This window comes from Myxocyprinus asiaticus, chromosome 6, assembly GCF_019703515.2.
Source record: "Myxocyprinus asiaticus isolate MX2 ecotype Aquarium Trade chromosome 6, UBuf_Myxa_2, whole genome shotgun sequence".
NCBI lineage: Eukaryota > Metazoa > Chordata > Actinopteri > Cypriniformes > Catostomidae > Myxocyprinus > Myxocyprinus asiaticus.
Genome location: NC_059349.1, coordinates 9741070 through 9807226, shown reverse-complemented (window position 1 = coordinate 9807226; position 66157 = coordinate 9741070). Strand labels below are relative to the sequence as shown.

The following is a 66157-nucleotide window of genomic DNA, read 5'->3' as shown; positions in this document are numbered from 1 at the left end:
TGGACATACTGATGTGCTTCTGTGCTCATGAAACTCCAGACAACACAAAATCATTAAAAATATTTCTGTATGACACCTCTGACCATCTTCTTTTGTCATTCACCCATTGCGTTTTAGTTAAGGTAAGCAGATTTTTTTGAGTGTTAAACCATGGGACAGGGAAGGGGTGCAACTATATTTATACACAGGCTCATACATAGATATAGATGTGACAGTGTATGTTTTGTTTTATATTCCGTTTACAACTGATTTAATCACACCTTTTAAAAACGTGGGGTGAAAAATAAATTTTAAAAAGTACACTTGTAATTTTCTTTAATGCTGAACTTGCATGTGAAATAATATGAGCTGTCAATGTTTGAAATTTCATGTCAACTACACATTTTAACACAAATTATTAACAAGTTGAAACTTTAAAAAAATAAGCAGAATTACATGTATAACAAATAAACTCTTGTATTATGAAAAAGTGCAGTGCGTCATAGCTGTCTGAATGTGATCTGCCAGCAGAGTCGGAGCCAGGATAATTTACCTGAGGGGGCATTTGAAATTTTGAAGGGGGCACAGATTTGACACTTTATCCTAAGATGTAACGCTGCTGAGAATTACGTTTTTCCCCTCCAATACCTTTGTTGTTATCTGAAAGGCAGCACGAGTCATGACTTTGATAGATATGTATATGCATAAGCCCAGCTGAAACGTACCCAAACATTCAAAATAAGTAAAATCTGTTAAAATGAAAAAGCTTTGACAGTTACAATGTGTATGCTAATTTTCTCACTTTCCTAAGAATGAATTATTTAAAAGTAAGCACGAGGCAATGTTAACTAAAAATTTAACAGTAACTAAAATTTCTAATGAGAGAACTATAACATTCCATCGAATAAAAACTGGCTTGAGGCTTGCAAATCACACTAACCTAAACACCTCCTAAAGCAGAGCGCATGATATATGTTCACTTCCTGGTGTTGTGAAACAGAGGCTGCACCCAGAAGATGCTTCTTTATCCCTTGCCTGTACATGTGTCTGAAATCGTGGCATGTCAGCACTTTAAAATATGCCAATAAATATACAAAAGAAACAAAAAATGAAATCTAAAAATGTTTGTCTAATAAATGTCTAATCAAATGATCCTCTGGAGCGCACACTTCAAAACATTGCCTATATTTAAAATTTATGCATTTCAATTTCATAACAAAATTAAATGAATAAAACCTCAATATTTTACATTTTATTAATTCATTTTTTGTTTTAAACTTAATTCAGTTTGATGGAATTTTGTTATAATTTTTTTGTTTGAGTGCATGAAATTCTATCCGTTTATTAACCTAAATAAAACAAGACAACTTCACTTATATTCATAAACAAAAAATAACAGTAGTTATAGTAAACCGCTGGACTCACAATTAGAACAACTGAACGCGCCGAGTGCTGGTGTTAAACCTCTTGTCTTGAGGACCGCATCTCTCCATGCTTGCACTTTTTTGTTATATCTTTTAGTTAAATCCTTATCCTAGTTAAATTCCTTTTCTTAAATCCATTTCTTTCTTTTAGCCTTTGAGCCTCTGAGCTCAGCCTCTGACTGAATTATATGGCAGACAACATTTTTCTAATTAGGAAGAGAGCATTCAATTGATAGTCACCTTTCACCTGAAACGTTCAAATACTCACCAAAAATAGTTGAAGGATTAATTTGCTGTCATTTATTTTACAATTGAGTTGAATATTCAGGCTGTCAAAAAAAAGTCAAACTAATTTAAAACATAATAACTAAATTATTAAAATTGGTTCAAATACAATATTTTGACAGAGGGGGCACAGTAGTCTGGCTGAGGGGGCCCTGCCCCCTGGTGCCCCCCTGTGGCACCGACCCTGTCTGTCAGATCCAATTTACCTCTGTGGGTGTTGGAAACCAGTAGTGTAGTCTAGGGTATAGGCAGGCATATGCCGTATGCCTGCCTATCTTTCTTAGGATTTTGCATAAGGACAGTCTGACTAAGCTGATCCACCAGTCAGAACGTTCATTTCAGACACGATTGGATATTTGCTAAACAATCAGTAAGGGGCAGGACATTTCCAGCATCTAATGCTAATGCACAAACCTGGAGTAACCATAATTTGTGCTGTAAGTGTATTTCCCTGCTAAACGTAAATATATACATTTAAATTTAACTTATGCAATTAAACTTGAAATTGAAAATACTGCATGTTTTTGCACAAGTGCTAGTTTTGATGCTCTTCGCAGATGCGGGATAACTGTGTCCCTTAATTATATATTATATTAAATACAGTGGTATGGCCGAGTGGGTCCAGTGCCACCGTCCAGCATCGCTGGATGAAGCGTTCCGGGAAGCATTGAACCGGAGTCTCTCTCTCTGTCTTCTCTCTCTCTCTCTCCTACACCCAAACCCTGTACCCCCCACCCCCCCGGTCTCTTTCCATCCCATCCCTGCCCCCAGGAAACTGGGCAGTCCTGTGGCCAGGTTTCTTCCCCTGTTAGGGGGGTCTTGCCCCCCCGCCTGTGTCTCCTGCTAATTCTGTCTCTCTCCGCTATCCCTCCCAGGTTGGCAAGCCTGGTCCCACGGGTGTAGTGGGGGGCCTGGGCCGGTCGGTTGGAGCTGTGGGGATCCAGGACATTTCCAGGACCATTGCCCAGTAATGGAGGTGGGTCTCTGGTCTGGATTCCCGATGCTCCACAGGCCACCCCCGATTGAACTGGGGCATTTCAGATACTGGTGAGTATCCAGGGGGATACATATCAAGCTTTGGTTGATTCTGGCTGTTCTGGCTGTTCCCAAACCTCCATCCACCAACACAAGATGGGGCACAGGGATATTCACACGTATCCAGTGGTTACCAGTGAGATACTATTCAGGGGGAGAAAACACAGAGTGGAGGCCATGATTATTTCCCACCTCACCCATCCGCTGATTTCAGAATCAGAATCAGAATTAGCTTTATTGCCAAGTATGCTTACACATACAAGGAATTTGTCTTGGTGACAGAAGCTTCCAGTGCACAAACAATACAGCAACAAAACAGAGATAATAATAAAAAAGTAGAATAAAAATAAAAAGTGAATAGAAAATATAAGTATATATAGAAATACACAATAAGACAATATATATATATATATATATATATATATATATATATATATATATATATATATATATACACACATACATATATATATATATATATATATATATATATATATATATATATATATATATATATATATATGTATGTATGTATGTACAATATACAAATACAAATCTGTTATATACAGATGCAAAGGAATGTATGGAAGAAGAGATATGGTATGTTGGATAAATATAAATAGACTAAGCTGTGTATTGCACATAATTATTGCTCAGTGGGGCAGTTTTAACTGTTCATGAAATGGATAGCCTGAGGGAAGAACGTGAATGACACCACTGCTGCCACAGTGCTGTTTAGAATAGAGTGGGTTCAATGTTGGGGTGTTCCTCCTAAAGTCCACAATCATCTCCACTGTTCTGAGCGTGTTCAGCTCCAGGTTGTTTTGACTGCACTAGTGAGCCAGCTGTTCATCCTCCCTTCTGTATACAGACTCATCATCATCTTGGATAAGGCCAATGACAGTAGTGTCTTCTGCAAACTTCAGGAGCTTACAGGGAGAAGAGTAGTGGGGAAAGCACACATCCCTGGGGGGCACCAGTGCTGATTGTACATGCGCTGGAAGTGAATTTCCTCTGTCGCACTAGCTGCTGCCTGTCCATCAGAAAGCTGGTGATCCACTGACAGATAGACGTGGGAACAGAGAGTTGGTGTAATTTAGTCTGGAGAATAGCTGGGATGAAAGTGTTGAAAGCCGAACTGAAGTCCACAAAAAGGATCCTTGCATATGTCCCTGGTCTGTCCAGATGTTGCAGGATATGATGCAATTTCATGTTGACTGCATCATCTACAGACCTGTTTGCTCGATAAGCAGATTGAAGGGGATCTAGAAAGGGTCCAGTGATGTCCTTCAGGTGGGCCAACACCAGTCTCTCAAATGATTTCATGACCACAGGTGTCAGAGCGACGGGTCTGTAGTCATTAAGTCCTGTGATTTTGGGTTTCTTTGGGACAGGAATGATGATGGAGCATTTGAAGCAGCATGGAACTTCACACTGCTCCAGTGGTCTATTGAAGATCAGTGTGAAGATGGGGGCCAGCTGGTTAACACAGGATTTTAGACAAGTGGGTGAAACACCGTCTGGGCTCTGTGCTTTCCTTGACTTTTGTTTCCGGAAGCCATGGCACACCTCCTCTTCACAGATCTTAAGTGCAGGTTGAGTAGCAGGAGGGGGGAGGAGGGGGGTTGCAGGAGGTGTTGATGTTTGTGTGAAATGAAGGTCAGAGCGGGTGTGGGGTGTGAGACTGGGCCTTTCAAATCTACAGTAAAACACATTAAAGTCTTCAGCCAGTTGTTGGTTCCCTACAGTGTTGGGGGATGGTGTCTTGAAGTTAGTAAATTATTTCAGGCCACTCCACACTGATGCAGGGTCATTAGCTGAAAACTTGTTTTTCAGCTTATCAGAGTAGCTTCTTTTAGCCACTCTGATTTCCTTATTCAGTGTATTCCTGGCCTGATTGTACAAGATTTTATCCTCATTTCTGTAAGCATCCTCTTTTGCCTGATGAAGCTGCCTGAGTTTTGCCGTAGACCATGGTTTGTCATTGTTGTATGTTAAATAAGTCCTAGTAGGAATGCACATGTCCTTAAAGAAACTGATATATGATGTCACAGTATCTGTGAGCTCATCTAGATTGGTGTCTGCAACCTCAAATACACTCCAATCAGTGCAGTCAAAGCAGGCTTGTAGTTCCAGCTCTGCTTCATTGGTCCATTCCTTTTCAGTCTTTACTACAGGTTTAGCTGATTTTAGTTTCTGCCGGTAGGTTGGAAGAGGATGAACCAGAAAGTGATCATAGAGTCCCAACGCTGATCTAGGGACAGAACAATATGCATCCTTTTTGTTGTGTAGCAATGATCCAGTATATTTCTGTCTCTGGTGAGGCATGTAATGTGCTGTCTGTATTTTGTCAGTTCACGGGTAAGGTTAGCTTTATTAAAATCACCCAGAATAATAATAAGTGAGTCCGGGTGTTGTTGTTCCGTGTCTGTAATGTGATTATCCAGCTGTTGCAGCGCTGCATTCACGCACTCGTGTGGAGGAATAGAAACACTCACCAGAATAAATGAGAGAAACTCCCATGGCGAGTAGAAAGGCTTAGAGTTGATAAAGAGCGCTTCCAGGACAGCACATCTTCTTTAACGTTGTTACATCTGTACACCAACTTTTATTGATCCACCACCTTTCGTTTTCCCTGTTAACTCCGCAATGCGATCTACTCTGAACAGCTGAAAGCCCGGCAGATGTAACGCGCTGTCCAGAATGGCTTCATTCAGCCAGGTTTCTGTGAAGCACAAGGCAGCAGAGTTTGAAAAGTCCTTGTTTGTACGGGTGAGGAGATGTAGTTTGTCCATTTTGTTAGGGAGGGGAGATTCGCTAGATGAATACTTGGCAGCGCTGTTCAAAACCGCACTGACGGAGCTTGACCAGCACGCCGGCTCGCTTCCCTCACTTGTGTCTCAAGGCACGCTTGAACTGCACAGCTGCGTCTCCGACTAAAATGTCCAACAAAGTGTCCGAATAGTGCAAAACTGGGAAAAGATTGTCTGGTATGTGCTGCCGAATGTTCAACAGTACGTCCCTGGTAAAACTGATTGGAAAAAAATTACTAAACACAGGACAAACAAACAAAAACAACAAAAGAACCGGAGAACTCCACACCGAGGTTGCCATCCGTGGCGCCATCTTGATATTTTGATTTTGGGGACGAATTGGCCTGATTTTATGAATATATTAATGGAAATATGTGCGGATGGGTCCTGTGAAATAATGCCTCGGTGTGTGACATGCGATACTATGGCTTTGGAGGTGGTGCCAGGGCCATCTACGTCTGCTCTGCATCAAAGTGATGCAAGGGAGGGAGTCCCCACCCTCAGGGAGTTTCCTGAAGGGAATTTCCCTCTAGAGCAGTGAAGTGACGAGTCCCTCAACGATTTAATAAAACCCTGAAAAATATGATTCGTAAGTTCGTACATGAGGATGCTAGAAATTGGGATAAATGGCTCAAACCACTGTTATTTGCAGTTTGAGAGGTCCCACAAGCCTCCACAGGGTTTTCCCCATTTGAGCTGCTGTATGGGCATCGGCCGTGTGGCTTGCGGGAAGTTTGGGAGGAGGGACCTTCAAACAGCAAAAATTAAATTCAGTACGTTCTTGATCTTAGAGCAAAACTCCACACTTTGGGTCAACTAGCACAGGGGAATTTGCTCCAAGCTCAGGAACGTCAAAGCCGACTGTATGACAGGGGCACTCGACTACGGGAATTCGCACCAGGAGATAAAGTGTTTGTATTACTCCCCACCTCATGCTCTAAATTACTCACCAAGTGGCAAGGGCCCTTTGAGGTCACACGGCGAGTCAGAGATCTTGATTATGAGGTTAAGCGAATGGATAGGGGTGGGGCACATCAAGTTTACCAACTCAGTCTCCTAAAATCTTGGAGGGAGGTGGTCCCTGTGACCTTGGCAATGGTAGTCCAGAGAGGGCTTAGTTCAATAAATTCACAGTATGCCCACCTCTTCAGACTCTACTACACCACTGGAAAAAACTAACTTTTACAGTGACATCAAAACACCTCACTAGCATTTTCACGTAGTAAGCATTTTCACGTAGGGGTGCTGTAAACTCACACCATCAACTCTTGGGGAAAAGTACTTCCTGTGCTCCCACACCTAATCCATTTTGATTGACTTTTCTCAGTAGCTTCAATATAACCGTAGGTTAAGAGACAAAACACAAATTGTGGAAAAGGGGTGGGGCTAAATAAGGTGAATATCTTCAGTTTTTCCAATTTAGTGTGCTTTACTGTGTATATATGTATACAATTTTAGACATATCTTATTTATGTATATAAATAAACTCTAATTATTAAGAAAATTAAGTACAAAATACAAAAACATAAGGTGATGCGATTTTTTTACTCTCTAATCTTGTCATACAGACCAAAGCACTTCAACAGTTAAAAAGAGAATAAACGTTTTTGTGCCATGGGTTCCCTCGTGATTTTATAATGGCAGTTTTGTATTTATGAGTAAAATAAGGCCAGGCCATGTGGACGTTTGTCGCTGGGTGTTTTTTAAAAGGTATGTTGCTAACATGTTTCTAGTTAAGAACTACAATGGTTTTCCGTTTCGTCAGGCATGTTCACTCACTTGCTAGTGGTATTTGTAGTCCTTATTTAGCAAATTATCAGCAACATAATTTTTTTTAAACATGGCGGCTTCAAAATTCATGTTTGAGGTATGAATGTGAGTAATTTATGTTGTAGAACAAAACAACAAAGTATCTTAAAGTAAAGTTTACCACAGAATGTATTTTTACTCGATTGAAAAAACGCATTCCTGAGGAAATCCACAGCGAATAATGCTGCCTTCACGTGCTATCGGAATTATCATAAATATGAGTTTCCCACTTGGAAGTTGCCCATGGACAACCCCATAAGTTGTAATTACTGACTGGGAAACTCTGAGATAATTTTGATATCCAAATTTCTGAGTTGGAAGAAGGTGTAAACTTCCAAGATGGTGGAGGAGAGTTTCTGTAAAGAATGAAAGGTTTTATTCAGTTTTCTAAATACAGCTAATTGTTAGCACTTGCTGTTTCGGTCATATTCATTTATATCAGAAACCATTTGATGCATGTTGTACATTTTTACACAGTGAAAATATCTTGTATTTGACCAAAATTCCATTATTGTCAGCAAGCTAGCACAGTATATATTATGTTGTCAAAATAAAAGTTCCTCAATAAATATGTACAGTATGATTGAACCCAGCGTCGTCCATGTTTCCTGTTCTTTCCAACAACAAAGCACTTGAACATGACATACTTATACCACTTCAGATGTATAGCACATGAAGGCAGCATTAGCCTTCCAGGAAATGTATGTCACAACTCAACAGCTCTATATTCCTTTCATGATGCATTACTATTACTGCATGTTAAATTTTGTTGTAAGCTATTGGATAGCAGGACTTACTATAACATCAGTTTGCTGTGATAATTTGAGCATCTATTAAAACTTAAATTATGAATTAAACTGTAATGTATTGTTTGTGAATTTGACTCTTTATGATAAAAAGTATGGAAGGAACACTGAACAATCAAAAATGATAAAACTGATAATGTCATGCCCATAAAGATTACTTATAAAATGTGCTGTAAGAGGAGAGTTTTTAAGTTTTTGCTTTGTGTGACTATGACAGAACTGAATCAGGGCAGGGCTTTTTATTCATGGTTTTAAATGACTTTAATGCAAACTCACCTTTAAACAAAGGGTAATTTTCAGAATTTATATATAACATTCATATATAAATATATATAGGCATATAATCTTAAAACAGGGATAAGAATAAATTACTGAATATGAAAACAAAATGGTGTAGAGTACAAGCTTCAAAGTGACACCACTTGTTATGTGTGATGTTAGTTCTCACTGATTCCCAGCAAAGTGAGCAAACATCAGTAGTTAATGTGACTGGAAGAATGGTTAAGTGAAAATATTGTGTCTTTGTGATATTAAATTGTCTGCTGCTTTTCTCTCATGAAATCAATGCTCTGTGAGAGTAAGAAAATGAATAGTTTTTAGGAAATATCAATTGAGAAGTCTTTTAAATATCTATCCCTTACATTTATACTGTATTCATATTCAGATGTCGCTTCCATAACAAGAACATTTGTCAAACGTTTTAGTCAGTCAACATTCAACAATAAAGAAATCACTCATATCTCATATTGAGTTATTCCTAAAGCATTTTAATCCACAGTGATGTGACAGAAAATATTGCATTATAACTGAAACACATACAAATTGCAATATTACACAATAATATATATGACAGTTAATCTCGTATTCCCAAACATGCCAGTGTGGTTTGCAATGTAAAAATAAATAGCACTACTAACTCCTGACTCACTTAAAAATAAAAGTTCCAACTGAGAACCCCAAAAGGGTTTTATTAAGTTTTAGGTCTTTAGAAATCCAGATAAGTATACTGGTGCTTTAAAGACCCCAGAAACCAATACACTGATCTGTAACACCAAGAACGTATTTAATCTGTAAATAAACAGTCAGCTCAAGAACCCTAAACAAGGGTTATGAGATCTTCAGTAGCTATAAGAGAACCACTGAAGAAACTTTCTTTTTTTAATGTCCCAGCTGCATCTGCCCCGCATATGTCCATTGGTCTGTATGAGACATTTAGTCCAGTTAGCATTCTCCATTAGTGCACTTGTGCACCTCAGTCGCTCTTGCAGCCCATTCCACTTATATCACTTATTCTATCCATCTTGAAACCGAAGCAGTTTTTCCGTTTTTCTTTGTTTTTTGGTGGTTGCTTTTTGCGTGTATTGGACTGCTCGCCCGATGACGGTCGCTGTTTGACGCCTTTGACGCTCGTGTCCAGCTCGCGCGGCTCTTTCGCAGCACGCGACCTGTTCAGAACGCGCGCGTCTTCCGTTTCATTCCTCACCGCTCGTGCTGGGAGAGTTTTTGTAGGCTATAATAAAATTATCACCATTATTATTATTATGAGACATTTCCCCACAGGTTTTGTCAAAAGTAAATATGCATGGCATTTTAGCAATTTGTAAAAGACATACCAAATATGTTTAATGGACAAAAATCAGATAGCTTTATCTTGCTTTAAATATGCTGTCATCCCATGCAATAATCAAAAAAGCACATTTGTATTGCATATGTAATCAAAATGAACAACCTGACATTTCAGTTACTTTTGACCTAAATTCATTAAAGTGCACTGCGGTCCAACTTTCTTAGTCTGCATGAAAAGCTACAAACCTTGTACTGGACTGTTGTGAGAGGTTTGGCATAAAGTGACAGACTGACCATGAACAGTCCGCAGATGAGTGTGTAGATCATGTCCATCCCAGCGAGTCCCGCGACAAATCACAGTAATGCAAACAGACTGGATCACACATACCCACTGTTTTATAATGCGGCTGTGATGTCATCACCATTTAAATAATAGTGTCATTTCCTTTGAGTAGCTACTTTGATGCTGGCTTGTTCCAGCTCTTGTTTATCTTTAACTGAAGCATAAGACGTTTTCTCGTCAAATAAAAAATGGCCTAAATAAATAAGACCTTTTCGCACGTGAAAATTAGCATTAAATAGCCTAAATAAATAAACAGTCTAAATAAATGAATTAATAAATAGATAAACAAATAGGAGATTTTCGCGTGTGAAAGTGAGCAACAAATAGTCTAAATAAATAAATAAATAAATAAATAAATAAATAGGACCTATTAGCGTGTGAAAGTGAGCAACAAATAGCCTAAATAAATAAATACCCTTAATAAATAAATAAATAGGACCTATTAGCGTGTGAAATTGAGCAATAAATTGTCTAAATAAATAAATAGGACCCTTGGAATTATTAATTATGACCTGTTCACTTCTGAAAGTGAGCTATAAATATAAATAAATGAATGAATAAATAAATAAAGTATTAATTATGACCTATTCACGTGTGAAAGTGAGCTATAAATATAAATAAAAGAATGAATAAATAAATAAATGATTAATTATGACCTATTCACGTGTGAAAGTGAGCTATAAATATAAATAAAAGAATGAATAAATAAATAAATGATTAATTATGACCTATTCACGTGTGAAAGTGAGCTATAAATATAAATAAGTGAATGAATAAATAAATAAAGTATTAATTATGACCTATTCACGTGTGAAAGTGAGCTATAAATATAAATAAAAGAATGAATAAATAAATAAATGATTAATTATGACCTATTCACGTGTGAAAGTGAGCTATAAATATAAATAAAAGAATGAATAAATAAATAAATGATTAATTATGACCCATTCACGTGTGAAAGTGAGCTATAAATATAAATAAGTGAATGAATAAATAAATAAAGTATTAATTATGACCTATTCACGTGTGAAAGTGAGCTATAAATATAAATAAATGAATGAATAAATAAATAAATGATTAATTATGACCTATTCACGTGTGAAAGTGAGCTATAAATATAAATAAAAGAATGAATAAATAAATAAATGATTAATTATGACCTATTCACGTGTGAAAGTGAGCTATAAATATAAATAAAAGAATGAATAAATAAATAAATGATTAATTATGACCTATTCACGTGTGAAAGTGAGCTATAAATATAAATAAAAGAATGAATAAATAAATAAATGATTAATTATGACCTATTCACGTGTGAAAGTGAGCTATAAATAGCCTAAATAATTAAATAAATAGCCTAAATAAATAAATAGGACGTTTCCGCGTGTGAAAGCGAGTTAACTCTTGCATTGCTTTGAACAATATTGCCAAATATTTTAATGACCTGTTTGTTAGGATTCATTTAGATAAAATTATTCTTAAGTTTTTCGCACTTAGACAAGAACAAAAGTATTTTTGACATTGTTTGACTCCTTTGCAGCAGTTAAAATGATTATTGATTGATTATAGCTTGTCATTATGAAATCTGTTAAATGTATTTTTTTCTGTGTTCATATTCGTTATATTTATCCTAATTCAGAGTCGATTCTTATTTAGCTTACCTGTATTTTTCAGAACGTTTCATATATTTTAACCATCAAATTGATGACCCTTTTACTAAATAAAAACACTGGGTTAGTATTTTCCCTTTTATTTAAATCATTATTATTATTATTTACTTTTAAATCAGAGAGGTATATGATTTTTGACTAAATCAGTCTGTACTTTTGAAGCAACTAAACTATATCTCCCACAATGCAACTGTAGCGCTTGATTTAAAGGACCCGGAAGAGAAGGGCAGTTAGTGTTGTTCGGGGGTCAACAGTGAAACATAACATCACATTATTGCTCTTAATCTCAGATTGTCGTGGTGAGTTACATATTTATGTTTTTATACACACACACATATATATATAGAAATATGCAGGTTTCAGGTCTATTTTATTGAAAGATGTAGGTTGTGGGAATATGTAGCTGTTTAGCTCGTTGTAAAGCAACAGCAGTATGACTCAAACTGTTAAAGTAAAGCCTTGATCGTTTGTAAACCACAATGTGAACAAAACTCTTACTGTTTAAAGTTCACTGTGTGAACTTGTTTCTGAATTTACCTCAGTGAATGATGTTTTGTGGATAACAGTCACATTATTTTGAAGTTCATAATAAGGCTTATCAGCTAACAGCCTGTGAAAGTGAGTAAACATTATATTTTTCTTGTGGCCACCACAGATCTCTTTCTTGCAAAATATAAAAGTTCAAAGGTGTTTTCGGATTACGGATTTTATTTTTATTTAAACCAAAAGATTTGGACTGTCATTGCCACTGAATGTTGTTTTTTTGTTTATTTATTTCAAACACAATACATGATTTGACATTTGTTTGAGTAGTGTGTTTTTAAGGGGGACAAAAGTGCCCTTATTTGAGGTAAACCCGTTTATTATATTTTAAACAAGCTGTGGAACATATTTGATATTTGTTGACTCTTTAAACCTGACAAAAGCTGCTCTGTTCCTGCTTGTAACTACTGACATGGTCATTGTTTGCTTACAGACAGTATTTGTCCTAATAGAGATTATGGAGTCTTCACCCAAAGTAAAGAGAACCACTAAACCTCGAGATGGAAAAGGTGGACAAAATCTTCCCAGATCCCAGAAAGACGCGTACGCCCGACTTCTGAATCAGCATCAGAATGGCAAGTTTCGATCTTACTTGCAAGAGTTTGCAAAGCAGCAGGCGCAAACAGAAGAGAACGCAAGTTCATCAAATGATGCGAACAGAAGAATAAAAGCCAATTCAGAGTCATCTTACTGCAGTGATAGCTTACCCTCTCAACAGAGTAGGCAGATGGCCGACACTTCTAACTGTGTGAACGTGGACAAAATGGCCTATCAAGTCACATGCACTGAGGACCGGGACATGAAACCTGACGTGCTGGAGAAGCATGCCAAGACAGAGTTACATAAGGCTGCTGTGCCCAAAAAGTTACCTTCCAAACAGCAACAGAAGAGAAGTGAAAAAGACATGAAAGCCAGCACAAGTCTGGTGGGATCTAAGGAAGGTGACGGTCAGCAGTTGAGTGGTTCATGTGGGGAAGAACAAGCCAAGAAAAAATCAAAGAAGAAGAGATCAAAAGGGAATTTGGATAAAAAACCGAAAGAGGCTTGCGGTCCTGAAGTTGAAGCCATTGCTGCTGGGTATACACCAAATAAAAAAGCTCCACAAACTCAAGGTATTTAGTGAAGTTAAAAGCCAATCTTTCAAAACCAGACCTCATTTGTACCCCAGATGTTAGTGACTTCGAAAAAGGTGAAGCCCCTAACAACAACATTGGTGTTTCAGTACAAAAGTCTTTCTATATTTTCACATATCGTATACTGGGTGATCAAGGTCTGAATATTTGTCATTAGGCTATATGTAATGAAGATTATATTGATCAGTTGATTTTGAATGTCTAAATGTCAATTGTAAGGGTTAGATATTGACCAGGGCAGATATAAAAAATGTGGTGGCAAAATAAGACTTCTAATTTAAATGTTGGCTTATGTTAATATATCGATGCCTCAAAAACGTATCGACGTGCTGATCAATAATCAATAAATGGATATTTTATGACATGCCTTGTTTTTACAATGGTAACTGTCTTTTAACCATGATATTCATGGTAAAACCAGAGTTACAGAAAAACAAAAACTATGGTAATAAACTTCTATTTATTTTTACGGTCCCACTTTATATGAGGTGTCTTTAACTACTATGTACTAAAATTAAAATACATAAAGTACAATGTATTTATTGTGTAACTACATGTTGTTCTACAAAATTCTCACAAGATTCATATTTGCTGCTACTGAGGTTGAGGTACGGGTACGTTTAGGAGTTGGGTTAGGGGTCAGGGTTTTTGAGTAAGGGTTCGGGTAGGATTAGGTTTAGGGGTAAGGTTAACAGTGTTACTGTAACTTGTACCACAAATTAACCGTGGTGTTACTATAGTAAAGCTTTTATTTTTATTTTTTTCAGAATGATTGACTCCTACATCCATAGTTTTGGTTTATACTATCCCACTCATTCTTTTGCTGTTCAAATGACACTTGTGTTTCAGGATAATGAAAGCTAGTGAGTAAAATATCATTCTTGATTTCAGTTTCAAAAGAAAGTTTACGCCAAAGTGAAAAGGATAAATGGAATAAAGGTGGCAGAGGGTTACGAAAGCAACTGTTCGAGCAGTACATGTCCACAGAGGATGTGTCTGCTGGCCTGAAGAGAGGACAGCTCATTCAGGTACATTCATACAAATGTAAACTTATTTAAACAAAACAAAAAACAGTCATCATAAGTGAAACATTTACATTTCATTCTTCTAAAGGGAGTACTGAGAATAAACCCCAAGAAGTACAAGGAAGCTTTTGTCCCGTCTCCTGTAAGTATTAAATATTTCTCACCCTCAAACAAAAGGAAAATATTGTTGCACATGTACGATTGCTAGAACAATGAATGTACCCACTACACAACATGTTTTGGGTGAGAAGTTAGCTGTCGACCATTTTTCTATTTACAGTGGCAAGAAAAAGTATGTGAACCCTTTGGAATTAGCTGGTTTTCTGCATTAACTGGTCATAAAATGTGATCTCATCTTCAGCAAAGTCACAAGTTTAGACAAACACAATGTGCTTTAGCTAACAACACAAACCGTTATAATCTTTCATGTCTTTATTTAACACATCCCTTTAAACATTCACATTGCTGTGGAAAAAGTAAGTGATCCATTGGATTTAATAACTGGTCGATCCTCCTTTGGTATCAATAACCTCAACCAAGCGTTTGCAGTATCCCAACGTTCAGAAGGAATTTTTGGACCATTGTTCCTTACAGAACTGCTTCAGCTCAGCCATATTCTCAGCATCTCTATTGGGTTAAGGTCTGAGCTCTGACTGGGCCACTCCAAAAGTTGGATTTTCTTTTTTTTTAGCCATTCTGTAGTGGATTTACTTCGATGTTTAGCTTCAGCTGGTGCACAGTCACCCTGACATTATTCTGTAGGATATCTTGATAAATTTGGGAATTAATTTTTTCCTTGATGATGGCAAGCAGTCCAGGCCCCGAAGCAGCAAAGCAGCCCAAAATCATGATGCTCCCTCCAATGTAGTTCACCTTTGGTATGATGTTTTCATGTTGGTATGCGGTGCCCTTTTTATGCCATACGTAGTGCTGCGTATTCTTCCAAAAAACAGTTCAACCTTAGATTCATCAGTCCACAAAACATTTTCCCAGTAGGGTTGTGGAGTGTCAAGGTGGTCTTTGGCAAATTTCAGGCGTGCGGCAATGTTTTTGTTGGAAAGCAGCAGCCTCCATAGTGGTGACCTTCCGTGGACACCATGCCTGTTTAAAGTTTTCCGTATAGTAAACTCATGAACAGTGGGGGTTTAAAAAAATATTGTATTGTATTGTATCGTACGATATGATGCTCTCGATTCAATACCACATGTATCGTACGATACATAAATAAGTACGTAAGTGTGATTAAAACCAAACAATGCAACATTGAGAGCTCACAGAAAAAAAGAGCATCTAGTCTACTTAGGCGAGTTGAGAGCTAGAAGATCGATGGCAAACGGCAAATTGATTGCAGTGTAACAGCTTGCCAAATATGCCAGACAACAGTGTCATGTCCCGGTGCTACAATACATCAAACATGTCTTTTTATTTATGCCGACATCACAGCGCAGATCCCACTTACAAAAAAAAAAAAAACAACGTAAAGAACCCACGATTACATGAGACTTATTATTCTCTGCTTTTGATGTCGAAATGTAAACGGCTATGAGCACAACACTTGCAGTCATTGGACAAGCCGTAAGACTGCTCAAGTTTACATGCAATGTGAAACCGGAGGAAGAGTGCAAACAAAAATTACGTGTGCTGACAATTTTTTGCTCAAACCACTCAATAATATTGTACTATGTACATATAATGTAAAGCCAGAGGTCAGGTTCCTCAAGTTTTTTTTCCTCCACTAACTATTAGAAATTTTTTTTTTTTTTTTTTTTTTTGTTTCTTTGCCACGGTCACCTTTAGCTTGCTCAATGGTGACTTTAAGGCATGATTTTCTATATAGCTGTTTTGAAACGATGTGTATTATGAAAAGTGCTATACAACTAAAAATGACTTCAGTGTAGACAAATATCATAATTTTTCTCTGGAAAAACATGAAAATTGGGAGGTTTTTCTTGTAACAATCTGCTGATAAACAACAACATTGCATTTAAGTTACTTTATTATAGAGCTCTTCTTTATGTTGCCAATGGCAGACACTGATGTGTCACTTAAGATTTTAAATACAATTATGTTGAATCCTTGAATAAGTTTAAGCAAAAACATATTGTGGGCGCTGTTTTAAAAAATTTTTTTTTTAATAATCGTATCATATTGTGGGGCTTCTGCATCGTATCAAGAAATTTGTGTATCATTACATGCCTAATGAACAGAGATGTTAACCAGTTCCAATGATTCCTTCAAGTCTTTAGCTGTAACTCTAGGGTTCTTTTTTTACCTCATTGAACATTCTGCGGTGTGCCCTTTGAGTCATCTTGGCTGGACAGCCACTTCTAGGAAGAGTAGCTACAGTATTAAATCATCTCTGTTTATAGAAAATTAATTTATAGAGCCCAATTCTGTAAAATTATTGTTTAGCTTACTTTTGAAAAAATGCCGGCAAAATTCCCTGTATTAAATTAAATAAATTACCAAATTAATAAAGCATTAAATTAAACAAATAAATTACTAAAAATAATAATGTTAGGCCTATATAATTGCCTTTTCTTTACACAAACTTAAATTAGCCTTACCTTGTTCTATAGATGAAAAAAGTTGTCTGAATGACATTCTCAGAATGTTCTACACTTTTTTCAAGACTATAAACTATCAGAACTATTTGTCCAATGAGTTCACTTTCAGAAAACAAGCTTTTGAACATTTTAAAACATTTAAATATTTTAAATCTAACCCTCTTTACCTCAGATCGCATTTGCTGAGCTTCTTCAGAAAATGTAAATTGCATTATGATGCTAAAATTAATTTTAGATGACAATCAAGTTCAGTTGGTCGTTAAAAGTTGCTGGACAAATATGTGGGACATAATGCAGTTGTGATGGCGATGCTTTAGATGATTGTTCAAAATAGCCTGTTGAATATCAGGAATGTATCATATGTAAACCCTGATATTACACCACATCAACTTTTCTTTAATAGCTGTGCACACAGCATATACACATCGATGGATGGTCCTTATGCTAAGACTGAAAGTTTCCCTCATTGCAGGACCATGATGATTCACTTTCGGGTCGGGACTGGTGGCAACCTGTGATAGGCACAACATCAGGACCGATATTACAGTCCTATCAGAAGGGCAACTGTTCCCTTTTGATTGCAATTTCTCATCTTCTGATTGCATTTATTTGTGAAATTAAAATGACAGTAAGCTGGATAATTTCAATGATTTGTCTCAATACTCTCCCCATTTTACCAAAACTTTGGAGGAAAAAAATTAGGGACATCTGGGAGGCGAAAGGTACACAATTAGCGATAAACACACATTTCTGTATGGAAACGGCATAAGGGCAGATTTCTTTTGCGATAAACCAAAATGATGCGTCAAAGTGTTTTTTTAAGCATGACGTCATCATGCACACCATTTTTAATGATAAAAGGCCATTTGAATGGAAACAGGAAGAAGACGAAAAGTGTTGCACAATTTTCTTTACGCGTTTTAACTTTGTCGATAACAGAACGGTGTGAAAAGTGAATGGAAACTATATAACTACACAGCTCTTGTGATAAGTTTAAGTGTGGGATCCTGTTTTGATGTTGTATTGCAGGATGGCTCTGCTGATATCTTTCTGGATGGGATTCCAGCTCGTAACAGGGCTCTAAATGGAGATGTTGTCGTGGTGAAAGTACTCCCCCCTGAACAGTGGAAGGTACTTTGTCAAAATTTCCACAAATTCTGACACATTTAGGAATTTAATGGCAAGATCTGCTCATATTTAAGGACTTATCAGGCCTACATTGGTGATCATTCTTAAACAATCAACCAAATCAAGGTTCCAGTTGTTAACATTAGTTAAATAAATTAGTTGAACTTACAAGGAACTATACTTTTAAACCATTAATTAATCTTGGTTAATGTTAATTTCAACATGTACTAATAATTTTTTTTTAAATCAAAAGTTTTATGTTCATATTAGTAAATGCACTATAAACTAACATGAAACTAACAATGAACAATTGTATTTTTATATACTAACATTAACCAAGATTAATAAATGCTGTAAAAATGTATTGTTCATTGGTCAATGCATTTGGTATCATGAACTAACAATATTAATAAATACAGCCTTATTGTGAAGTGTTACGAAATCTAATATTGCTTATGACATTTTAATTGGCATCTTCAACGTTTTGATGTTCTCTAGCTGTCAATTCGTGACTTGCAGATTCTGGAACAAAAAGAAAGGCACTGGCTTATATAACCCATGGCTTAATGTCACCTAGCAATGATTATTTCCAGAAAAGTTTCAGTGTTGTGTTTCAACATGTTTGTGAAAGCTATTCCGCCACTAATTAATTTTGTTTTAATAATGTGAGATACCAAAAAATCATCAGAATAATCATAGCCTTTACAATCATCAGATCTTAATATCATTGAACCTTTGAATCATTGACGATGCAGGAAGATGTTTCCTTTTGGAATTATTAAGTTATATAAACCTTCTGTATATCAGAATCAGCAACACCACTTAAGCTTTTGAGGGCTCCCAATTCATCTAGATCTGTGTGCATGTGTGGGCAGTTTGTGTCAGGAAATCTAAAATGCTGTGAGGCAAGTTATGTCAAGAAGACATTTTGTAAATAATCAGCAGCATCAGGAAAGTAATTAAACATGTAGAAAATGTAGCTATTACACCCTACAGGCAAAAATCGTTATATTCTCAGATCTGAGTCATGTGCTTTACTGTCATCAGAAATCCAATAAGAATGGGTGAAATATAAGAACTTTTGAGCCGGACTTCATTCTGGCTTTTCAAAGCAAAAAGCGTGGAACTGTAGAACCAATAATGGAAGTACAACAAAATCTTTTTAGCTGCAGAATCTGCGCTTGTAGAAATCATCCAGATTCCCAAGGAATTTACACAACATTCAACCTGAAATGTATTTCTTAGTTTGTGATATTGTAATTGAGTGTTTTCACTTCCACAGGCAATCAATGGAGATGTAAATGAGAGCAGTGCAGCCAATCAGAATACATCAAAGGGTCGCAATGTCATAGTGGAGGCCCATTTTAATGAAGATAATGAGGTGATCAGTAAAATGGAGAATGTCAGTCTTCATGATAAAGGTAATGAGCTGTTCTTGCAGGTACCATGATAAGTGTAGTTCTAATAGACCCGTTACTTAGAGTTTTCCTATAAACATTTTTATCTAGCATAATTTTCTCTCTGTTTGTAATTGATTAATCGATAAAGTAATTTATTCATTATGTATTGGTGTCCTTAGGTGACTTTCAGTGCTGTAATTTTAAACAAGTTTGCAATTTAATAATCAAAAGTTTGGATTTGATTATTTTACCCGGTTCGCATAACAATAAGTGAATTGTTTCATTTGTTTTGGTCTCTCCTGTGCCGAGCCCATCAAATGTATTTTCAGTTTATTTGCAATTATCAAATGTTTTGATTAATAAGGCCAAAAGACTTGTAATCTCCTTTAAGTTATAAGTGCATCACCAAAGTTATCACCCCAGACATTGGTTCAGCTATGAATTTATAGCTGTCTATTGGAGTGTTTAAACACTCCATTTCCATTAACTAATATCATGTAGAGTTTGTGTTTCTTTCCACAGTCACCTTTGGCTTGCTCACTGGTGTAAAGACAAATAATATACATTTATAAATAATAATTTTAAGGCATAATCTACAATCACATTTTAAGACTTTAAGACACTTCAGACATTACAGCTTCATTTTCTGTTACAGCATACTTTTCTGTAAAGCTGCTTTGAAACGATGTGTGTTGTGAAAAGCGCTATACAAATATCGGAGACTTTTAACATATATCTCTCTTGACACATGTATTCTGTACCATCTTACAGGGCAGTAATCAAAATTGTTGAGTCACACATTGATGACTAAACTGCCAAGAGCTGAGATCATTTTTGCTTGTTTTCAAGTCCAGATATCTTTGTTAGCACATGCCTCCCAAAGAGGTCTACATATTAAATCATTAAACATCCGTTGCTCAAAACACAGCAACAGATTCCAGAGTGTCAAGTGTGATGCAGGGCATGTGGCGACTGAAGTGAGCAGGCAATGAAAGACATGATTGTGTTGGCAGGATGAATGAGCTATTCACCTCACTTTTTCCAAAACCAGGATCATCATGACTCATTGTTATGTCCTTAAATGACCCTTGTGTTGATGGATAACAATCAGATTTTGTTAACAATTGAATTTAAAGCTTTTGAATGTTGCATAAAAGTTGCATAACAATGTTGCATTCAGCGGCTTTCAAAGTAATACATAAATAAATTGATAAATTTAGGAGACACTTTTATCCAAGTGTTCTTTTATCCAGGCCGAGATGTCTGTAAAGCAAACTGATTTATTTAGAAATTGTGGGGCTGTCAAACGTTTGAGCTGTGTTTCATTGGTGTAGCGGTGGTAGGAAAAGCTTTGTGCCTGATTGATGATCCCGGCGATGTTCTGTTTATTGCAATGAGAGGGCCTAAAACTGAACCTTGAGGTACACAGTGTTTAGCTGACATTACAGAGGATAGACAGACGAATCTTATGATTTACTGTGTTGAAGGCAGCAGAATGAGGACAAATTATGCAGTTTTTACCAGCATACGGTTTCCACCTCCTGTAGAAGAGTTCTCTCTTTCATACAAAGTACTTCAGTTAATTAAATCCAATGGAGGAAATATGAGAAAAACATTTATTTTACCAATTAAATTGACTTCAAATTGACTTCTTTCATTTATCCTAGCCCCTGCCGAACATGTAAATGCATCCAACACTCCTGGACCGAGTTCAGAGAAAGCAGTGCAAAGAACTGGAAAGGTAAGTGCTGCTTTGAAAGGATATCCAGGAGGCTTACCTTTAGGAATACACCGCAGTTGTAAGTGGAAAAAATACATTCAGACCAAGAACAAATAGCTTGTTTTTGTATGTCTCAGGCTTTATTTGTGTTATAGTTTGTGCATTACTTTTTTAATAAGCATAAATGAAGATTAAAAATCATGGCCTCTCTTAGTTAAAGAGATGTGTAATAGATAAAAAAAAAAAAAAAGGGTTATTTAGGCATGTCCTAAAAATTAAGTGCTTTTCAACTAATCGTAACATTAATACATCCCTCCCATTACAGTGACTCTATAAATGAATTTATGCATTACTTTGTGTATAATTGTACATGGATGTTGTGTGTTTCAGGTTGTGTTCATTGTTGAGCAGAAGCATTCCAGGGCAGCATCAGGCTTCCTCAAATTTCTCCCCGACAAGAATTTTGCCATGTTCTCTCCTGTGGACCATCGAGTACCGAGAGTTAACGTGCCTCTAGCAGACTGTCCTGCAGATTTCATCACCAGACCTGGAGACTATGAAAACACTCTCTTCATCTGTCGCATAACACACTGGCCAGCAGACAACAACTTTGCTGAAGGGTGAGTTGTCTGTACAGAGAATTCAAACTGAAGAACATAAAATGGTGATCTTGGACTTGGAGGTTCTCTGATTGAACTTGATCTTTTACATCATACTCACTGTTATTATTTTTTGGTTTAAGGCGGCTTGCGAAAACTTTAGGACAAGCAGGTGAAATAGAGCCAGAAACTGAAGGCATGCTGGCTGAATATGATGTGGACTTTTCCGAGTTTTCAGATGAGGTCTTAGGATGTCTTCCTCAAGATCTGCCCTGGAGCATCCCTGCTCGTGAGCTCTCAAGAAGAAGAGATCTCAGGTAACCTGCAACCCTGTCCCAGTTTTGCTAGGCTTCATATTACAGCTTTTCATTCTTCCACATGTATTAACCATCACTTCTCTGTAAAGTCCATCTGAAGTCCATTTTAAATTAGTTAATTGAATCAGTAAAATTATTCTTTAAAAAAACAACAACATTGTTTTATATTATATTCATATTTTAATGAATTAAATATTTTAAATATTTAGGTACAGTCATTGATGACATTCACATTCCAGGAAAACGTGGATCATATACATAAGAAAACAATACAGCGTTTAGGTCTACTCAGGAAATTAAGAAATTGTGTCGATAGGAGGGTCCTAACCATTGTTTACTGATCAATGATCGAAAGTATTTTAACATATAACATTGTTTCGTGGTATGGCAATTTATCAGTCAGACAGAAAAATAAATTAATGAGTAATTAATGAAGCAAATAAGATCACAGGCCAGAAACATAGCACATTGCAAGAGCTGTTTTCATACTTTATGGAAAAAAAAAGCAATTGCAGTATATTCAGACCCATCCCCTCCATTCCTGCTTTGAGGCCCTGCTCCATTCCTGCTTCATCCTTGGGAGCAATTTCCAAATGCCTGAAGGTACCATGTTCATCTGTACAAACAATAGTATGCAAGTATAAACTCCATGGGACCACGCAGCCATCATACTGCTCAAGAAGGAGACGCATTCTGTCTCCTAAAGTGCAAATCAATCCCAGATCAACAGCAAAGGACCTTGTGAAGATGCTGGAGGAAACAGGTAGACAAGTATCTATATCCACAGTAAAATGAGTCCTATATCGACATAACCTGAAAGGCTGCTCAGCAAGGAAGAAGCCACTGCTCCAAAACCGCCATAAAAAAGCCAGACTACATTTACAAGTGCACATGGGGACAACGATCTTACTATTTGGAGAAATGTCCTCTGGTCTGATGAAACAAAAATTGAACTTTTTGGCCATAATTAACATCGTTATGTTTGGAGGAAAAAGGGTGAGGCTTGCAAACCGAAGAACACCATCCCAACCATGAAGCATGGGGGTGGTAGCATCATGTTGTGGGGGTGCTTTGCTGCAGGAGGGACTGGTGCATTTCACAAAATATATGGCATAATGAGCTGCCAGCTAGATGCAGACCCGGTTCTGCAGGGTTGCGAATATTAGCGCACCCTCATTTGAATATGTAAGCTTAATAATACTGTAAGCCTATATTGGCAAAGCATTTTTCCTTGAATCCTGGTGAACACACACATAAAATCCCTGCATCAAAACCAATAAACATGTATGATCTTGCAGATCAGTGTGTCCTAATATGCAGGCACAGCATTCTGCTTTCATGCATCCATTGTACAACTGAGCATTTGATTATAAAAGATTTCCACTCTCGCATAGAGAATTTCATAGCGGAATTATCTCACTTAATCGACTGCCTGTTGCTTTCGATTTCTGCTTTGGGATAAAGTGGCCCATAACTGCTGGTCAATTTCCCAAAGCCAAATCCACACCTTAACGATAAGTGAAACATAAAAAAACTGACTCTAGATTAGTGATTGCAGATAACATCTTCGACATTGCTTGCTGCATTCATGCGCAGAGAAAAAGCTATAAATTATTGAACATTAGAAAAAAAGCTTTTCTTAAATGAAGGTAGTGTAATTTGTGAATTAAATCATTTTTATTTGTTTTGGGATCATTAAACATGATTTCATCTAATATATATATATATATTGGACAAAATCTCACTTTATGCAGGACAAATATTTTTTTATTTGTTAAATCCATGGTTAAACCTTGCTGTACATATAAAGAGTGCATGCAAAACACATGATCGTTTGATGCATATAAAGTCCAGATTCACTTTATGCTACTTTAAAAATATCAAGGAAAAACAAAGGGGGCACACGGTATCTACTATTATAATAATAATAATTATATAAATAACCACAGTCCTTTAGATTGCATATGATTCGTACATATACAATTGTAGGGAATATTAATAAATAAATAGTCAATGAGTTTGTTAGCTCTCACGTGGATGCACTGAGCAGGCTAGATACTGAGCCATGTGAAGCAGAAAAGAACTGTCAAAAGACCTGCATAACAAGGTAATGGAACTTTATTAAGATGGAAAAGGATATAAAAAGATATCCAAAGCCTTGAATATGCCAGTCAGTACTGTTCAATCACTTAAGATGTGGAAAATTTGGGGATCTCTTGATACCAAGCCAAGGTCAGGTAGACCAAGAAAGATTTCAGTCACAACTGCCAGAAGAATTGTTCGGGATACAAAGAAAAACCCACAGGTAACCTCAGGAGAAATACAGGCTGCTCTGGAAAAAGATGGTGTGGTTGTTTCAAGGAGCACAATATGACGATACTTGAACAAAAATGAGCTGCATGGTTGAGTTGCCAGAAAGAAGCCAATGCCACAAAAAAGCCCGGTTACAATATGCCCGACAACACCTTGACACGCCTCACAGCTTCTGGCACACTGTAATTTGGAGTGACGAGACCAAAATAGAGCTTTATGGTCACAACCATAAGCGCTATGTTTGGAGAGGGGCCAACAAGTATTGTGCTCCGTCACAATCACGCCGTCTTTTTCCAGAGCAGCCTGTATTTCTCCTGAGGTTACCTGTGGGTTTTTCTTTGTATCCCAAACAATTCTTCTGGCAGTTGTGGCTGAAATCTTTCTTGGTCTACCTGACCTTGGCTTGGTATCAAGAGATTCCCGAATTTTCCACTTCTTAATAAATTATTGAACAGTACTGACTGGCATTTTCAAGGCTTTGGATATCTTTTTATATCCTTTTCCATCTTTATAAAGTTTCATTACCTTGTTACGCAGGTCTTTTGACAGTTCTTTTCTGCTCCACATGGCTCAGTATCTAGCCTGCTCAGTGCATCCACGTGAGAGCTAACAAACTCAATGTCTATTTATACACCGACACTAATTGCAATTTAAAAAACCACAGGTGTGGGAAATTAACCTTTAATTGCCTTTTAAACCTGTGTGTGTCACCTTGTGTGTCTGTAACAAGGCCAAACATTCAAGGGTATGTAAACTTTTGATCAGGGCCATTTGGGTGATTTCTGTTATCATTATGATTTAAAAAGTAGCCAAACAACTAGGTGATAATACATTTTGCATGATCAGTCATATTTTCAAAATCAATGCCAAAATTTCACAATTTCTGCCAGGGTATGGAAACTTTTGAGCACAACTGTGTGTGTGTGTGTGTGTGTGTGTGTGTATATATATATATATATATATATATATATATATATATATATATATATATATATATATATATATATATATATATATATATATATATATATATATTACACACATGCATACATACATACACGCATACACATACGTAGTGCAAAACTAAATACAAATCTGTTATATAGTGCAAGGGAATGTAATGGCAGAAGAGGTTGGATGTGTTGGATAAATATAAAAAGACTAGACTGTGAATTGCACATAATTATTGCTCAATGGGGCAGTTTTAACTGTTCATGAGATGGATAGCCTGAGGGGAAAAAACTGTTAATGTGCCTGACAGTTCTGATGCTCAGAGCTCTGAAGCGTCAGCCAGAAGGCAAAAGTTCAAAAAGGTAGTGGGCTGGATGAGTGGGGTCCAGAGTGATTTTTCCAGCCTTTTTCCTCACTCTGGAAGTATATAGTTCTTGAAGGGAGGGCAGGGGACAACCAATAATTCTCTCAGCAGTCCGAACTGTCCTTTGTAGTATTCTGATATCCGATTTCGTAGCTGAACCAAACCAGACAGTTATTGAAGTGCAGAGAACAGACTCAGTGACTGCTGAGTAGTACTCTATCAGCAGCACCTGTGGCAGGTTGAACTTCCTCAACTGGCGAAGGAAGTACAACCTCTGCTGGGCCTTTTTCACAATGGAGTCAATGTGGATCCCCCACTTCAGGTCCTGTGAGATGGTTGTGCCCAGGAACCTGAATGACTCCACTGCTGCCACAGTGCTGTTCAGAATGGTGGGGGGGGGGGGTCAGTGTTGGTGTGTTCCTCCTAAAGTCCACAATCATCTCCACCGTTTTGAGCGTGTTCAGCTCCAGGTTGTTTTGACTGCACCAGACAGCCAGATGGTCAACCTCCCTTCTGTATGCAGATTCATCATCATCTCTGATGAGGCCGATGACAGTGGTGTCATCTGCAAATGTCAGGAGCTTGACGGAGGGGTCCTTGACGATGCAGTCATTGATGTAAAGGGAGAAGAGTAGTGGGGAGAGCACACATCCCTGGGAGGGCACCAGTGCTGATTGTACAGGTGCTGAAAATGAATTTCCCCTGTCTCACAAGATGCTGCCTGTCCATCAGAAAGCTGGTAAACCACTGACAGATAGACGTGGGAACAGAGAGCTGGTGTAGTTTAGTCTGGAGTATAGCTGGTATGATGGTGTTGAAAGCCAAACTGAAGTCCACAAAAAAGATCATTGCATATGTCCATGTTCTGTCCAGATGTTGCAGGATATGATGCAATCCCATGTTGACTGTATCCTCCACAGACCTGTTTGCTCTAAGCAAATTGATGGGGATCTAGAAAGGGTCCAGTGATGTCCTTCAGGTGGGACAACAGGTCTGTAGTCATTAATTTTTGGTTTCTTTGGGACAGGAATGATGATTGAGCATTTGAAGCAGCATGGGACTTCACACTGCTCCAGTGATCTATTGAAAATTAGTGTGAAGATGGGGGCCAGCTGGTTAGCACAGAATATAAGACACATGGGTGAAACACCATCTGGGCCCTGTGCTTTCCTTGTCTTTTGTTTTCGGAAGACATGGCACACCTCCTCTTCACAGATCTTAAGTGCAGGTTGAGCAGCAGGAGGGGGGAGGAGGGGGGTTGAAGGAGGTGTTAGTGTTTGTGTGAACTGAAGATCAGAGTGGGTGTGGGGTGTGAGATTGGGCCTTTCAAATCTACAGTAGAACACATTCAGGTCATTAGCCAGATGTTGGTCCACCAGAGGGTTGGGGGCAGGAGTCCTGTAATTCGTAAATTGTTTCATGCCACTCCACACTGATGCAGGGTTGTTAGCTGTAAACTTGTTTTTCAGCTTCTCAGAGTATCTTCTTTTAGCCACTCTGATTTCTTATTCAGTGTGTACCTGGCCTGATTGTACAAGACTTTATCCCCAACTCTGTAAGCATCCTCTTTGGCCTGACGAAGCTGCCCCAGTTCTGCTGTAAACCATGGTTTGTCGTTGTTGAATGTTAAATAAGTCCTAGTAGGAATGCATATATCCTCACAGAAACTGATATATGATGTCACAGTATCTATGAGCTCATCCAGGTCAGTGGCTGCAGCCTCAAAAACACTTCAATCAGTGCAGTCAAAGCAGGCTTGTAGTTCCAGCTCATTGGTCCAATCTTTACAGTCTTTACTACAGGCTTAGCTGATTTTAATTTCTGTCTGTAGTTTGGAAGAAGATGAACCAGACAGTGATCAGAGAGTCCCAAAGCTGCTCTCTAGGGACAGCGCAATATGCATCTTTTACAGTGGTGTAGCAGTGGTCCAATATATTTCTTTCTCTGGTGGTGCATGTGATGTGTTGTTTGTTTTTGGGCAGATCACGTGTGAGGTTTGCTTTGTTAAAATCCCCAAGAATAATAATAACTGAGTCTGGGTATTGTTGTTCCGTGTCTGTGATCTGATCAGCCAGCTGTTGCAGCGCTGCATTCACGCACGTGTTTGGTGCGATATAAACACTCACCAGAATAAACAAGGAAAACTCCTGCGGCGCGTAGAAAGGCTTACAGTTAATAAAGAGCGCTTCCAAATTAGGACAGCACATCTTCTTTAACGTTGTTACATCTGTACACCAACTTTTATTGATGTAAAAGCATGTTCCCCGTTAAATCCGCGATGCGATCCGCTATGAACAGCTGGAAGCCCGGTAGATGTAATGCGCTGTCTGCTCTGAACAGCTGGAAGCCCGGCAGATGTAATGCGCTGTCCGAATGGCTTCACTTAGGTTTCTGTGAAGCACAAGGCAGCAGAGGTTTAAAAGTCCTTGTTTGTATGGGTGAGGAGATGTAGTTAGACCATTTTGTTAGGAAGAGAATGGAGATTTGCTAGATGAATGCTCTGCAGCGCTGTTCGAAATCCACGCCGATGGAGCTTCACTAGCGCTCCAGCTCATCTCTTTCGCCTGGGTCTCTTGAACAGCAAAGCTGCACCTCCGACTAAAATGTCCAGCAAAGCATCTGAATATTCAAAAACCGGGAAAAGATTGTTTGTATATGCTTAATGTTCAGCAGTTTGTCCCTGGTAAAACTGACTGGTAAAATATTACTAAACACAGGACAAACAAACAAAAACAACAAAAGAATAGGAGCGCACCACACCGAGGTGGCCATCCGCGGTGCCATCATGATGTATTATCACGCCCTTTAAAACTGAACAAAAAATTAGGATGAGAAATTGCTCATTTTAATTTACAGACCTAAAGTTTGATTAAATCCGAAACCTATTAATGTATCAAATCTACAGTATAATCATTCCATGGAGACAACTGAAAAACAATTATGAATTTCACTTTTACCTGCAATATTTTTCCTGGTACCAGTCCATGTTTTCATTATTGCCATTAACGACTCGATCAAATGTTAAAGTTTAAAAGATTGTGTTTTTCTGGGTCGGATGTGTCACTCAGATCCAGTTTAAACTGAAAAGCGTAAATTTGCGCATATGCAAGTTTCCGCGCCAACACACGTTTATCACTTGTAGAGGCATGTTTGATGACTTGTTTAAAATAAATAACGGTAATTAGAACTGAAAACAAATGTTAAGCCATTATTTGAAGTTGTTCAATGACATGTGCTAACAGAGAAATATTTGACTGATTACAAATGTTAAAGAAGGTCTGACCCGATTATCTAACAGTCATTGTAAACCATTACAAAATAAACAGCAAGATTTTATATACTGAAACACAACAATACAGTTACATAATTTCAGGTGTGTACGTTACTAAGCATTTGATAATTTAATAAATGTTGGCCTATGGTCTATATTTCACCCAGAGGGGCACCTCAGCCCATGTGGCCAAAGGGGCAGTTGCTCAGGCCACTGTAGTCACCCCCTTGTGTATGTGCCAGGAAACACGTATTCTACAGAGACATTTCAAGTCGGAGCGGGATTTGAGTGAAATTTTTTTACTGGTGAGCGTGAGCAGTACTTGAGCGGAGTGTCTGCTTGGGCCGTGAGTGATTGAGTCGAGTGCACACGCATGGAATGGGTTATTGAGCAGAGTGTCTCACCGCTTAGCTCGCATGCTCTGGTGAGCAAGAAGGTCTACAAACCTGACCCAGTTACACCAGTTCTGTCTGGAGGAATGGGCCAAAATTCCAGCAACTTATTGTGAGAAGCTTGTGGAAGGCTCCCTAAAACGTTTAAAAGTTTTAAAGTTAAACAATTTAAAGGCAATGAAATACTAACAAAGTGGATGTAAACTTCTGACCCACTGGGAATGTGATGATAGAAATAAAAGCTGAAATAAATCATTCTCTCCACTATTATTCTGACATTTCACATTCTTAAAATAAAGTAGTGATCCTAACTGACCTAAGACAGGGAATGTTTTCTATGATTAAATGTCAGGAATTGTGAAAAACTGAGTTTAAATGTATTTGGCTAAGGTGTATGTAAACTTCTGACTTCAACTATATGTATTTATTTATTTATTTTAAAGAAAAGAATGCATCTTTACGATCGACCCATCTACAGCCAGAGATCTGGATGATGCTCTGTCTTGCAAACAACTCTCGGATGGTATGTTTCCTGCTGTTTTTTATTTTAAATTTTTATTCATTCAATTCACAGAGTTAAAAGTTAAGTGTCTTCCCATTTTTTTTTTTTTTTTTTTTTTTTTTTTTTCTCAACGTAGGTAATTTCGAGGTTGGTGTTCATATAGCTGATGTGAGTTATTTTGTGGAGGAAGCAAATGCCTTGGATCAGATTGCCAGCCGAAGAGCCACAAGTGTCTATCTGGTCCAAAAGGTACAAAGCCTGCTCATTTTAACCTGACAAATTGTCAAACCAAACCAATTCACATTAGTTTCTTAGTTAAAGTATCTTAAATTGCTCATCCTCCAGTGCTAAAGCAATGCTAATTTTAGACTGAATTAAACATTGCTGTAGGCACCAGTGTTTGAATGTTTGACAGAGTGACATTTTTTTGGACACGCAGCTTAAATTGCTACATATTTGGAAGATGATCGATCTGTAATATGAACTGGGAAAGTTAAACGAGGTGTGATCAGTACTAAGTTTTAATGAAAACATATTTCAGCATTCTCTTACCAAACAGTTTCTTGTACCTTATGCTGTGATCATTTTAAGTAGGTATTTAGTGGATGGTTGAATCTCACTATCAGTCAACATGTCCAGGTCACATTTCACCTTAAATTAAAAGTTAAATAATAATTAGCATAAAGAAACTGAAGTCTATTATTTCAGGTGTTTTTAAAGATTTTCTGTTTCAGTGAAACCTGAAATAAAAAGCTTATAATTTGACAAAAAAAGAGGGTCAAATGTTTGGTATCATTTTAAAGAAAACTTTTCAAATTGTTTGATATAGATTAAGATAAATTCTGAGACTCTGCTGGAAAATCACAAAAAGTCTTGAGCCAAAAATGAACTTTTTTTACTTATTTTTCTGATTTTACATTATATATCTCTGTGTGTAAATAACGTGGCCCTGAAAAAACTGCTTTTGTTTTGTTCCCAATCATGTTACCTGTTCCTGAGTAAAATTTTGTGTTGATACGACAAAGCAGCCAAAAGTTATAGCATTACAAAAAATATATATCCTAATGTCCAAAAATGACTCCAAACAAATGAAACATAAGAACTAATTACACATGCAAATATTATTCTCTCTCTGCAAATCATGCAGACATGAGTAACAAGATCTCATTCCATTCCATTCCATTCTGTGTCATTTGAGCCATCATTGAGTCTGTGTCATGTACTTAGCCCCATCTCCTGGTGGTCATATCTAATTATAGTGAACGATCCTCTCTGCCCATATTTGGATGACTTCATCCTCTGGTTTCAGCTATCTGAATCTTAATATGATTAGTTTAGTGTTCCATGATGCTGGACAACATACTACATAATTTCCGATTAAGTCATCTGATCCAGGAAAGCTAACGTGTTTTTAGCCAGATTATGGATTATGGACATCTATGGATTATCTAATGATCTTTGCATCCGATTACGTTGTGTGTGGGCTCGTTTTAAAGATAATCACCTCCTCCAAGTAATGATATGTGATATTTTATGTTCTGTTTATTTTTCGTGAAGATATAAGTGAAACGCAGCATATAAGCAACACCTGTTTACATGTAACATGCATGTCAAAGACATATACTTAGCTATTACTAACTATATATTTGTCTGTGAGTAAAACATACAGGCTGGTTGTACTGTACTCTCTGAGAGCTTTCCAACGACATATGACACATGGCTATTTGATGAGTTTGATGTTTTTACTGATTACAATAATATGTGCAGGGCAAAATAATATAAATGATCAAAACAGAACACTTTTTGTCTGCAAATTTCATAGTCACAATGCCTACATGAATTGTAAAGTACAGCTTCTAAGTTTTAAAACGATACCTATTTTGTGTTCAAGACTATAGTTATTAATATTTTGATTAAAAAAAAAATTCTCGAGGGCCCATCCAAGCCTAAAGCATTAATCTTTTTTTGCCTTGTTAGATTATTTTAATATTTTGTTGCATTACTGCAAAATGTCCAGATGTTTTTTATTTTTATTTTTGTGATTTATTTTTATTTATTTTTTTGGCTTCTGATTTTTATTTTTATTTTTGTGTGCTTCTCATTACTTTTACTGTATTACAGCTTAAAAAAAAAATCACTGTAATACAATACTTTTTAAACTTCAAATCAGAATAAAGCCAGTACAATAAATAATACCATGATTAATAAATATTTTATATAATGTCACAATTCAAAATATCTTTAAGAGTCCTAAAATAGGCTTTGTTGTCTTAAAAATAATCATTTCTTTTGATTTTGGGTTAAAATTTCACCAAAATGTACAGTACAAATGTTGTGAGATTCACCCAGATACACAATCCAAACACTTACAGTGGACTTGACAATCTGACATTGATCTGTTACACATTGTTCTCAGTGTTCGATTGAGGTTTTGTCTCTGCCTGTTCAACATAATTTGGGTTCATTCTACATACTCTTGTGAGATGTAAACAAATTCCATCATGTGTTTTGCAACCTCATTGATCTGTTATTGCTGTATCATCTTTGGGAGCACATTAATCTTTCTCCCGTTCTCTGTATGACAGCTACGCTTTGATTTATTACAAAGTTTGTAGACCATTTTGAGCTTGCTGTATTTACAAAATAAAGGGATTCCTGAATGAGATCATGGAATGAGACAGCAATAACTCTTTCAGATGAGTTAATATTAGAAAGTTACAAAGGTGAGTGTCACAACGATAACAAAGCTTAGGGCTAATTTTCTGTCTATTGTTCTTGTATGTGCAATAGTATTGATTTCAATTATTCAAGTGATTTAAATATTACTGTATTACAGTATTTTGGGGTGAAATGAGATTTACGACTCTGCATACACTTGGTAGAATACTGCATTTAGTTTTAAATGTCAGTATAATGTAGAAGAATATATCACAAGGAACACAGTACTTTACATTTAAAAAGGTTTCACAGAGCAAGAATTTTTCAGAAAAGGAACTAGTTTTACAAATTGACAATGTACAGCTGCCAAATCTGTCATCAGTCATTATTTTAGTAGTTAATTAACTTCTTTTCATGGCCTCTGTTTAAACTTGCACTGTAAATTAGCTAAATGTTTCCAAGGTTTCTAATCAAATATAAGGGTTATGCTAACAAGCATATAGTTTATGTAACCATCATATTTCAAAATGATCTATGGGTGAATCTCACGAAACCTGTCCAGAACATGTCTGGGTCGTATTTCACCCTAAAATCAAAAGAAAGACATAGAAAAGTAATTATTAAAAAAAAAAAATATATGTATTTTTTTGTGGATCATTAATATATTGCATTGTGACATACATTATTTTCTTGATAATTAAACACATTTTCCCCAAAACTTTCGTTACCGTACTGCCAAAAAAATTAATAAATAAATATAATTTTCTTATTAATTTTGAGGTGAAAAATGACCTGAAAGTTTCCCCTACATCCCCCTCTATACACAATCAGCCTCTTCCACACCTATTATAAATGCTATTTTAAAAATATTATTATCCAGAAAAGGGGCAGAATTAATGGTAGTATAAGAAAGAACATTAGTATTTGTTAGACTGCCTTTAATTTATACGGATTTAATGGAGAAAAAAAAAAAAAAATGAAATCGTGTGATATTGCAGAAATAAGAATTTAATGAGAATTACCACTGAGAATAATGGAAAACATTATTAAAATATCCTAAAGCTTCTTTTTTATATTTATTTTTTTCCTTTTTTTCATTAATTACAGCAATATTTTAATTAGAAAAGGGGCGCAATGCTTTAAAAAAAAAAAAAAAAAAAGTAAAAGCTAAAATTCCATCTGACATTTTTTGTTGGAACCATCCAATAGATTTCACTAACTATAATAATCAAGCACATCAGGTTTTCATGCTGCATTATTTGACAGATCTCTTCTAAAGGGCAGTTTTAAGAGTTATGTGATTTTTGTATTGTTTGATAGAATAGCTGTGTATGTACAGTATATGTGGATGTTTATTTTTTTCATGGGTTTGAATTTTGACGCGTATATGTTCTGATGCAGGTGATCCCCATGTTACCTCGTCTCCTGTGTGAGGAGCTGTGCAGCTTGAATCCTCTGACAGATCGACTGACATTCTCAGTCATTTGGAAGCTTTCACCAGAGGGGAAGGTAATGTGTGTGTGTGTGTGTGCGAGATGGATATTTGACTCTTATTTAGAGCAAACCTCTAAAAGAGCTCTCAGAATAATAACCCCTTTTGCCCACTGTTTTCTATAATGTTGCTTTCTGTACATCCTGTAGATCCTGAGCGAGTGGTTTGGCCGCTCTGTCATCTGTTCCTGCATTAAGCTGAGTTATGATCACGCTCAGAGCATGATTGAAGCTCCTGAAAAGAGCTTCCATGCTGAAGAGCTGCCGCCCTGCTCCCCACACCATTCCATCCCTGAGATACAGGAGGCTGTCCTCAACTTGCACAATATCGCCAAACAACTGCGGGCCCAGCGCTTCGAGGGTGGAGCTCTGAGGCTTGACCAGGTGTGTCATTTTAGTGAAATACTAATATCCTCTCTATGACTTCTCAGTCTCATCCATGTGGTCACACTTTAACATTCTGCAGTTGACTATTTATACATTTACACTGTTGTTCCAACATCATTATTTTCATGACAATTGCCCATAATCCTCATTACCATAATAATGAAAATTATTATGTTGATTTTAATTAAATTAAGCATAAATGCAATTCAGTACAATAAATTAAAATCAAGTCATTTTTTTTGTACAACGCTTTTCACAATACACATGGTTTCTAAGCAGCTATACAGAAAATCATGCTGTAATGTCTTAAAAGGCATTGAAAAACGTCATTGAAATTGGTTGTCTTTAGGCCTACAGCAAGCCAAAGCCAACTGTGGCAAGGAACAAAAAACTACTAAAGATGTTAGATATTGGAGGAAAAAAAAATCTACTGTGACGTGTTAATTCAGAAGCTGTAAAATTATACACATTCAGTTTATAAAAACAAATTATGCTTTAAAACATTTACGTAATTAATCTTTCCCACTTACATAAATTCTATAAGAATAATTTTCCTACAAATAGAGCAGTTTAAGCTTCCACCTAAATTTTCTCGGTCTGGGACAGTAGGGGGCAGTCGGCGCAACTTCAGTTGTACAGGCAACATGCAGCTGTACAGGCAACAAAACAACAACTGTTTAAAATGCAGAGATTTCGAGTTGCATTTTTTAAAAGTTTCTAACTATCGTACATTTAACTTACACAGTATCCTAAAAATGCAGTGTGAGATCTGTGAAACTTGACAACCTCAGTTAGATGGTCTAAAAGCATCTGTCTGACAAATGTGTACAGATGGAATGCAAGAAACCGTCCTGTGAGTCAATAGACTGATAATCTCTGTTGCGAAATGAATTGCTGTGGACTGTAAGCTAGTGATTGACTAACTGTATGTTTATGAAAATAAACCAATCAATATATACAGTATTGCCTTCTTAAGCCACTTTTTGTATTGTGTTGTCAATGCTTTAGTCATCTGATGCTACAATAATGCAATGTCTTGGAATTATCTGAATTAGTATTCATTATATTCATTTGTATTTATTAATATTTTGATTATATTTAATTATCATTATTTGGGGGCCTATTTTGGCAAATATTGATGATATTTGATTAATGGCATTTAATTTGATTAATCATGTATCATGTAATTCATTGCCTTGATACTTTACAAGTTAAAATCTATCAGTTTTTCGCAAGTGACTTGTTTTAATAATGAGAATGCAAAAAAAAAACAAAAAAAATCTTTTTTTTTTTTTCTTCACATTACAGTAAGATACTGGGAATTAAGGAAGGAAGGGCTAATTAAAAAAATTTACTTTATGGGTAATTTAATTTTAATTACAGGTCTGCTTTTGTCAAAATCCGGCAGAATCAAATCTATGTTAATGCATCATATGCACATGCTTATGTTCAGCTTAAAAAGAGACAAACGTAATTTTTTTCAGGCAACAGGAAGTGGTGTTATTCTGAAATTTTACTGTATTATTTTGGTCTTTGGTTTAAAAAAAAAAAAAAAAAAAGTATCGGAATGAAAGAACGTTATTAACTGTTTATAGCATTTAGAAATAATATTTTCACTCTGGAACAATTGAAAGGGACTGTTCACATTTTTTCAAAAAAAGAAATGGAAAAAAGAAGTAATTTTTAGGTTTCATTCCTTGAACTGTTTCTAGTCCCGGCTTAAATGTGATTAGTTGTCATATAATGTAAAAATGAAATTAAATAAAGTCCTAAACATTTCTATATGCAAAATTATCATTACTATTATTATTTATTTATTTATTTATTTGCTGCAAAACATGACCTGGACATGTTCTTAACAGGCCTTGTGAGAGTCACACAGAGAATGTAGATTGTAGTGTTCTTAGGGTATACTTTGTTTTTCTGCATGCCATTACGTCTCGCGCATGGTTGGGCGTTCTACCCTTTTGACTGCAAGCCTGAATGGATGCGTTCCACACATGCACATTACGACTGCTTTGCAATAATCATTAGTACGGTCAACTCCAGGTGCATGCGCAGACCACACGCACCAATGCGTACAAGTACGCAAGACTAGGAAAACTGACTGCTGATTATGAAATTTGCGTCAGATGCACTGTGCGCGATATGGTGCGGCACATTGAAAAACATAGTATACTTCATCATGGCCTGTGGTTTGTCATTAAAAGTTGCTACATTATCTGTGATGAATAATAGATTCATGTTCTCAGATGTTTGATGATCAGTTTGAAATGACTGTGGTTATGGTAATGTTCATTTAATTGATTTGTTGTCATGTCTTGATTGCAGCTGAAGTTGTCTTTCACCCTGGATAAAGAGTCCAGCATGCCTCAGGGCTGTTATGTCTATCAGTATCGGGACAGCAACAAGTAAGCCAAAAGTCACTGTAGGTTTTGTCATAAAATACTCACTGCTTAGAGATCTCCTACTGTGCTGTAAGAGGGCACACATGCTTTCTCATCTACAGCCAGCTTTGTTCGCTCTGTCCTCTTTCTTTTAGTGCGCTCTCACTTCCTGTAACAGTATTGCATAACATGTGGCACTGAACACCTCCATATTGAGCTTTCAAGATGTGAATCACATGCCCTGTTTCACACAGACTAGTTGAGGAGTTCATGTTGCTGGCGAACATGGCGGTGGCTCATCAGATCTACCGCTCGTACCCAGAGCTGGCACTGCTGAGGAGACACCCGCCACCTCAGAGCAAGATGGTGGATGACCTGCAGGAGTTCTGTGATCAGATGGGCCTTGACATCGACTTTTCTTCATCTGGAGCGCTGCATGTGGGTGTCTAACTCTACTTCAACCAAAAACAATTAACTCATTTTCTCATTTCTTTTCTTTTTTTTTTTTTTTTTCCCTCCCAATTTGGAATGCCCAATTCCCACTACTTCGTATGTCCTCGTGGTGGCATGGTTACTCACCTCAATCTGGGTGTTGGAGGACAAGTCTCAGTTGCCTCTGCTTCTGAGACCGTCAATCCGCGCATCTTATCACGTGGCTCGTTGTGCATGACACCGCGGAGACTCGCAGCATACGGAGGTTCATGCTATTCTCTGTGATCCACGCACAATTACCACGCACCCCATTGAGAGCGAGAACCATTAATCGCGACCACGAGGAGGTTACCCCATGTGACTCTACCCTCCCTAGCAACCAGGCCAATTTGGTTGCTTAGGAGACCTGGCTGGATTCACTCGAACTCGTGAATCCATGGGTGGTAGTCAGCGTCAATACTCTCTGAGATACCCAGGCCCCTCTCACCCTCATGTTGTTCCAAAGCGGTGTATGACTTTCTTTCTTCCGTAGAACACAAAAGAAGAACTGTGAAGAATTGTACTGGTTATTTTTTTTTTTATTACAAAAAATGGGGACTGAGGCCTTCAAGCTTCAAAATAGGACACTAAAGTACCATGAAAGTATCATAAAAGTAGTCCATATAAGTTTATGTGCATTATATATTTATGTCTTCAGAAACCATATCGTAGCTTTGTTTGAGGAACAGACTAGTGGAAGACCGATTAATCGGTGCAGATAGTTGCATTTCAGAACGATCGGTTATTGGCAAAAATATGTGCTGGTAGTTGCCAGTAATTTATGTATTTCCCTGTGTTCCTCCTCTGGAGGATTCTTCAGTTAAAATGGCTTCAGTGCATATTTTGTTATTTTGAATAGACAGTCAAGTGTTCTAAATTGACGTGAGGGCATGCAAAAAAAGTGACTATATGGAAACGTGCCCATCAGCACATGCATTGTGTCTACAACTTTATATTTTGTGAATAATAATAATAAACCTTATTCCTCATTTAACCTCATCTGGTGAAATATATGTACACAAAACTCTTCATCTGGCGATTAAAAGCTTAATTTGGTAAATACTTTAATATAGATTACTGAAATGGATCAAAGTCTCTTTCATTTCTAAATAAGAGCCTCTTGTGTCCCGTGTCATCCACAAATTAAAAAAAAATAAAATTCTATTCATTATATCGAGTTGCAAGATAAACGGCATTAGAGATTTTATTAATTTTGTAATCTTGTAGTCTGTATGTTAGTCCCCGTCGTAGTAATATAGTAATCTGTTATAGTAATCATAGTAATCTGTTATCAGCCTTTTCCACAACCCCAGTTATCGATATTGCAAAATACACTATTGGTCGACCTGTAGAACAGACCAAAATTTCGAAAGTTGTTATTCATGGATTCGAACTGTACAGAGAACCGTTAACTGCTGCAACTAGATCATTCAGTTAGTGAGCTGAAGTCGAAAACCAGATTCATTGAAAATATCTGGTTCAAAAGAACAATTTGTTTACAAATCTGACATCATTATTTCTCTCGTGAACTCTCATTGAACGCTCATGAATGTGCCAAGGAGAGCTGAGGTGAGTGTCAAGATTTTCAGTGAGTAATGACGTAGAGTCACCTAAGAGTCCTCTGGACTACTTTAATTATAATTTGTGATATTTTTATTGTGCTTTTGCATCGTTTTTGAAGCTTGAAAGCTCTAGTCCCCATTCTTTGTAATTGTATGGAAAAAAATGACCTCTATATTCTTCAAAATATATCTTCAGTTTTCATTTTCGAGTTATTTGCTGTGTTTGTAAGTATATGCTTTTTATGATATTTTTTTCCTTTATTTCCATTGTCAATAATCATCAAAAACAGGTTCAACTGTGAATTTAACAGCTATCTAAAGCCAATAGAAAATGTAGGGTGTGGTCTATTTTATCTTATTTATCTAGGTCTGTTAGTCCGACAGATTACAAATTTAGTCGGACTAAAGCATTCACATTTGTCATTAAAAAAACAAATTATTGTAAAGTGCGTGTGAACGCACTGAATGTCAACAATGTCTTATAGTCTCTTATAGTTTTGATGCTGACCGCCACCCTCAGGCCAATTTGGTTGATTAGGAGACCTGGCTGGAGTCACTCAGCACACCCTGGATTTGAACTCGTGACTCCAGCCAGGTCTCCTAAGCAACCAAATTGGCCCGGTTGCTAGGGTGGGTAGAATCATGTTGGGTTAACCTCCTCGTGGTCGCTATAATGTGGTTCTCGCTCTTGGTGGGGCACGTGGGGAGTTGTGTGTGGATGCCGCAGAGAATAGCGTGAAGCCTCCACATGTGCCGCCTCCACGGTAACACATTCCAAATTGGGGAGAAAAAAAAAAACATAGTCATGAAACGTTTTTTTTTTTTTTTTTTTAACAGAGGACTTTGCATCAAAACCTTGGTAATGACGAGTATACAGCAGCCAGGAAGGAAGTTCTCACTAATATGTGCTCCAGGCCAATGCAGGTGAAAATATTCTCCTATTTACTCTCTGTGCAGTCCTCTTTCTCCTATGTGTCCAGAGCATATGATGACATATTGTTAGAACTGAAGCAATAGTTGATTGTTTTGTTGAGTTTAGATGGCAGTGTATTTCTGTACTGGAGCGCTGAAGGACGAGAAGCTCTTCCATCACTATGCTCTGAACGTACCTCTCTACACACACTTCACCTCCCCTATACGACGCTACGCTGATGTCATAGTGCACCGTCTTCTGGCCGCCTCCCTCAGTGAGTTAATCAAGTGCTGAGTGATCACAGTGGTAGGGGGAGCTACCACTTTATTAAGTGGAAATGGTTACTGGCCAATGCCCAACACTGTCAAAAAGACCAAATATCGACCAACTCTTCAGCCTAGAGAACACATTGGTCTCTCACTAGTTGTTACTTCTGTATTTCCTTGGTAACAGTGCATAGTAATAGTTTTATCTGAAGCCTCAAGTGTGCATTTGTGTGTGTTGTTTCAGATTGTGGGCCGCGTTTGGGTCTCTCAGGGGAGGACGTTCACAAACAGGCGTCACACTGCAATGACAGGAAGACTGCTTCAAAGAGAGTTCAAGAGTTGAGCTCTGAGCTTTTCTTTGGTATCTTTGTGAAGGTAACTATAGATGTTGAAGAGGTCAAACATATCGTAGTCAGTATGGGAGTCAGTATGTATTGATGAGTGAGTGTGCTGCTGTTTGTAGGAGTGTGGTCCTCTGGACTCTGAGGCTATGGTCATGGGAGTTCTGGATCAGTCCTTTGATGTGTTGGTGCTTCGCTATGGAGTGCAGAAACGAATCTACTGTAATGTACGTACCTCTTTTTTCTACGTATTTGTGTTGTTTGCATTTACGTTCTTCGGTATGCAACATCTGTTTAATGAAAGCACTGCATGCATGAAATTTGTCCTCATTTCATCACAATAGTTATGAAAATTGTGAATGGTTTCATTCTTAAAGGAATATTCCAAGATACAGTTAAAGTCAGAAGTTTAAATACACTTAGGTTGAAATACACTATGACATCATTAAAACTAATTTTTTAACCACTCCACAGATTTCATATTAGTAAACTATAGTTTTGACAAGTCGTTTAGGACATCTGCTTTGTGCATGACATGAGTAATTTTTCCAACGATTGTTTACAGACAGATTGTTTCACTTTTAATTGACTATATCACAGTTCCAGTTGGTCAGAAGTTTACATACGCTAAGTTAACTCTGCCTTTAAGCAACTTGGAAAATTCCTGAAAATGATGTCAAGCCTTTAGGCAATTAGTCAATTAGCTTCTGATAGGCTATTTGGCGTCAATTTAAGGTGTAGCTGTGGACAGGGTTGGGGAGTAATGGAATACATGTAACGGGAATACGTATTTAAAATGCAAAATATAAGTAACTGTGTTGCATTATAGTTACAATTTAAATCATTGGTAATTAGAATTCAGTTACATTCAAAAAGTATTTTGATTACTGAAGAGATTACTTGGCATTTTATTGTCATTTGTTTCATTAAATATTTAGTCCTTTCAGATGGAAAACATTTATACACAGATGATGCAATCCAAAGTGCATTTGAACAGTGGTGAAACACTTTCTTATGATGTGTTACATTCAAATGAGCAGACAGAGAAGTAAGTTTGGAGCAGAAGAAATGGAAATAAACCTTGTGTAAATTATCAGCTTTACGCTAAGCTAAAATGTTATTTCTAGCCATTTTACATGCACATGTTTCCAGGCACTGTAACGCTTTTACCCAGAGATAAATGGTAAGTAACCCTCCCAAACCTGCCTGTGGATGTATTTTAAGGCCTACCTTCAAATTCAGTGCCTCTTTACTTGAAATCAGCCAAGACCTCAATTATTTTTTTTTTTGGACCACAAGTCTGGTTCATCCTTAGGAGCAATTTCCAAATGCCTGTACAAACAATAATACGCAAGTTTAAACACCGTGGGACCACGCAGCCATCATTCCGCTCAGGAAGGGGACGCATTCTGTCTCCTAGAGATGAACATAATTTGATGCGAAAAGTGCAAATCAGTCCCAGAGCAACAGCATAGGACTTTATGATGCTGGAGGTAATAGGTAGACAAGTATCAATATCCACAGTAAAAAGAGTCCTATATCGACATAACCTGAAAGGCTGCTCAGCAAGGAAGAGGCTACTGCTCCAAAACCACCATAAAAAAGCCAGACTACAGTTTGTAAGTGCACATGGGGACAAAGATCTTACTTTGTGGAGAAATGTCCTCTGGTCTAATGAAACAAAAATTTAACTGTTCGGCCATAATGGCCATCGTTATGTTTGAAGGAAAAAGGGTGAGGCTTGCAAGCCGAAGAACACCATCCCAACCGTGAAGCAGCAAGGGGTGGCAGCATCATGTTGTGGGGTGTTTTGCTGCAAGAGGGACTGGTGCACTTCACAAAGTAGATGGCATCACAAGGAAGGAAAATTTTGTGGATATATTAAAGCAACATCTCAAGACATCTGCCAAGAAGTTAAAGCTCGGTCGCAAATGGGTCTTCCAAATAGACAATGACCCCAAGCATACCTCCAAAGTTGTGGCAAAATGGCTTAAGGAAAACAAGGTCATGGTATTGGAGTGGCCATCACAAAGCCCTGACTGCAATCCGATAGAAAATTTGTGGGCAGAACTGAAAAAGCATGTGCGAGCAAGGAGGCCTACAAACCTTACTCGGATACACCAGTTCTGTCTGGAGGAATGGGCCAAAATTCCAGCAACTTATTGTGAGAAGATTGTGGAAGGCTCCCCAAAACGTTTAAATGTTTTAAAGTTAAACAATTTAAAGGCAATGCTGCAAAATACTAACAAAGTGTATGTACACTTCTGACTCATTGGGAATGTGATGAAAGAAATAAAAGCTGAAATAAATCATTCTCTCTAGTATTATTCTGACATTTCACATTCTTAAAATAAAGTAGTGATCCTAACTGACCTAAGAAAGGGAATGTTTTCTATGATAAAATGTCAGAAATTGTGAAAAACTGAGTTAAAATGTATTTGGCTAAGGTGTATGTAAACTTCTGACTTCAACTGTAAATCCAAGTTAAACTCTATTGGCAGCATCAGTGACATACTGTAATTTACCACAGAGAATAATTTGGAACAAAACCATGTACAGAAGTGCACTTACAATGAAAGGCTAAGGGGCAACTTTTGTATGTTAAGTGCTTAAGTGTCAACATGTTTTTACTAACTGAGGTTCGAGATGAAAGTAAGTATGCATTGCAAGTTCATGACGTAGTCTTCTGCTGTTGTAGCCCATTCGCCTCAAGGTTCGACATGTTGTGCATTCTGAGATGCTATTCTGCTCACTACAATTGTACAGAGTGGTTATCTGAGTTACTGTAGCATTTCTGTCTGCAGAACTGCCGCTCACTGGTTGTTTTTGGCACCATTCTAAGTAAACTCTAGAGACTGATGTGCATGAAAATCCCAGGAGATCAGCAGTTACAGAAATACTCAAACCAACGCTTTGCGCTTCATAGTGGATAAGTGCTCTGCTCTATCATCTCTTGCAACACACGAATTGAGTTGGTACTTCCAGTACTGCAGAAACACTGGTATCGTGATATCTTTTTTTATTTTTGTACCGACTTAACATAGTACCGGTACTTTTGTCATCACTACCCTGAATATTCCTTTAACTGAATGTAACGTGGAATAAAACAGCAGAAAGGTTGATTGCTTATGAACAATGCACAAAACAATTATCAATGCCTAATGTGCCGTTTCTCTCATGAAGGCATTGGAGGGACTAAAGACATTCCACTTCCGTAAAGTGGGGAAGAGACCAGAGATGACGCTTGTTTGGAGAACAGACGACCCGAGAAAAGACCCCATACAACAGGTGCCCAATCCACATCTTCAGAAATACTGTATGATTTAACCCAATTTCTTTTACTTTCTTAGTGGGGTTGTTCATAACAAGCAGTTACAAACAGAGCGTGTACAATTTCAAAATGTGTCAAATAGCCCTTTTTTAAATATTAAACTTTGGTAGCACATGGAAAGCAGCACTTTCGAACAAAGCCCTAACCCCAAATTGGATGCGTAATTTGTCCCACACCGTTTGTGCTACGGACGTGAATGATACCTCAAAGCATGTGGCTTTTTGAGGAGAGGTGTGCTATTATTTTTTTTAAGCAATCAGATTTACAAAGTTCACCTGCTGGATGATAATATGAGTGACGGTACACCCGAAACACCCTTAGCAATATGAGTTTAGCATTGGCAAATTGTAAAAATCTAGTCATGTCACTATCTTCTGTTTCCTTCATTAGTTTGGTCAGATTTTCTCCTATCTGAATTATTCTTGCTGTGGATAATGGTTTGTTTTCCTCTTCTGCAGGAGATCTCCATTTTCACCCTGTTGAATGTTCAGCTGAAGGCTGACGGAGCTCCTATGAAGTACAGCGCTGTGCTCAAGAGACCCTCGGACAACACACATTCATAAACACACACTCGTATGAAATAGCACAAACACTATTTTATAATTTCCGCAGGTTTCAGTATTGTTTTTTTTTTATCTTCTTAACCAAACAGCAGGGACCTGTGATTGGTCCCCTCAACAATTAGCTGCACAAGATGCATATCAATAGTGATTCAGGCTGATTTCTATTTATTATGAAAGCAACAAGATACCATGAACTGTTTTTTAGTTTAAAGTGATTTTTATTTGATTTTTAACATTTTGTTCTTAAATCTTGAAATTACATTTGAGTTGATGGCATTACATATGCAAGTTTTTGGAATATTTAGCTTTAGCCTCAGGAAGTGTTAAAAGTTTTTGTGTTCAGGGATGTTGCCAAATAATTTAAACTTCAGCTTGGGTTTTAATATCTCGATTTTAAATAAAGCTGAACTTCTCTTAAATCCAGAGATTTTTGACTAGTTTTCAAAGTGAATCTTTGTTCTTAATTTTTAATGCTAGTATTTTATTTCCACTATTTCACCGTTGTGTGCTCTGTAACATTTGGGCATTATTTCTGTTCTGCCTTAAAAATGCTAGTTTATGCAGCCTTTACATGAGAGTTGAGCACTTTAGAAATGGTGTTTTTTTTTTTTTTTTTTCTCAACTTAAGTTGCAGATATGTTAATGATTATTTTGTTTTCCCAATGGGAAGCATGGAGCCCTTAATGAAGATGCTATTTTAATAAGTGATTTTGGACAAATGGATTAGTTTGGTTGAGAGGTTTCTTGGTTTTGTCTGCACATACTGTATCTGTTTTGTGTTTTTTTTTTTTTTTTTTTTTTTTTTTTTAAATCATTTGTTGTTTACAGTAGATGGGTGCTTTTTAATTAATTTTATTGTTGTTTTTTTTTTAAACTGTTTGTAGTTAATATAAAGGCTCATCCCTAAATTCAACCACTTGCATACCATTTCACAGACACTCTTCTACTCTTACACCACTTTGATATGACAACCTGTAATTTGTGTCAGTTTTACAGTTCATTTAATGTTATTTTTTTCTGTTTAGGTTTTTTGCACATGGAATGATAATCTGATATTACCAATTAATACTCAAGAGCACATTATTAGGAACACTATGGTTCTAATAAAGTACCCAATGTGGTCTTCTGCTGTTGTAGCTCATCTGCCTCAAGATTCGATGTGTTGTGCATTTTGAGATGCTATTCTGTTCAATATAATTGTACAGAGTGGTTAGCTCAGTTACCGTAGCCTTTCTGTCAGCTTGATCCAGTATGCACTCTTCGCTCACGGGATATTTTTTTTTTTTTTTTTTGGCACCATTCTGAGTAAACTCTAGAAATACTAGCAGTTACAGAAATACTCAAACCAGCCCGTCTGGCAACAACAGTCATGCCAATTTCAAAATCACTGATCACATTTTTTTCCCCATTCTGATGGTTGATGTGAATAACTGAATCTCCTGACCCATATCTGAATGATTTTATGCATTGCACTGCTGCCACATGATTGGCTGATTAGATAATCGCATGAATAAGTAGGTGTACATGTGTTCCTAATAAAGTGCTTAGTGAGTGTAATGTTAGTGATATTACCAACAATTGGACCATGTCAATTATTGGACAATTATTGATCTAGAAAACAATGTGTTATCTACCCTATACTGTGATATGTCATGCTTAGGACCAATTACTGCAGTGAAAACACTTTCTATAACCAGCAATAACTTGTAAGTCAATAAGTCTAGAAAATGCAGCTGCCATCAGCTTCCTTTAAAGGGATAGATCATCCAAGAATTAAAATTCTGTCATCGTTTACTCTCCCAACTTGTATGACTTCCCTTCTTGTGTCTGTCACAACATTCTGCTTAAAATCTTCATTTGTGTTCCAAGAAAGAATGTCAGATGTGTTTGGAATAACATGGAGTAAATGATGACAGAATTTTTATTTTTGGGTGAAATGTCCCTTTAAACTGAAACTTTGTCAATTAAAGAATCACATACTTTTAACAAGAAAGCAGCTGTATGATGTCCAATAGATAAATCGATAGCTGTTTTTTTTTATATATAATTAAAATAACTGCTGTATAAAAAGGTGAGAAATGGCAGTGAGAAATGAAAAATTGTCCAGTGGTATAGTTGTAACAGCCCAGTAGTTTTGCTCCATGTATAAATTGTCAAATTGTCAGAGCTGCATATGATGTTTCATTAGAGGCTTGTGTTGTCAGCACTCCTGTAGGTCTTAAACTTGATGTAAGTGCACACTTATTGTTACACTGGTCTAAAAAAAAGTTGTCCAGTGGTATAGTTGTAACAGCCCAGTAGTTTTGCTCCATGTATAAATTGTCAAATTGTCAGAGCTGCATATGATGTTTCATTAGAGGCTTGTGTTGTCCGCACTCCTGTAGGTGTTAAACTTGATGTAGGTGCACATTTATTGTTACATTGGTCTAAAAGTACAGTCCTGAAAGAAATCTTTAAAGATTTGGCCACAAATAAGGTTAAAATTGACTGTATTGACTGCAAAACTATAAATCAATTACACCAAAGCATTAACATTGTCCAGTTTATTTGGTTAAAGTGTGTACTGTATTCTAAGACATTTTAACATGTAATATACACTTCTTTCCAGGTTTAGTCATTAGGAAATCATAACCATCGTCATGGTTATCAAACTAAATATTCATTTAAATTAATTAGAGATTTAACAGGAAAAATGCAGTTAAATATTGACTTTAGTTTTATTGTTATATTTACAGGAATAATCAGTATTTAAGTATTAAAATTGAGGAAAGTGCCATACAAAATAAGTGAAAGGTGACGAATAAACACCAAGTTAGAAAATTATTCAGTCATCAATGAATTTCTTGCCTGTTTAGATTTAAACTTAAAATTCATAACAGTTATTTTACTTATTATTAAATGATAAAGTAGTTCCCACTTGCAAACTCTCTCAACTGTTCAGCTAGGGTGAAAAATTGACCATGACAAAAAATCGGGACACAGTGCTCTGCCAGTGCACTCTCTCTCTCTCTCTGTCATGTGTTTAAAGGATTTTCAAGATCATTAAATTGGTCCTACTGAAATAAAATAAAGTCATCACATTAAAACATTTATATTTATTCATTTGGAAGATGCTTTTATCCCAAGTGACTTACAAAATAAGGAAGTTTACAACAAGCAGTTCATCTTAAGGAGACAGAGTGCTGCATTACAAAATTTCAATTTCATTTGAAAAGTACAAAGACAGAGATTGGATTGGATTAGAGTGCAACAAGATTTTTTTGGGGGGGGGTTTTGTGTATGGTCAAGTGCTCACGAAAAATGTGTCTAGCTGTTTTTTGAAGACAATGAGGGAGTCTGCAAAGTTGTTGACAAAGGTGCTGCTCATTTGCAGACTGCAGCCTACTGGTGGGAACGTAGCTCTGCAAGAATGATTTTAGGTAAGCTGGAGCAGACCCAGTGACTTTTCTGTATGCCAGCATCAGAGCCTTGAACTTGATAGAGAGACAAGGAGAGGTGTGACGTGCTCTCTTGGGTTAGTTGAAGACCTGACGTGCTGCTGCATTCTGGATCATTTGCAGAGGCCTAATTCTGCATGTAAGAATTCCAACTAAAAGAGCATTACAGTTATCCAGTCTAGATATGGCAAGTGACTGGACAAGGAGTTGTGTTATGACCAGAGAGGAAGGGTCTTCCTGTTGTTGTAGAGTGTAAATCTACATGATCGGGCTGTTTTTGAGATGTGTTCGGTGAAATTGAGTTGGTTGTCCATGGTTACCCATAGATTTCTGACCGTTTTGGATGGTGTTATTGTAGATGAACCCAGCTGAAAGGTGATGTTTTGCTCAACAGCAGGATTGGCTGGAAAGACAAGGAAATCGGTCTTTGCTAGGTTGAATTGAAGGAGGTGTTCCTTCAACCAGGCTGAGATGTCTGTCAAACAGACTGAGATTCGAGCAGTCACCGTGGGGTCGTTGGGCTGGAAAGACAAGTAGAGCTGCGTGTCTTTGGCGTAGCAGTGATAAAAGAACGTGTGCTTAAATGATGGGTCCCAGTGATGTTGTGTATATATAGAGAAGAGGAGTGGTCCAAGCACTGAGGCCTAGCGTACCCCAGTAAGTAGCTGATGTGACTTGGACACCACACCTCTCCAGGCTGCCTTGAAAGACCTACCTGAGATGGGACTTGAACCAGCCAAGCACAGTTCCTGTGATGCCCAGAGTAGTGAAATTGGACAGGAGGATCTGATGGTTGACTGTGTCAAAGGCTGCAGATAGGTCCAGCAGAATAAGGACAGATGATCTGGATCGAGCTTTTGTCAGACAGCAGGGCAGTCTCGGTGGAATGTCCACTTTTGAAGCCTAACTGATTGTCGTCTAGCAGCTTGTTCTGTGAGAGAAAGACAGAAATCTTATTGAAAACTACCCATTCAAGTGTTTTCGCCATGAATGGGAGGAGAGAAACTGGTCTTTAATTTTCATAAGCAGTGGAGTTACTCGAACCTGCTTAAATGCTGTGAGAAATTAAGTAGAGATGTGTTAATTATGCATTTGAGTGCAGTTAGGATAGATGGAGAGATGGTTTGGAGAAGGTGGGAAGGAATAGGGTCAAGGGGGCAGGTGGTGGGATGGTTGGAGAGGAGTTTAGAGAGCTCAGTGTCAGTTAGAGCTGCATACAGGATATGTTTGTTTGAGAGGGTGTGGTGCAAAGAATGTACTACTGATGGCTGTAAACTTATCAGTAAAAAAAGTGACGAAGACATCTGCTGGGGAACTCATGCCTCACATTGTTCGACATAAACTTTGGCAGACTCAAAAAATGATTTCGCTTCAGGGCAAAAGTCAGCCTCTCAATGGAGAAACAGCCATGTTCAGCAATGTTCAGACTATTTTCTGTATATGGCAACTTATCCACATTCAGGAAAAAAACAACCCTTTTAAACATTTCACTAGACAGACCTCCAACTGAATTATACACTGATGAGCAAAAACATTATGACCACCTGCCTAATATGCTGTTTGTCCTCCGCGTGCCACCAAAACAGGGCCGACCCACCAAGGCATGGATTCTACAAGACCCCTGAAAGTGTCATGTGGTATCTGGCTGCAAGAAATTAGCAGCAGATCCTTCAAGTCCCGTAAGCTGTGAGGTGGAGCTGCCGTGGATTGGATTTGTTGGTCCAGCACATCCCACAGATGCTCAATCGGATTGAGATCTGGGGAATTTGGAGGCAATGGCCACACCTTGAACTCTTCATCATGTTCCTCAAACCATTCCCGAACAATGTTTGCAGTGTGGCAGGGCACACTATCCTGCTGAAAGAGGCAACTGCAATCAGTTAATACCATTGCCATGAAGGGGTTTACCTGGTCTGCAACAATGTTTAGGTAGGTGGTACATGTCAATTTGACATCTACAAGAATGGCCGAACCCAGGGTTTCCCAGCAGAACATTGCCCAGAGTGTCACACTCCCTACACCGGCTTGCCATCTTCCCACAGTGCATCCTGGTGCCATCACTTCCCCAGGTAAACAGCACACACTTACATGGCCGTCCACGTGATGTAAAAGAAAATGGGACTCATCAGAACAGGCGACCTTCTTTCACTGCTCCAAGGTCCAGTTTCGACGCTCGCGTGCCCATTGTAGGCGCTTTTGATGGTGGACAGGGGTCATCATGGTCACTCTGACCGGTCTGCGGCTACACAGCCCCATACACAGCAGATGTGTTGTGACACATTCCTCCCGTAACCATCATTACAATTTTCTGTGACTTGTGCCACAGTAGACCTTCTTTCGGTTTGGACCAGATTAGATAGCCTTCGTTGCCCTCGCGCATCGATGAGCCTTGGGCGCCCAACACCTGTCGCCGGTTTGTGGTTTGTCCCTCCTCGGACCACTGTCGGTAGGTACTCACCACTGCTAACCGGGAGCACTCCACAAGCCTTGCCTTTTCAGAGATGCTCTGACCCAGTCATCTGGCCATAACAATTTGGCCATAAGGTTTTGGCTCATCAGTGTATATGGTGCACTGACACATAGTGTTTAGAAATGCAATCAAAAGATTTCCTTCCAGGTCTTCATATGTGTGCAGTCGATTGTATGCTAACTCTTCCCTTACTTGGACGGCACACCAAGATGTTTCAGTTACTTTGTATGCAATAGTAGTTCAGAAATCACCATCAGGGTCAATTTAATGTTGTTGTTGAAGATGAAATCTCCGCATCACAGTATAATGAGTGGTGAACTCCTGAAAGATGACCTGTAGGTTCTCCTCAAAACTTTAGGTTTTGCAGTAAATCTTCTGTTCTAAACTCTCTGCAGTTGTTAAAATCCAGCACATCAGTGCTAGGACATTCCTCTTCAAAATAATCAAAGTCATTAGTATGAGTTATTAACCTTATTATAACAAGCTTCCCTTCACAAATATGTGATCTGTAGAAACTGGTTGTGGCAAAATTAACAAAACCTTCATTCAATCCACATGTAAATTCAGATTTTGTGTCACTTTGGTGATAAAGGCCAATATGTCGAATCTGTTTAATTAGGGAAAATGTTTGTTTGCTGCATAGGGGGCAGTTAAAGAGTCAGCATATCTGTGAGATCAACCTTGAAATGTAGGGATGAACTCATGGAAATGGTTTGCAGTCTACAAATCAGCCACATCTTGGATTTTCCACTGAATCACCTCATGTTGGTTTCAATCTGTATACAGAAAATTACAGTTTAGAGAGAATTGTGGTGATATCACATATCCAGTTCCTTTACAGCCACAGTTTTCAAATCGGGAGGTGCGCCTCACCAGGGGATGCCAAGGCATGTCAGGGGAGGTGTGAGAAATATGATAAATTCACCAAGTAAAATCAAAAGATAAATAAAATACAATAAAACATTTTTGTGAAGATAAATAAAAATAATTGGCCATTTAAACTTGCCATTTGGCTGTGCTGAAATTTGATTCCCTAGTATCCTTATGTTTAGAGTGGGGCTTTAGGGATAGGGAGCAATGACTCCCTACTATGGTTAAGGTTAGGGGTGGGTGTAGGGATAGGCTTCAGGGATAAAGACCAATCAGGTAGCGGGGAGTCAAATTTAGGCACAACACCGTTAACGATTACAAGAAATGCAGTATAGTACATGGTTAAATTCTTATTGAATAATAATGATATTCTGATGATCGGCGATGAGACGTGATCAAATCAAATGACATAAACGGTCAACTAAGAACATCGGTTGTGACTCGTGTCTTCCATCACCACAGTGGAAAACATAGCTGAACAAGTTTATCTAGGACACAGAAAATCTGAAACGTGGAACAAAATCACAGCGTTCAACATGATATCGGGTCGACGTGTCTTCATGTGTTTGATTTACATAGAGACGGAGACTGGCACATATGATGTGATTTTATCACAAATATAGGTGAAAAAAGTTAAATAATCCCATTGTCATAAGAACAAACAGGTAGGCTATTATTTTAATAAAAATAATGCAAAATACTGTTTCATATTTTTTATAGAAATATTTATTACCAAATATTTATCTATTCGGTCTATGATGCATTGCCTGAATGAGTCTGTCAGACTGTATTTAAGGTTAATGATCATATTGGTGAATTGCTCCAACGCCTGAAATATGATGATTTTTAATAATATAACACTAGAGGACAATACCTGATAAAACTTCAAAGTGGCCAGGATGTACTGCTGTTTTTAGTGGAAGAAATATTTATTTATTTATTTATTTATTTGTTTGTTTTAACATTTAGCATAGGCTATTTTATTTTGTGGAATATTTCTTGCAGATCATTAGAGTGATGTGTGCATGTGTTACATTCATGTAACAGCTGGCTCACTGAACATTCGTTTGACTGCCCAAGGAAACTGAACGGCCTTTTTTTTCTTTTTCTGCTGGTTCCGCTAGCAGCTGGAGCTTTTTGTGTGGAGGAACACACCTTCGGGACAGTTATATGGATGAATCTACACATTTTTTGTGCTTATGCCTCATATTGGATAGAGTTTGTTTTATAGATTATTTTCTTTTGTGTAATTCTCTCTCACAAAATTTGTATAGAAGCACCGGACTTGAGAAATCTGATGGCAAAGTTGTCGCGGAGACTCTCATAGGCGTACATGGACTGTTTGAGTTTAAAGGGATGGACGCCAGTTGGCGCTGTCGTGCACGGGGTTAATGCACACGTTTTTTGTTTTGTTTGTTTGTTGCTCTAATGTTGGAATGTGGTCTTTATAATTTTGGTTTTGACACACAATTTATTTTTTCTAATATGTCAAAATGTCAATATGAGTGGATTGTCTCTCTCCACATGGAATGTGAATGGGTTGGGGCACCTCATAAAAAGAAGGAAGGTTATTTCTTTTCTTAAATGTAAGAAATATGATATAGTGTTTCTTCAAGAAATGCATCTTTCCCCACAGGAAGCTGGAAAATTTGGGAAGATATGGGGTGGACAAGAGCAGGGGAGTCATTACATTGATAAGTAAGCATCTACAATTCAAATGTCTCAAACAGATTAAAGATAAATTAGGAAGAGTCATTATTGTTTTAACAGAAATTCAGGGGCAAAGATTGATTTTGACTAATATTTATGCACCTAACGCTGATGATCAGGTCTTTTTTATAGACCTTGAAGCTATGTTGCAAGCCGCTGGCACCCCTTATGATATAATATTGGGAGGAGACTTTAATCTTTTGATGGATTCAGTCCTTGATCATAGTGAAGCAAAAGTGTGTAAGCCCCTTAGAGCAACAGTGATGCTTCACAGGATTTGTAAAAATCTTGGTCTTACAGATATTTGGAGACTTTCGAACCCATCTGGTAGGGACTATACATTTTTTTTCATCAGTCCATAAGATTTATATGTATGTATGTATGTATATATATATATATATATATATATATATATATATATATATATATATATATATATATATATATATATATATATCTGAGTCCCTCATTTCATCTGTTGATTGTTCAATTGGAAACATTTTAGTCTCAGATCACACCCTGGTGAGTATAGAGGTGTTGCCACATACGGAGAAAAATAAATCATATAGTTGGTGCTTTAATGTATCCCTTTTGCAAAATCCTGAATTCCAACAAATGTTAAAGTCTGAAATCAATGTCTATATGGAGACCAACTGGACCTCAGTATCCTCTGTGGGTGTGGCTTGGGAGGCACTTAAGGCAGTTCTTAGGGGTACTGATCATACAGTATGCCTCATCCATCAAAAAATCCAAAGCACAGGTGTGGCAGGGCGGAGGGCGGGGCTGGGTCGTGATTCCGCACACCCGGCCCCTAAATGGGCTGTTTAACCCGAGAGGGATAAAGGCCAACTGGAGATGGCAGTGCGGCAGAGAGAGAGTTATGGACAGCTGTCCGACACCTGTGTGTATTTGTCTTTTGATTCAGTTTACAATTAAAATATTATTTATATCGTTAAGCCGGTTCTCGCCACCTCCTTTCTCTTCTCTCTCTCCACCCCCTGTGCCTCATGTTCCCTACCCTCCCCCCGTTCCCCTCACTCTCGCCCAGTTCCGGCTCCACGGAGGTGGGGAGGCCCACCCTAACCCCGCCCCCGGTCCAGAGGACCCTTCCCCTTGTCTGTCTCTCCTACCCCCCCGTCTCATTGTTAATTGTGTAATTGTCGTATTGTTTTTGGGAGTAGCACACACCCCCCTAAAGCAACAGATAGTCAAGTCATTTTTATTTGTATAGCGCCTTTCACAACACACATCGTTTCAAAGCAGCTTTACAGAAAATCATGCATCATAATAGACTGAAGTGATATTTGGCTGGCACCGGCTGCTACTAATCGTCATCACTCAGAGACGCGTAGCAGTGGAGTCCAACATGAACCAGGAATGGAGCTGGATCCAGCCAGTTCTGGTGACCTCAGGATAGGAGTCCCGAGGTTGAGACAGGGAAACTAATAGAATAATATTAGCATAGATGCCATTCAATTTATTGTAGAGTTATAGATCATAATCAGTGTTTCTGGTTTCTCTGGGAGTGTCTGGGAGCAGTTATCACTGCTTTTGGAAAAGGTCATGAGGCATCAGTGTATTACTCCCTGATAATTCAGAGTCTGGGGGACAGAGCTTCAACTTCTCTCAACAGATTATGGGAGAAAGGGAGAAAGATTTAAATTTGGTATTGGAGGAGGGAGTGTGGACTAGGATTCTAAAAAATGTAAAGTCTGCATCTAGAGTTGCAAGGGTTCGACTTATGCAGTTTAAATGTTGATTCAATGTATATATGTTGTGTTTTTTTATTTTGTTTTATGTTTATGAATCAATAAAAATGTTAATTGAAAAATCATAGGCTATTTTATTTATCATTTACTTAGCTATTGTAAAGGCCTATATACAACATTTTTGTATGTATATACAAAAATTATTATTTTTTGATGTATTTTTTTTAAGTCTTACCTCAAATATTCACACCGCTCCTCCTTGTCCCTGTGCTCGTGCTTGAGAGTTTGTAACAGTTTTTGCACGAGGATGACATTTGAGTATTCATCGTTTCGCATCGAGTGCTAGCCTAGAAATACAAAAAAAGAAAGTTTTGCTAATTGAAGGTTTCTCACTTAAACCTGGTTCTTTTTCATTCACAAATTCAAAAGAATATGAATAATCACATTTGAAAAGACAGTGAAAAGACAGTAGCCAACTATAGTGAATTGTTATTTATTTGTCAATTCTGGTTGAAATTGCCTGAGAAATAATAAAGAGGAGAATATTCTGAGGGTTGACTGTTTTTTATTTATTTATTTATTTATTTTTATAGTGTTTCGGGGACTGTGGTGGTGTACTCTCAGATTGTTTGTGCATGTAATAAAACATTTTACTAGCGCTGTTAATTTTAACACGTTAACGCATGCCAATAATTAAAAAAGTTAAATGCGTTAATTTTTCTTGACTGGGATGGAAGCTAAACTTGTGGAGGGGGGTGAAAACAACGGAAGTATGCAAACAATAGAGACAGGGGTGTAGGCTTCTAAAGCGGAGGCTGCATTGTGATTGGATGAGATGCCTGATTGAATGAAAGCTAAAGGATCCAGAGTCTTCCTGCTGGAACTACCGCTTACACTTCCATTTCTATCTGAAAAGACTCTGTATGATTGGAATTATTACGAATGTAGAGAAACATATCATATTTGGCATAAGCCACATCCAACGGTTCAGCGCTCTGATACTTGTTGGAACCGTCAGATCCTGACAGACGCGATGATGGCAGGGGAGAGGAGCTTACCCCAAAAGGAATAACTACCTAATTTAACCTATGCCCCCAAAAGAAAATATAAAACCAAATAATTAGACTCAGGACAACACCCAGGTCTTCAGAAGGTGAGGGACCAATCTGAAAAAAGAGGAAATAACAATGAATGATGCAAACATAAGCCTGTACATGACTGTGCAACATGCTACTATTGTGCCAGACCCTGTAGAAAGGTAGGCAAGCTTATTAGAATTGTAGAGCCCCTGCGAATGGGTGTGCCTTGTTGTGCAATATCTTTGCAGAGGGGTAAACAATGCTTGTGATTGAGCCATTGCTTGTCATTGAGCCCTTACGAAAAGGCGGGCATAGTTGTGCAATACTCCTGCAAAAGGGCAAATGTTGTTTGTGTTTAAGCCCCACAATAGGGGCGATGTGGTTTGTGTAATACCCCTGCAGGAGGACAAAAGAAGTTTGTGTTTGAGCCCTGATAAGGGCAACGTTGTTTGTGCAATACCTTTACAAAAGAATAACACATTTTGCGTTTGAACAACATTTTGCATTTGAGCCCAACGATGGGGGCGAGCATTGTTTGTGCAAAACCCCTGCAAAGAAAAACAAAGCTTTGCCATGTGAAGGGAAATTAATGCTTTCTTTATAAACCACATTTTTGGTGTTTTGGGACACTTAGAAGCATGGCTCGAAAGACATCCCGCAATTGCGGCACCTAGACAGCACATTTGCGCTGCTTAGGAGATGTACTGAGCCGACAGCAGAAAACACACCACAGCTGCGGTGCCGTGGGACGCTTAGTTGCATGGCAAGAAAGACAAGCCGCAGTTGCAGCGCCTGGACGGCACACTTGCGCTGCCATCACATTTACCAGCACTGTTTTTATCCCAATAAAGTCATACAAATACCTTACTTATCTGCTGTTAAATGTTATTGCCCCGAACACAAGCACATATAGTGAACACATATGTTGAGCTAACGTAGATCATTAAAGGGGAGCTTATGATTTGAACAGCAGCTCAGAAATGAAATGCAGGCAGAAACTGAATAATGAAGCTTGGAATTTCAAATGTTTGTGATAAAGCCCCATTGTGTGTAAAGCCTCATAGAAAGCTTCATGATCCTATCACTAATAAAATAATTAATAGTTTCAGTGACCCATAGAAATGTAAATCTCTACACTATAATGATGCCAGATGAAACATTTAAATTATATGGAAATAATACCTTGATTGCTTTGATAATTGCATGTATTAGAGCGCAATCAGCAGTGTACTGTTAATGAAATACAGAAATGTGATGAGCAATACCTAACGCGGTGTCAAAGGACACGTAGCAACAGATGTTACTGACCCTTTAAGAGAATGCAGATGTAAACCTACGGATTCAAGAACGTGCAATGGGAGCAATAAACAAAACGCGAGAGCATGATCTTAATTGAACGGACATAAAAAGACCCTGTAGGCTAAGAATTATTCTTGATGATGTGCATAAATATTGTATCATGATTCCCTGGTGAGGGGTACACCTGGGCGTAAACACTAAACGAACAGATCAAATTTGTGAACCTAAGCTTGGTTACACTCATGCGCTGACGCCATGCTGCACCACGCACAATCACCAAACATGAACGGTGAGAACAGTGTTCTAGTAAAATGAAATATTGCCGCTTGAAAGTGATATTGATGCATTATAAATATGATGAACAGAGAATTGAAAACATTGGAAGCAAAAAGAATGAAACCATCTTCCACCAGCTATTTAATTTTCAATGACGAAAGTTCACCAAAAAAAGAACAGACTGAGAAGTGAGAAGTGAGAACTTAGTGTATTTCCTGGTAGTAGGCTGGAACCCAACGGGCAGGTGTAGAGCAGTACACCAAGGTAAGTGACAATCCAAAACGAAGCGATTGTTGCTTGGAGAAGCAAAGCATAGCGTGTAACTTGATGTGTGTCTCTTGCACAGGTGTGTGACTGTGAAAACGGAAGTATGCAAATAATAGAGACAGGTGTCTAGGCTTATAAAGAGGAGGCTGTATTGTGACTGAATGAAAGCATAAGGATCCAGAGCCTTCCTGCTAGAACTACCACTTACACTTCCATTTCTTTCAAATAGTCAAACTCCCACTTAGACTTTGGGAAACATTTAATTACTTGATGCTATTTTAGTGCATTTCTATCTTTATACTGTGGAAGCAGGGTCCTAACTACAGAGAGAGCAGGGTGGGCAGCCACCCTAGGGACTGGGATGAGAGGGGGCCCGTGACGGTCGACCAAAAGGAACCATAAAAACAACCATGGGCCTGAAGGGCGATGAAAAATGACAGAGGTCCCCTCCCCAAAAAATGGAATGTGGCAGCGATGTCACCACACGCCACGTTCCATTTTTATCATTGCAATGTTGTTTGAGACATGTTCTCCACGTTGTGTCCACGTAGAAATGCAAGACGTGAGAAGGCTGTGGCAATGTTGTTGCGCAACATTCAGTGACCGCGAAACGACGTTCCAACCACATTTGATTATTACTGATGCCACTGCAACACACAACTCGATTACTCATTATTTCTTCCTGTTCTTGTATATATTATAGGTAACATTTTTCAGTAATCACACACAAAGCCTCAAAATAAAATAACAAATAATGTAATAACATTTTTAATTTTGTTAACATTGTTTTTTATAAGTTATGTTTAACAATAAATAAATCAATTATAATCAACGTGTCAGTTTTAGCTTTGGAGAGTAAAACACAGGCAACACAGGGTAATAGTTCATCAACTTTATTAATATACATTACAGTGGTATTGTAATTATTATAATTGCACTACATGTAGTGTATTAGGTCAAATTAAAGGAATATTCTGGGTTCAATGGAGGTTCAGTCAACAGAATTTGTAGCACAATGTTGATAACCACCGAAATTAATTTAGACTCATCCCTCCTTTTCTTTAAAAGAATATAAAATCTGGGTTACAGTGAGGCACTTACAATGGAAGTGATTTGGGCCAATCTATAAACAGTACTGTTTCAACAGTATATTGCCACAAGACTTGAACAATATGCATGTTAACATGATTTTAGTGTGATCAAATCACTTATTAATTTTTTCTGTGTAAAGTTTGTTGCCACAATGATGCAACGCGGTAAACCCTAAAGCGACCATAAAATTGTTGATTTAAACTTAACAGCTTAAATAATACACAACTTTTAATAGAATAAATAAATTATAAGCTTCACATTTCTGCCTTTTAAAACCTTTAAAAATTGGCCCCAATTCACTTCCATTGTAACCTTGATTTTAACTTTTTTTTTTTTTTTGCTGAATACATTATTTTGTGTGATAATCAACATTGCTACAAATGCTGTTGATTAATCTTAAATGAACCCACAATATTCCTTTATGAATTATAACTTAGCTAAAAAATAATAAATAAAAATTTTAAACGTTACAAACTTAAAACCTAAAATAATTTGTCTCCCTCTCCTTCTGACTAAAGCTAGGCTCACCAGCTGTACAGTACATTAAACAATACAAGAGCACTCACACTGATTAATGTAAAGCTGATCAGTGTAAAATTACATTACACAACAGTTAGTTCCAGTCCTCGATACTTCACATGTTCCAAATCAGTTTGAGAGCTCTGCATAAAGCTTGTGGTGGGGATTTTGGTTCATCCCAGTGACCCACAAGTCTTTTGAATGTGTTCATTAAAAATATTTTTTAACAGATTTGTTCACTGATACATTTAGTGAATATTTCTGTTGATTACATCTGCTAGTAGGTGGCAACAAATGACCATCTTTTATTGAGGACAAAGCTGGAAATCTTTTCAATGTCAGATTGTAAGGACTTGCTTGTACAAATTTTTTTTTTTTAATTACTTACTGTTATTTAAAGCACCACTTGACCTTTGAACAACGTCATCATCTGAAAGGCAAGCAATTGTGTTAATAATTGCAAAATTTTGTGAAAATTTTGAAAAACAAAAGCACAAAAAATTATTTAAATATTTAAACTTAAATTTTGAAATTACTTATAATTTTGTCTTCCAATATCTGGCATGCTTCAATTGCCACTGAATGTCCATGATGATCCTAGAAAAAATAATACTTATATATATATATATATATATATATATATAAAGACAAACAAGTTCATATTTTCAAAATAATGTAACATAGTACTTTGGCGTATTTTGGCCACGTCGTCGCTAAGTCGGTAGAAAGTTGGCAATGTTGAGACAACGGTCTGTGTTTGCTGGGTCACAGGTTCTTTGCACCAGGCCCATAAGATCCAAGTTATGCCACTGTGTGGATGGTTTTGTTTGGAAAATTTTAATAAAACATTGTTACATATTGTTTTGTTTTCTTTCCTAAGAAAGAAATAAACACATTTTTACAGGAAAATACGTTTATTTAGAGTCAAATTTCAGCACTTTCAATGAAAAATTATGCGATTAATCACGATTAAAAATTGTAATAGACTGACAGCCCTAAATTTTTATGTAGTGCCAGCTTTAAGCACTACTAGAACAGTTCAGACACTTAGGCACAACTATGCCACTTTCTGGAAAGGGGTAGAAGGATTCCAGTCTACCCAACATATATAATCACATAGATCTAATCTCACAACCCTCACAGAATAGTAAAGCAATGAGGCATGAATTGAACATTAAACAACACTTTTTATTAATATAAATAGTAACAACTTTAAAATAAAATCAACTCTTTAAATAAACACACAATTAAAATGGTCATTCCAATTGTGCCAGGAATAAACATCAGTACTAACATCACTTTATAGAGCCAATAAATGATCAGTCCATAACAAAAGAAAAAGAACAACAAAGAAAGAAAACTTTCCTCAATAAAGGGTAAAGCAGAGTCCGTTAGACAACGCCGTCCACACCCAACATATTCCAGGTGCCTGAAAGAGAAACGGGAAAGAGAGCCACCCAAGACAAGCACACTACATGCAAGCACTCTCAACCCCACACTCTACAATGTCTACAGTCACACCAAAGAAATATGTCTAAATATATGAGTTATACCGTATCCACACCATAACACACACCAAGGAACCGCAACCGTCAGGGAACCAAGTCAGTGGGAGGTGAGAAAACGCGTTCTAATCGGCCTTGCACATCAAATCAACACAACAATTCTGAAACAAGAACAGCAATCAAACATGTTAAAAAGAACGGACACTTGATTGCCACCGGAACGCAACGGAGAATAAAACAGTGGCTGGCACACTACGACTCTGCTCATAAAATCACCACCAGCCTTGACACTACATCCAGGAAAGCAAGATGCAATACTAGTAGAAAAAATAAAACACATATAAATATATAAACACTCACTAACAAACAATGATAAATATAAGAAAAACTCAAAAACGAATGTTTACCAGAAATCCGTTCTGATCAGCTATACCTCTATTTATCAGTGCCCACACAATGAAGTTCCTCTAATTCACTCCATGTAAGAGTTGTCAACTCAATTTAAAAATCACAGTCCTTGTCTCCCTTTAAACAGACACAAAATGATTAAATCACTCTTGCATACTACAAGCACTAATCATACATCATATAATCTACATGCATTAATCATACGTCATCTCTGAAAATAATACAGTTCTTGGGGGCCTGGTTAACTCAGCGAGTATTGACGCTGTCTACCACCCCTGGAGTCGCGATTTCGAATCCAGGGTGTGCTGAGTGACCCCAGCCAGGTCTCCTAAGCAACCAAATTGGCCCAGTTGCTAGGGAGGGTAGAGTCACATGGGGTAACCTCGTGGTCACGATTAGTGGTTCTCGCTCTCAGTGGGGCGTGTGGTAAGTTGTGTGTGGATCACAGAGAGTAGCATGAAGCCTCCACATGCTGTGAGTCTCCTGGTGTCATGCACAATGAGCCACATGATAAGATGCGTGGATTTACTGTCTCAGAAGCGGAGGCAACTGAGACTTGTCCTCCGCCACCCGGATCGAGGTGAGTAGTGGAAATTGGGCATTCCAAATTGGGAGAAATGGGATTAAAAAAAAAAGAAAAAGAAAATACAGTTATTAATTGTATTTTAAATTACAGATACCTTATTATGGAAAAGACATCACCTTTGTTTTCTCATGATGCATGCCACGTTATTGGGATACAACCAGGGATCACTTGTGTGTATACAGATGAGCCTACCTTTATCTCTTCATGTCACGTGAATCAGCTGACCCATTAATTCATCAGCCCAAAAATTAGCCAATGAGGGGAAACCCCAGTTCCCCACATCTACAAAACTCTTTATATGTGTAATGGCACTAATGAATGTAAAATAATAATAATAACACCAACAACAAAACAGTAGTAAAATCCTTGCAGTATATCTTAGAAATGGTTCATTAATGAGCCTTGGGTACCAGCCAGGTTCTAATATGCACCATTTTCCCACAACAAAGGTTCTAAAAAGAACTGATAACGATATGCCAACTAACCAAGGGATCATTATAGCACCTATAAGTTCAACTTGGAAACTTTTCATTGGCTAGAAGTCCTTTTTTGAACTTTTAAGGTTCAATCTCTTCTAAGAGTGTATGTCTTAACAATCATTCTGTTAATATTTTATCCCAAATATATGAATTATTTATGTATAATATTCATGAAGAATTAGTGTTTACCTATGAAGACTTGTCGCACATTAACATGACAGCTTTGCTAAGGGAATTTTAGTGCAGTTCCTTGTAATACTCACAAGCTGTTTTGAATTATAGTTGGATAGCTTTCTGTAAGAATAGTTTGTCTTTAATTAAATACCACTACTACTAGATTTGAAGAACATATACCTCTTAAACTTTATATATTTTATCCAGCAGTTCATTATCTGCAAAAATGTAAAAAGAGATAGAGAGCTGTAAATATATATTTTATCTTTTGAGTGCCCTGCAACAGCTGTATTTTTTTTTTTCATTCTGTTCATTTTGTAACAAGCAAAAAAATAAATAATTATGCATTAATGGGAACAGTCGATGTCCTAGACTAATTTCAGTGAAAATGTGCTCCTTGGTTTCACGGATTCTTTTGGAGATGTTTTTCCATGGCATACTGTACAATATAATGTGACTGTTCCTTGAATAGAAAGCAATGCAATACCACCACCTTGTAAGCTATTGGCATAATGTCACTATAAACAGGCACACAAGTGTAACAACACTGTAATACATTGTATTGATTGTGAAAATGCCCTGAATAAAAAGCATTTAATGTTGTTACAGTAAATGTTCAGTGTTAAAATGGTGTTTGTAATAAAATAAAAAGAAATCTTGCTAAAATAAAACATTGTATCCGGGTTTAAATGTACAAATGAAAATCCAAACTCTTGAAACAAATGACAAGGTGCTGACAAATTTGCAAGAGCTATCAGTTCATACTAGATTGTAAGATTGTTTTCATAAGCTGTGCATTAGGTTGTTAAAATGCAAGATGTCAAAATATTTGATCTATTACATTAATGCTAACCCTAGTTCTAGTCAAATCAGACAGAATGAAATAAATGTGTTGCTAAATGGACTCAGATTTTGTACATAGTCGATGTGTTATTTGGAACTTACTCTTAAAATCTGCAAAATAGTTCATGTACATTTTCATATTTTTTCAGCCCCTGAAATATTTAAAAAAAGAAAAAAGAAAAGAAGAAGAAGAAGAAGAAGGACTTGAAGGGAACAGGTTTGCATATACTGTTTATCTTGTCAATGAAATACTTTAGTGGGCTGAACAAAAGATGAAAATGTTATAGTCTGCCAAAGATTTTTTAAAGACCTTAATATTAGTTGACCAAAATCTAATAAGAAATCTATTTAAAAAATGTATGCGTGTGCATTAGCAGTCTGTTTTGACATGAACTGAATAAATGAACTAAATGTCTTTTTATTATAATAATATATTAGTACGAGTTGCAAATGAACAATTAGATTATAAAAAATATATAATACTTATATTTATTTTCTATATTTGATCACATCAATATTTTTGCTATTATCCATTTCTTTATATTTTATATTTGGTAGCATATTTAAATTAAAGCATCTCTTCTCTCATTTTTGTTATGCATTAATATAACATAGTTGAATATTGCCATCCAACAGATAGATTGTGTGATGTAATGCATTTTTTATATATTTGTGATTTTTCCCCCCTTATATTTATAAGTTCATTGCACAAGTTGACCCAGGAAAAAAAAAAACACATAACATATAGGGGATAATAGGGCTAGTTGTCACACTATTTTTATTTTGCAATTTTGTGCAATGTATATAGTGGGACTAAATTCCCTGATCTCTCCAACAATTTATTTGAAAACACATTCACTGATACATTAATTATTATAAACTATTACATTAATATATAAGTTATCACACTTAAACAGCCAATGTTTACTCGCTGAAATGAGATGAGTCAATAGGGACATTGGAACGTTTGGGCATCAGTGGCGATTTTAGGGGGTGGCCTGTGGTGGCCTGGGCCACCCCTGAAATCTCATTGGCCACTCTGTGGCCACCCTAGAACTGATTGGTAGTTCATCATGTTCATCAACACAAGAACGAAGAACCAATAGAAACACCTGTCAATCAAAGATGACATCTCAGGTCATTTGTTGATTTAGAGCCACACTGACCCAGGGTCAGTTTTATATTTCTGACCATTATAGTAGTGGTGGAACTGAAGCTGTGTGAGCTGATCTTTGATCAGTGGGGGGAGGGGCAGGCCGCGGGTGGCCAGGCAGGTGCCGCAGGTCGCAGGCAGCGGGTGCCAGGTCTGGAGTATAATGGTCGTTCAGAAGCACGAAGCTGACACGAGCTAGCGTCTACCTCCAACTTCCAATGAGTTGACGACGTCGATTTGTGGTCAAAAAGAAAGCTGTTATTTGAGAGGTATGTTCATCTAATATAAAGTTTAATTTATCCCGAATTTCCACGTGAATGTGAAAACATTTTCATTGTTACAGTAGCTAGGTTAAAGAATAAGCTAGACCCTACACCACATTCAGCATGTTATCTTGATATTGACATGAAATATGAAATGCCATGTTTTCTGATTTAATGACGGAGGTGTGTAAAGCGTTTTACATTTGTATATGTTCAATAGCTAAAGTTATATATATGGCTAACCTGTGTGTGAAATGGAAGGGTTTGTGCTGTGACTTTACTTTAAATCTTTACATGAGTTATTTATGAGCTCTTTATGTGTATTATTGGTCAGTCAGACCAATAAAATCTTCAAAGTTTTTATACCTTATTTGACATTTTAAATATGCAGAGGCAGGGCAAATTGCACTTAAATGCCGCAAATGATTTGACTAACTATTTTATTTGGTAATATTCAAAGTAATTGAAGCTATCAGAACATGTGGGAAATAAACCTGAGTAGACACTGTAAATAGAGTTTTGTTTTTTACTGTATTCAGAGCTCAATCTGCAATTTTGGGGTTTCCAGACAGACACCTATAAGCCCTCGTAGCCAATTTCACACACTGATTTGTACCCAATTTAACAATATTTCTGCTGGACAGTGCAGTTAAAGCTAATAAATGAATGAATAATTGATTGAATGATTGATTGAATTGCGCCTCAATCAGTTATCACCTGTACTTGTATCTTTTTATGATTATACACTATACCTGATGTTATACGCAGATTAATTCTCTACAATGAGAATAGCTCTTAAAAATGTGTAACTGACTTTTCCTAAACAATTACTGATTTAAAAATGGATGTTATGTTAAAATAACCAGAGATTCCCAGAAACTGTAATAGGTTGAAATAGAACAGGAATAGAAAACTGTCAAATGTCAAAACAACAGTCTGATATTGAATACAAACAATTCGGTGAATGCTAACATGAGTTTAAGAACTCATTTATTCTACGTGTGTAGATGTTGAAGCAAAGCAATGCGATATTTACACATTTTGATCATGTGCCATTCATAAAGGTTCTCCCGGTATCGCTACCCCACACTAGGTCTGTGCCCCATCTTGGCCACCCCAGTAAAAATGTCCTGGATACGCCACTGTTGGGCATACAGTAGCAATATGGTGGCACAGTGGCTTCACTGATATGACGTCATCAGCAGTCCAGTTCCATATATAAAAAAATCAGTGGTCGAGAAGCATCGTAATACCAGGTGTGAACGGTGTCTATATGACATATAGGCCTAACAGAAAACAATCTGAAACCGAGAATTAAAGAATCTTTTCTTTCCTATTCCTTTTCCACCAGAAATTAATATATAATTGATAATTATCGAGGTAAAAGACGTCCTGACTTCAAGACTCTTGTTACACCAAAATAAATATTTAACACTCTGGCCTTCCATACTTCTCGGTTTTATCGGTACGTCTGGTCACACTAGGTTCGGCCAATCAGTGGCTGTGTCTCGTTTCGAAGGCTGCGTGCTAGGTAGGACGCGTCCTTTGAAGGCTGCAGTATACCGAGTGTCCTCCTTTAAACAAGTCTTATTTAAACGAGATGGCCTTCGTAGGACAAACGGAAACGGAAACAGAACGTAACATGGTTGCTATGACAGCACGCCACTCTTTAACAAGCTCGAGCGCTTTGAGT

The 66157-nt window shown here is 37.4% G+C and overlaps 2 protein-coding genes across 3 annotated transcripts; one reads left to right on the top strand and one right to left on the bottom strand.

Annotated features, from left to right (window-relative positions):
• Positions 1-9036: 9036 nt before the first annotated feature.
• Positions 9037-10099, bottom strand: LOC127441977 (C-type natriuretic peptide 4-like). Its single transcript, XM_051699587.1, has 2 exons — positions 9964-10099; positions 9037-9661 (listed from the first exon to the last, which is right to left on the bottom strand). The coding sequence occupies exons 1-2, from the start codon at positions 10048-10050 to the stop codon at positions 9404-9406; spliced, it is 345 nt and encodes a 114-aa protein (XP_051555547.1). The 5' UTR covers positions 10051-10099; the 3' UTR covers positions 9037-9403.
• Positions 10100-11943: 1844 nt separating this feature from the next.
• Positions 11944-46850, top strand: LOC127441935 (DIS3-like exonuclease 2). 2 transcript variants are annotated; one of them, XR_007897414.1, is made up of 22 exons: positions 11944-12029; positions 12707-13385; positions 14298-14434; positions 14520-14573; positions 18028-18129; positions 19409-19547; positions 21194-21267; positions 21637-21866; positions 21989-22162; positions 29897-29976; positions 30092-30204; positions 34015-34122; positions 34255-34488; positions 36823-36902; positions 37133-37316; positions 39749-39835; positions 39951-40098; positions 40335-40465; positions 40554-40658; positions 43615-43719; positions 44221-46540; positions 46710-46850. XR_007897414.1 is itself a non-coding variant. In XM_051699522.1 (21 exons), exons 2-21 carry the CDS (start codon positions 12731-12733, stop codon positions 44323-44325), a joined length of 3045 nt encoding a protein of 1014 aa, XP_051555482.1. In that variant the 5' UTR covers positions 11944-12029; positions 12707-12730; the 3' UTR covers positions 44326-46846. The 2 variants fall into 2 exon arrangements, 1 of the variants encoding a protein (XP_051555482.1); XM_051699522.1 differs by having other exon boundaries at positions 44221-46846.
• Positions 46851-66157: the final 19307 nt, after the last annotated feature.

Excerpts from the sequence above, each read along its gene's own strand:
- LOC127441977 (XM_051699587.1), bottom strand. The coding sequence starts at position 10,050 with ATGGACATGATCTACACACTCATCTGCGGACTGTTCATGGTCAGTCTG. Across the intron at positions 9,662-9,963 it reads TCACAACAGTCCAGTACAAG|CCTACAAAAACTCTCCCAGC; the intron begins GTTTGTAGCTTT and ends ATTTTATTATAG.
- LOC127441935 (XM_051699522.1), top strand. The coding sequence starts at position 12,731 with ATGGAGTCTTCACCCAAAGTAAAGAGAACCACTAAACCTCGAGATGGA. Across the intron at positions 21,268-21,636 it reads CAGTGCAAAGAACTGGAAAG|GTTGTGTTCATTGTTGAGCA; the intron begins GTAAGTGCTGCT and ends TGTGTGTTTCAG. Across the intron at positions 21,867-21,988 it reads GACAACAACTTTGCTGAAGG|GCGGCTTGCGAAAACTTTAG; the intron begins GTGAGTTGTCTG and ends TTTTGGTTTAAG.